The following is a 52027-nucleotide window of genomic DNA, read 5'->3' as shown; positions in this document are numbered from 1 at the left end:
TATATTAATATATATATGAATACCTCTTTTACTTTTTATTTATATTAATATTAAATTTATTATTATTTATTTAAAAATATATTATTTTGGTTATATTTAAATAGCACACTTTTTACTCACTCTATTAGGTAACAATTATATTTATTAATAATAATATTTAGAAATATAGACTCTAAATCTTTTATAGTATAAATATCTTTTTTTAAGCATTTAATATTTATTTTATTTTATTTTTTTTATATTTTATAATTAAATTTATATTATTTTCATTAAAAAGATAAAGAGTTTTCTGTAAATTATTTTTGTTATTGTAAATATACTTTTTTAATATTTTTTGATGCAATTAAATTTGTGTTAATTCAATCAGATAAGTTAACTAATCTTAATCGTTCGGTTAATATATTTTTTATATTTTATTTTATTTTGTTTCATTTATATTATCAGTTTTTTGTTATCATTATTTAAATAAATTTCTCATGCCGTTAAAAAAATCGTTTATTTTAAAAACAAAATGAAGAATCAATATTTTCAATAATCTTTGAATGCAAACAAAGACTTTATAAAAAAAAATTATGAATTTATATTTCTAGAAAAATTTAATTTAAGTTTTGTAATAATCATTATTACGATATTTAACTATTATTATAAAAATTAAAAGCGAAGGTTTTCTTTATTGTTTTTAATTTTATTTTATTTATATTATGATTGTACTAGTAAATAAAGAAAAATAGAAAAAATATAATATTTGTAAATATGTTATAATTTTCTATATATTTTTTTTTAGTTTATAAGAAACTTTCTTTATTAAATAAAACTAAAATTAATATTTACAAAGTATTTGTTATGATATAATCAAATTTAAGTTTATTAAAATATTAAAGGTTTTTATAAAATTTTAATATTTAATTAGTAAATTTATTAATTATTTATTTTAAAAAAAGTATATTAATTATAATAAATTTATTCAAATCTTTAGTATAAATATAATTTTATAAAGGCGAAATAATTAAAAATTTATAAAAAAAAAAAAAAAAATTGATTTGAAAAAAATTAAAAATAATAAATTAATCTTTAAATAATATTTAAATTTATATTGACTGAATATATACTTATTTTTTTTAATAAGCAATAATACAAATATTAATAAAAAATTCTAAATAAAAATGCATATATTAATTTTATTATCATATTAATATTATCTAAAAAATTAAATAAACTCATTATTAAACGAGCATTAAACCATTTTTTTTCAATTCTTCTTAAATATATTTCAAGAATTCTCTTTTACTTTCATAAATTAATATTTTATTTTTAGGTAAAATATTAACATCTCTTTATTCGTTTTAAAAGCTAATCCTTAATTCATAATTTTCTTGTTTCCCAACATATATACTAAACAAATAGCAAAGTTAATTAGTCGAGCAAACCACAAATTTATCTTTATCAACTCTTCTAAGCAAATAGAAATATCCTTTATCTATCAAAACATATCTACAGGCTAACTATTAAAAAAGTTCTATTAAGCCTCTTGTTTTTTTTGGTTCTTTTTTTACTTTGTGCAAAAGTATTTCACTGTAATTTATCTATTGTCCCTTCTAAAAAATTTTCTAAGGTTTATCTGTTTCATTAACATTTATTTTTTTATTTTTTTGTATTTTAAAATGCTCATATGCATCTGCAAATGGATTTTCATTTTTTTATTAAGCAAATTTTGATTTAGGCTTTTATACAATAATTCCACTTTCTGCTATTTATTAAGGATTTAGTTAAGGAGATTAGCCACTTTAAAATCTTAAATCTTCAATATTAGATCCTTTTATATTTTTGTTAGTTTATTCATCTAATTAAGCTTAATATTATTTATCACTCATTTTTGTTTTTATTTTTTTTTAAAATAAAAAAAATAATATTATATATATATTATTTTTTATTAATATAAAAATAAATATTATTTATTATAATACCTTAATAAATATAATAATTATAAATTTATATATATAATTTATTATCCATAATTATTTTAATAAAAAATCAAAGATATCTATATAAAAATTATAGATTCTTATTAATTTCTAATAAATTAAAAAAAAAATTATTATTAAGATAATCTAAAAAAGAATTTTATTTTAAAAAAATATAAACATTTTTTAATTTATTTATTATTATCACTTAACAATATACTCTTATGTTTTGAAATTTTAATTTTTAATTTTTAATTTTTAATTTTTAATTTTTAATTTTTATAACGTTTAATATATATATAAATATATTAATACATATAATATTATATATTTATTATTTATTATTTATTATTTATTATTTTTTATTTTTTATTTATTATTTATTTTTTCAATTTTATTATAATAATTATTTTATATATTTATATATTATATTCTTTTTAATTTTAATGGAACAATATATTTTAGTATCTATTAAAAATTATTTCAAGATAATTAGGATTATTTTTTTAATTAAATTTAAATCATTACTTTTATAGTTTTTTTAAAAAATAAAGTTTTAGCTAAATCAATAGATTTTTAAAAAATATAAAGTATTTTCTTTATTATTTTTAAAAATTAATAATTTATAAAGCTTATTTTTATTATTTTCTAAAGTAAATTTTATTATAAAATTTAAATTATTAATAGTTTGCTATTAATATATTAAGAATAATATAATGAAAACAATTAATTATTAAACACCTATAAAATATAAATGATATGCTTAAGTCTGAAAAAAATTTAAATTATTTTTAAAAATTAAATATATATATTATAATTATATCATATTTTAAAAAAAATCATTTATATTGATTTTATTATATTTTCTACATAGGACCTTATTATCTATTATAAACTCTTTCTGTAACAAATGTTAAATGTAGTGTAAAAATATGTTTATCCCTATTCCATTCTGAATAAAATCTTCCTTCAGCTTAATCAATTTCAATATTGGGAATTTTAAAAGCAATATTTTCATAGGGTTCAGCTGCAAAAACCACATACTAATACTATTTATCTGGAGTTTCTACTTTTTATTCATAAGCACTCATAATCCTATAATGTGGTTTTTGATTTTTTTCAATTTAATCATAATCGATTTCAAAAGTTATTTATTTTTACCCAGATAAAGGATCTATAGACTTCAAAATTTTATACCCAGGCCTTCCAATTTTAATTACTTTTTTTTTTTGAATATTTTTATTCTAACTCATCTAAGACTATATATTCAATTCGACCCTTTCATTCAACTATCTCCTTTATAAATTTGTTTAATGCTTTTTTCCCTATGTATGCGCCAAATAGCTACCCTCATTTGTATGCAAAGTTAAACATAATCTACATTCATATGTACCTAAATGGTTTGTCATAAAATACGGATCTTTCTTTATATCAATTGTTTCTAAAGCTAACTTTCTTAAACGCTCTCTGTGTTCTATATTTGCGTCTTAGCTTGATGCCGGACCTCCTGAACCTGTTTTGGCACCTGGTCTGTGTTATCTGTCGACCATTTTTCTAAATATTTTTTATTTTTAGTTTTATTTTTACTAGACAAATTTTTATTTATTTATTTTATGTTTTTTAAAAATTTTAATATGAGAGATTTTACAAGATAATTTTTTATAGAAATTTTAGGATTTTATTCATATATTGAAAAATTAAAATAAAGTATAATTTTTAATTTGTAATAGTTTTCAAACAAAAATTATATAATTTTTTTTTAAGATTCATGAATTGAATACTAAATATATTTTTTTAAAATACTAATAAACAATCATTTAAAAAATAAATATTAAATTATATATTAGTTATTTTAAATTATAAAATAATTATATACTATATATTTATTAATTTTTTATATTTTCATTTATATTTAATAATAAAAAAATTATTAACGAATCATAAAACTTTTAAACAATACTTAGAAAGAAAAGAAAAAAAATATATATGTCAAAAGACAAAACAAACCCTATTGAATCAACTGACAGATTAAAATTTAAAAAATTAACATAAATTCCATCTATAGTAAAAAAAAAAAATATAACATAAAACTAATAAACTGATCCTTATAAAGAAGAAAGATTTGTCGAAAAAAAATACTACTAATATACAATTAATTACAAGAAACATATTTAATAGTTCAAGTTTTTATATAATCAATCATCTTTTCAATCAACTAAATAAAATAATTTATAGGATAATTAATAATAACTTTTAATTCCAAAAAAATTCGGCCAAAATATGTTTAGATTACCAACTCATTAAGATGAAAAATTTGTATAATAACCTTTTTCACTATTACCTCCTATTATTAATATTACTAAATAATATAATAGTGCACTCCCTAAAAAAAATAAAAATTGGCTGTTTTAATAAAAATTAAAATAAAATAAGTTTAATACGTAAACAGGATGCAAAGATATTATGTTTAATAAAAATAAAGAAAATATTTTAAAATTGTTATAATATAATAATATTACGATTTTTAAAAACTATAGTACTATAAATACGACAAGAATGTATAGAAAAGATAAAGGAAATTAAAATTTATTGTATTTTCATAAAATATAATGATTATTATTTAAAAAATAAAAAATTGTTTAGTAATTTAACATTGTTAAAAAAAAACATAAAAAAAGTTTGAATTATTATTAATTTGTAAGTATTTAATAGAAATAAATATTTAAAAACGAAATAATAAATAATTTTTGTTTAAAAAAAATATTTATTATAACCTAATTTAAAAATATATAAAATAAAATTAAATAAAATCAAATCAAATAAAAACTAAAAATTAATCACAACTTAGATTCGATATATAACTATTCAATAATCCCTTCATATTTCTTAGAAACGACATTTCTCTTAAGTTTTAAAGTAGGAGTCAAATCCCCCGACTAAATAGTAAAATCACCTTCCAAAACGGCAAATTTTTAAATCCTTTAAGCTTTAGAAATCACCTACTAATTAGTTCTATCAATTCCCTATTAAATAGCTTTCATAACTTTTTAACATTTTCTCGCTTCCTCTACATTTTTAGCTTGCGATCCCAAAATTTCGAATTCTCTTAAAGTCTCTGGGGAAAATTTATTGGTTAATATATCTCCTTCGGCAACATATTTAAATGTAAGTAAGACTGACAAATATTTCTTATTATCTCCTATAACAACTGCATTGGAAATAAACTTGAGTTATTCTTTCAAAATATTTTCAATTAAAACAGGAGCCACATTTTCACCTCCGGCAGTAATAATTAATTCTTTAATTCTTCCTGTGATTGACAAATTTCCATTTTTATCTAATTTCCCGACATCTCCACTATGTAAAAATCCGTTTTAATCAATTGTTTATCTAGTAGCTTCTTCATTCTTGAAATAACCCATAAATCTATTTCTTCCTCTATAACAAATTTCACCATTTCCATCTTTATCAGGCTAGGCAATTATTAAATTAGTCCCCTGAATACTTGCACCAGTAGATGCATAAAAATTACTATCAAAAACATCATAATTTTTAATATCAGACAAACATTAAGGACCTGCAGATTCTGACATACCTAAAGTAATAAATTTTAAAATATAAATATATATATATATATTATTTTCTTTTTTTAATAATATTTACCATAAGCAGAAATCAAATACATATTTAAAGATAAGAAATATTATCGAATAGTAGGTGATAAAGGTGCTGCACCATACATCAAATGTGTTGCTTCTTATAATCCTAAAGCTTTTCTGACATTATCAAATACTAAAGATTTAGCAATTCCAAAACCAAAAGGTAAATTCTAATTACGAGACTAAGCACCTAAAATACCTATTCCTTTAGCCCATGTTGCTTATTTTTAAATATATATATAAATATATATATATATATATTTATATAATATTTATACAAATCTATGTTTTTAACCATCCATTAGAAGAAGCTACCTCTTTCATTTTTTCTTCAATTTTTTCCCAAACTCTAGGTACTGAGAAAAAAAAAGTAGGTTTAACTTCCTTTAATGTATCAATTAAAGATCCTTAAAGAGCAGTCGGTTCAGCAAAATATGTATGACATCCGCTCAATATACATCCAACAATATCAATATTTTAAGCTGCAACATGTGAAAGTGGTAAATAAGAGATAATTCTATCATTTCCTTAAGTTTTTATATCATATTATTTAAGTACAGCTTGGGATGTCCAAGTATAATTATCATGAGAGAGCATGACTCCTTTTGGCATTCCTGTAGTTCCCGAAGTATATACAAGAGTACAGCAATTTCCAGGTTTTTAACTCTTCATTCTATTTTCTATATCGTCCTCAGCTTTTTCGCTTTTGAATTTCTTTCCAATTTCCATTATTTCGTTCCAAGACAATACATTTACTTTATCTGATTTAGTAAAATTATCACCTGAATATACTATAATATGCTTCAATTAAGGCAGTCTGTCTATTACTTTAAGATACTTTTACAAATTCTACTCGTTTTCTACAACTGCGACTTCACAATCAGAATTTTCGGCTACATATTGGCATGCTTCGGCTTGATTAGTAGTATATACACCCACAGGTAAATAAAATCCAAATATGGAGCCATAAAAACTAATTACCCATTCCGGAGAATTATAACCTAATATGTTTACACTCTTATATGGGGAAACTTTTAATGAAATTAAGGCTTTTCCGAATGTTTTTGCAGCTTCATAGTATTATTTAAAAGTCAAAGTTTTCCATTTACCATCTTTTTTTACACTTAAAGCAGGTTTTTCTGGTATTTATTTCAAAGTATTTTCGAATATTTCAATTAATGTTTATGGGATTTCACTTCCTTTGTTTTTTTATTTTTATTAGATTATTTTTTGTTTTTTTAATAAATACCTGGACCTTTTTTCTTCATTCTAATAGGCATTTCTAAAGTATAATCAGTTGTCCAATTTATATTTTTTTAAGGATCATTTTTGTCATATACTTAGCCTATACGTTGTAAACCTTCAGGAGAACAATAAAAATATTCATCATCTTATAATGTTAAGTTGGCTTGCATTTTTTTTTTTTATTTAATTGGATATATATTTTTTTATAATAATATAATAATAATTTTATCGAATATATAATTAAATAATACAATTAGTAATTTACATATTAAATCTATAATATTAATTTAACATATTATTTTTAGTATTTTTTTCTTTTAATATTTACTTTTTTGATTATTAAATATATATTAAAGTTAAAAATATTAATACTAAATATATTATAATATCTTATTTTTGCTAATAAATTTTATTAATAATTGATTTGTTTTTAATGAGAAGATTATTATAATGAATTTTAATTTTTATAGTTAAAATTAATAATGCATGCTTCAGATTATTCGAAAAAATTGTGAAATAAAATAGACTAAATATTTATTTTATTTTTTAAAAATAAATTATATATTTTTAATAATATAATATAAATATATAAATAAATATAATATATTTTTTTCTAACTTTTAAAATTTATTTGTTTTTTTTTCTAGGAATATTAATATAAAGCATTTTTATTTAATTATTTACATATGTTTTTTTTTAAATATTTTTATTTTTTATAGTATCAATTAAAAATTAATTTTGTATAAAAATAATAATCTATGTTAAATATAATTTCACAAAAAATTAAAAAATCATAATTCATTATTCATAATTTCTTTGTATTTACTTTTATCTAAAACAAATTAATTTTAAAAAAAATCTTTTTAAATTCCTTTACTAAAAATAAAATTATAATCTAAGCTATATTTCACACATTAGTATATAAATTATTTTCATGAAATATTATATTTAGTGTTAATTTTAAATAAAGGATTTATATAACTCACATAATTGTATTTTCTTTAATATTTTTAGTAAATTCATCAATTGATTATTATTTTAAAAAGCTAAAAAATATCAATTATATATTCCAAAATTAAACTAACAAGTTTATTTACCATTTAAATATATTCTAAAAGCTTTTCTTAATTTTTTTTATTAATAATTTCTTCTAACTAAATTATTCGTCTAAAATTAATCTAAATTATAAAATTTAAGTTTAATTATTTAAAAAAACCTTATATTAGTCCATTTTTACGCCATTTATTTAATTTTTACTAGCTAAAATCCTTCTACAATATTTTTTAAAGATAAATTTAAATTAATTTTCTTTGTATATAATATATATTCAGTATAATTTATTTTTTATTGTACATTTTTATATTAATAAACAATTTTTAAGGTAAAAAAATTAAATCCAAAAAATATTCACTATAAATTTCCTTAAAAAAAGATTTCATTCAAAAAAACTTAAAAATTTTTAGATTAAAGAATTTTTATTATAATAATATTTCAAATAAACAAAGATTTCGATTCTTAATTTATGTAATTTAACTATTAATAAATTAATTAAAAAAAATATATCATTATATTGATTAGAATTATTTTTAATGTTTTAATTGTTTTTCTATTGAATATAAAGGGAGAAACGATATATTCAAAAAAAAAAAAATGTAGAATTTTAAATAAATTTCTATATTAAATTTTATTTGCTTAAATTATAAAATAAAAATATTCATATGTAGCTTGAATCAATTATAAATGAATATGGATGTGCCTTTAATTAAAAAAAGGTAGAGTTTTTATTTTAGATTATATATTTTATTGTATGTTATTTAAATAGCAAAAATTAAATACACTTTGATATTAAGATAATTAAAAATATAAAAAATAATTGAAAAGAATAAAATTATTAATTATTCTTAAGATTTGCAAAATTTTTTTATTAAAATATATTAAAAATTCTTAATTAATAATAAAAATAAATTTAGAAAATCCAGAAAAATAATAAATATTTCTTAATACAAAATATTAAAATTATATAAATAAATATATAAATATATAAATATATAAATATATATATAAAAAATAAAAAAAAAAATTAATATTATTATTTAATAAAAGAAAGAATGAATGAAAGAAAATAATATATTTTTTAATTAATGAAATCATTTATAAATGTATTTTTAATATTATTTTTTATTATTTTAAAAATAACTAAAATTTATTAAAAATAAATGCTGAAAAAATCAAATGTATTAATTTATAAATATTTTACATTAATAAATATATATAAAAATATAAAAATAAAAAAAAATTAAAAAAAAAAATATCAATGAGATGTCAATTTATTTCATTATAATTTCTTTGATTATTAAGAATTCTATTATATGTTTATTTAAAGCTTTTCGCTTAAATAACGGGTCTCACGTCTTCAACATTTTTAACAGTAACAAAAACTTTAAGCCCTCTTAAATATTTTATTAAAGTAGTAATCTCTAAATCATTTCCGAATATGTTTCCAATCTAAATTGGATCATATTTCGATAAAATAATATCATTAGGGGTATAGGAATCAGTTAAATTCGGATAATTACTAATCATAATAATATTATTATTCGTATATTAATCCTAAAATTTTTCCTATAATTATTTAAAATCTCTATGTATTTATAAAGGTTCAACCGAAGTCTAACGTAAAACACCTTCATATGTTTCTCTTTTACATGCAATTACAAATTAAAGATTCCTATAATATCTTCCGAAGTAACTTTTAGCAAAATGACCTGTATAATCTTTGTCTAAAGAACTCCATACTCCTATATCAAAAAGCTATGCATTTTCAACAAATAAAAAATCTAAAAGTTCTGGACGACCATTACGATAATATATGTCGTATCCTTCTATATGTTCGTTTGATTTTACATTTTCTAAATTTTTTTCTAGATTCAAGTTAAGAAGCTTTGTTTTTTTATGCGCGTATAATATTGTTTTATTTATATCAAATGCTATTAAGACCTTTTTTATATTTCTTGTTGCCATTTTTTTTTATTTTTTTTTTGAATTAAATATAAAATATTTTTAAAGTATTAATTATATTTTTTTTTTATTTTTTTAGCTAAAAAATTTTAGAGTTTTCCAAAAAAAAATATTATATACCAAGGTTAAATTTAATTATTTAATTAATTTATTAATAAGCTTATTCATTTTTTATAAAATATTTTTTTTAGTTATAATTTAATCAATAATATTATTTGTAAGATTGTAAATTCTTTCATAACAAAACAGTAAATTTATTAAAACAAACTAATTTAATAAAATTATTATATAAATTTTATAAATAATGTATATTTAATTATTTTATTTATTTTAAATATTTTTATCAAAATAAAAATTATTTATAAAATAAAGATTTTATAAATATTTAAAGATATTTCTTTTTTAATATAATTTAATCAAATATTGAATATATTTTTATATTATACATAATTATAATCTTAATATAAAAATATAGTATATATAAAATTAATAATAATTAAATATTTATTAAATTATATATAAACATTTATTAATTTATTCTTATTAAAAAGATAACTTATAATAAAAATTACTAGTTTATATGAGTAAAACTTAAAAAATATAAATTATTTAATTTATAATTAAATTAATAACAATTTTTATATATATATATATAAAGTAAAATATATATACTGATCTTATTTTTTTATCCTAATTATTTATAATTTATAATAATAAAATAAAAAAAAATTATATAATTTTTATATATTTTTTTATTTTTTTCAAATTTAGTTATAAACGCTAGACAATAACAAATTATTAACTAAACAGTTTTTCTTAATTGATTTTTACAGAAATTTAAAATAAACACAAATTAAAATAAAGAACCCTATATTTCCAGCACAAAGTGCAAACCCATATTTTAAATAAAGAACATTATTGATCTAATCAATAATCTAAATAACGAAAACTATAAAAACCCAATAAAAAAAACCCGTTAAATTTAAAAAAGAGCATATCCTTATAAAAGTTTTAAATTTAAAAATTTTATTAACATTTTCAATTTTTTTATTAAACCAAAAATAAAACTAAAGCTTCTAATATAAAAATAAAGTTTATATAATTAAAGCCAGCACAAATATTCCAAAAGAATATATTCCTCCTATCTATATGTTATTCGAGTCAATTAATTTATTCACTCTTATATTGCTAATATTTATATTATAATTTAACAATAATCCATACTGTATATTATCTTAATTTGAATTATCAAAGTACCATGGAGTGTAAACAATAGTAAATAATTAGGTTAATATTTAGCATATATGGAAAAATATTATCAATATCATATGGTTTCTAAGAATTTTATTTTTCATAGTTTATGTCATTGAAATTACTGCTGACAAATCCATATCACTTGTAAAAGACTCAACATTAAGTTTCATTTTTATATATTTTATCAATATATTTTCTTTCTTTTTTATATTTTTTTAAAAAAAAATTAGTTAATTTATGTTTTAATATATTAATAATAAATATTTTTTATTATTTATTATTAAAAAATAAATAATAATATAAAAATGATATAATAATAAAAATATAAAAATTAACACAATTTTTTAATATTTCATATATTAAATGTAAAGACTGTTATATCATTAAAATTATTTTTTATGCTAGAGTTAATAAGATATATCTAAAAAAATATAACTCAATCAGTTTTCACTTATAAATTTTTATACTAATCTTTTATAATTTCATTTTTCTTTTATGTTAAAATTAATTTTATGTTTTAATTTATTTTTAAGTTTATATTTTTATAGTAATAAGAAAATAAACTATTTGTATCTTTATATTGCTATCTATTAAAATAAATTTATATAATTTTTTTATTTTTTTTAAGAATTAAATTATTATAATTTTTAATTAAATACTGTATTTAATTTATAATTTCAAAGATTAATATTAAAGTGTTATCTTATTAAAATGAAAATAGTTAAAGATTTTAAATTTATTTTTATATTACATATATATATTAATTTTAAATATTTATTTTAATTTTTTTAAAGAACGACTATATACAAATAAGAAGGTAAGAAAATTGATTATAATCTTTATTCTTATATTATTTTTTTAAAAAATTTTAAAATAAAAAAAAAAAACATAATTACTAAAAGTTATATATATTATTTAATTTATATTTTTTATAAATTAATATTAATATTTATTAAATTTATTATTTATTTAGTATTTTATAACCATAATATTTAATTTTTTTTATAAATTTATAAATAGCTAAGAATAAAATTTTATTTTTTTATAATTTTTATTTCTAAAATTTAATAATAAATAAAAAATTATTAAAAACTTTAAAAAATACATAAAAATTTATATTTAGATTTTATTATTTTAAGTATTAATTAATTGATTATAATTAATATTTTAAATAATGATAATACTATAAAATATTCTATGGTTTTTGTTATTTAAAATAAATAACAATTAAAATAAAAATAAAAATAAAAAACTAATTATTTATATTTTTAATAAAATTATATTTTTTATAAAATTAAAGAAAAAAAATCTAAAAAATAATAATTAAATGTATAATTTAGAAATGAATTAAAAGAATGTAATTTTATAGATAATGAATATATATTTAAAATAGATGGACCATTTGGTGAACATATAAAATATCTTGACACACCTAATAAAAATATAAAATAAAAATAGAAAAGCTTAATAAGTATGTTTTAATCTGGATTCTTTACAACAGATATGTTAATAGAATATTTATATACTCAAATAAAAGATTAAGAAATACATCAATATCTAGTAAATAAATTATATACAATTAAACTTTTTGATTTGGAATTTTATATAGCCGAAATAGTGTAAAAAAAATATATATATATAAAAAGAAAATTTAAAGAAATAAAAAAAAGTTATTTAGCAATATGTAAATCATCTGAATTATTAGAAAAGTTTTTAGTTGATTGTTCATAAATGAGTTTATCTTTATACTTAAAAGTATAGATGAATAAATAGAATTTATATTAAAAAATAAAATTATATAAATATATATTTATATATATATTTATGTATTTTATATATATTTATTTAAAGATAACTTGGATTTTATAATCGTATAAATTATGCTGTAAGTTATATATGATAAACTAGCATAGATAAAAAATTGAAAAATTTGAAATTGTAAAATATATTTTTATATGAATATATTAATTTTAAAATTTAGTTAATAGAAACATAAATGGTTAATAATGCTGCAAATTAAATTAAATTAAATATTTGTTAAAATAATTCTGAAGAAGAAACATTTAGTATTATTTTTATATAGTTTTTTTTAAATTCTTTTTATAAAATTAAAAAGGAATTTTGGAAATTTTCTAAGATAAAGAGCATAGATCTTAATATAATACTATATTGAATTTATTTATTAATAATTTAATAAAAATATCACTATATTTAAAAAGATTTCCTGAAACTGAAAGAAAATAAATATTAAAAGAGCATATTGAAAAAATAAATAATTATCTTCACCAAAACAGATGTAAATATAAAGGAATATCATATTTTTAGGGAATAGTTATTCCTTTTTCAAAAAATAAAGACTAATACTATAATTCAAATACCGTTTATATAATACTACTATTTATTTATTCATATTTTTTTAAAAATAATAATAAAGCTTATAAGAGTATTAGATGAGTCGTTTACAGTTTTTAATACAAAAAAAAGAGCTCCATATAAAATAGTAATAGAAACAGTAGAGTAAAAAATAATAAGTATAATACTAAAAGTTTAATCTATTTTTTTAAATAAAATTAAAAAAATAAATAAATAAATAATTAAAGTATGTAAGAAATAAAAGAAAATATTGATTTTTTCATTTAATTGATAAAAAATTAGTAAAAAAACTCCTAAAGTTTATAATTTGAATAGGAATTTCAAAATTTAAATTTAGTAAAGGAAGAAGTTGAAAAAGACTAAGATAAATATAAAGGATTTGCCAAATGGGCCGAAATAATATAAAAAGAAGAAATAAACAAGCAATAAAAATTTGATATTACGAAATTTTTTTAATAAAAAAAAAATAACAATATTGAATAATTCACAATAGATAAATTACATAAAATGGTAAAGTAGCAATAAGAAGGAAAAGATGCAAATTATAATCCAAATAAATTCTAAAAAACATTTAAAAATTAATAGATTAATTAATTTTCTTTATAAGAATATAAAAAGCAGGAAAACATGTAAAAATATTAGAGAAATTTGAGCGTTTTTAATAAATGTTTTAAATAAAAAAATGAAATTATTGAAAAAAGGCATTCTTTCTGTTTTAATTAAACTAAAGAAAAATAATAAAAAAATACAAAAAAATATAGAAAAAATCCAGAAGATTTAAAGATTTATGATGTAATTGAATTTTTCGATTTTCTCAAGTCTAATTATTAAGATAAAATTTTACAAATTACAAATATTTATAATTATTTACATTATGATATTATAGTCTAAAATTTTTATTAATAAAATCCCCAAAAAAATATCCTAGAAATACAGTTCCCTAGAAAGTTCGGACCCTGGGAGGATATATGGGATGATAAATATAAAGAATTAAAATAAAAATCGCCCTTTAAATTCATGAAAAGCTATAAATTGAGACCTTTAATAGTAAAAGGTGGTGATGATTTAAGATAAGAACTAATCGCAATGTAATTAATAAGTAAATTTAAATAAATTTTTGATGAAGCTAGAATTCCTTTATATTTAAGACCTTATGAAATAATTGTTGTTTCTGAAAGTTCAGGATTTATAGGTAATATATATTTTTATATTTTTTGTATTTTTAATAAATTAGAATTTTTACCAAATACTTTAAGCATTGATGCTATAAAAAAAAATGTGCCAAATTTTAAAAATTTATATGAGTTTTTTTTAAAAACTTTTAAAGAAAACTTTGAAGAAGCTTAAAAAAAATTCATCGAAAGTTTAGCTGGATATTCCATTATTTGTTATCTATTATAAATTAAAGATAGACATAATGGAAACATACTAATTGATAATTAAGGCCATATTATTCATATTGATTTTGGTTTTATTTTGTCTACAAGCCCAGGAAATGTCAAATTTGAAACTGCTCATTTTAAATTAATTAATGTATATTTACATATATATATATATTACTTTTAATCAATAATTTTTTATATTTATTGACAACATAATATATATATACATAGGAATATGTATAATTAATGCATGGTAGAGATTCTGAATAATTTGGTTATTATAAAACTTTAATGGTCAGGGGATTTATGGAGTTAAAAAAACATACGAAATCATTTGTTAATATAATATAAATTATGATGGAATAATCTAATTTATAATGTTTTTCTGAATTTGATATAGTTTAATTTAAAGAAAGATTTGGTGAGAAATTTACTGATAAGGAAGTATTTATTTTTTATACCTATAATTTTTATCATATATATTATTTATTTTATTAAGTTTATCGAATATGTAGATAGATTAATTGATTTTAGTTGTAATAGATGGAGCACTAATTAATATGATAAATTTTAATTATTAACTAATGGTATATGTATTTGATATTATTATTTTTATTTTTAAAAAAAATATTATATATTTAATTTTAAAATTAAATTTTTTTTTGAATTTAAAAAATAAAAATAAATATATTTATATATATAAAAATCTTCTTTTGTTTTAAAATCATTTAATTAATTAAGAAGTTATACTTTTTATTTTTAATATAATTTTAAATCAACTTATTTGAAATTATATTATTGTTTAAGTTTTCAAATTGTATTTCTTCTCTTATTAGCTTATTATTGGTTTAATTATCAAATTATATTATTTAGTTTATTTCACTAATTTTTTTGTTAATTAAAGTTTTCTGAATATTAATAAAAATAATATAAAATGATTTATATACTTACTTATTGTGAGTTTTTTTTTTAAGATTTTAATTTAAAGCATTTACAAAATTTTTTAATAATTCTTTGTTCTAATATTTCGTTTATAATTTGTGTTTATTCAAAATAAAAATGTATGTACTTTTTTTTTGTTAATTTATTTACTCGTATTCTAAAGGATATAATTAACATTTTAATTATTTAATTTCTTATAATTAATCTATTAGTCTAAATATATTTATTTTCTTAAGTTTAATTTTATAAAAATAAAATTATTTTTTTCAAAGTGTTCTCATATATTAAATTAGACATATTTTATTTTAATTAAATAATTTAAAAAATGAAAACATTTGATAATTTATGTAAAAATTAATAGGATAATTTTTTTGATGAAAATAAATGAATTTTATATATATAATATATTATAAAAAATAGTTTATAATAAGATTTATTATAATATAATATAATATAAAATATAATAAAAATAATTATAATTCCTAATAATTTATAAAAATCTTTAAATCTTTTATTTTATATATTATATATTTATAAATCTAATAATATTTTATTTATATTTTTTATTTATTTTAAAAATAAATCTATAAAAAAAAAATGTTATACAAAAAAAAGTAATATGTAAAATATAAATAATTTTAAAAGTTAAAAAAATAAGTTTTTAATTAAATTAAAAAAAGTTAAGAAAAAATTATATTTTAATATAATTATATAAAATAAAAAAAATAAAAAATGGGTTGTTGTGAATCAAAAGATAGAAAAAATATAAATGAAAAAGAAACATGTGATTATCAAGACTCAAATAAAGGAAAAAAAGCAAATGAATTAATAAAAAGACCCGAATATTACAAATCCGAAAATCAATCGAGCAAAACAAGTTTTTATACACCTCCTCAAGAGCCAAGCGATTTAATGATACAAGACGATGATTCATTTTTATACGGAAATAAATATAATTCATAATTAAAGGTTTAAAAAAAAGTATTTGAATATGATACATAAAATAGAAAAACTTAAATAAAATAAAACTATGAAGAAATAACTGACTAATTAATAAGAGGGGGATCTATCCCTATATATTTAAAAAGATCATAAGCTTTAATTATTCCGAATTATTAATAAGGTTTTGATATAAAAATGCTATTAGAAGATACAAAATTTGCACTAGAAGATTTTTAAAAAAATTAAGAAAAAAAAACAATGAAGTTTTTACTAAATAATTCCAGTAATAAATAGAATAAAATATTGATGCTTTTTAATATAATTATAAAAATGTCAATGATAATATTAATTCAAAAGGTTTATATAGATGGGATGATATAAATATTTAGTATATAATTATATATATTAATAAAGAAAAATATATATAAATATATATATAATTATTAAAATTTTATTTTATTTTTTTTAACATTTTTTTTGTTTTGTTTAGAAATGAATTAAATTAATAATAATAAAATACATTCTATTAATTTAAATAATAATTTTAATAATAGATAAACGAAAACAAAGATACTTTTAATGACTATTATTTATATAGATTTTTAAAAGCCAAATAATTTAATATTATTGAATCTTCTGCCTTATTTTAAAATCATCTTTAATGGAGAAAATAAAATGATATTTAAAATATTTTTTAGTTTAAATTTGGTGAATTAGAAGAAGTTAAATAAGTTTACCCACATGGTTTTCATTTTACAAATATAGAAGTATATTTATTTATTTTATTTTTTAAAAAAATATATGTATAAAGGGAATGCCTATTTATATAGAAAGATTAGGTTAATTAAAATATGATGAACTTTTCAAAAAAACTAATTAAGAAAGACTTATGAAATATTATACATAACATTATGAAAGAATAATAAAATACATATTTTAGTTATGCTCAGCATAGAAAGGAAAAAGAATAAATAAAGTGATAATAATATTAGATTTGAAAAACTCATCTTTTAAAACTGATTAATTAGTTAATTTTTTAAAGTTAACAACTAATCTTACAAAAGAAAATTATCCAGAAATATTACATAGGTTTATATTGTTTTTTTTTTAAAAAAAATTCAATAATTAATAAATTTAGAATGTATATTATTAATAATGGATTTATGTTTAATTTAGTTTGGGGTATAATTAAAAACTTCTTAAGTTAATCTACTTAATAAAAAATACAAATTTTAGGAAATAAATATATGAATACTTTATTAGAAGAAGTAATTTTTTTATTTTATGATAATTTTTTTTTTCTTTTATTAGATACCTATAGAAAATTTACCTAAATTTATAGGAGGAAAATGTAATTGTAAAGAAGAAAATTGTATAAATTATAATTATGGACCTTAATAAATATGATTATAAATATTGAAATTTTTTATTTATGTATTTTCTAAATTAATTGTTATTCTAATAATTTTATAATGAATATAAAACAAAAAATTAGAATTTAAATATTTAGTAATTATTATTTATATAAATATTTTATTTTTGTAGATATTTTAAAGAATTGTAAAAAATAAAAATAAAAAATTACTTTATTAAAAATGTAATTAAATAAATAAACTTATAATAATATTTTTTTAAAGGTTTTAATGCGAAATAAATATATATATATATTAATTAATATAATTTTAATTTATTTTTAAATATATTATGAATAAATCTTATAATATTAAAAAATAAAATAATATTTATTAAATATATATTTAATTATTTATATGTTATAATATATATTTATAAAAAAAAATTATACATATATTTATATATTATTAGTTTTTATTATTAATTTATTGTATTATTTTTATTTCTATTATTATTTTATTAAAAACTAATTACGTTTTCATTTTAATAGTAGTAAAAAACCTATACAAATTTACGTTTTTGCAATTTAGTATTTTTTTACTTATATAAAAAATCTAAAACGTATTTATATTAAAAAAAAAGAAGAAAAATATTAAAAACAAAAAAATAATCAAATATAACTAAAAAATCAAAAAAAAATATTAAATAAAAGTAATAAAAATATTATAAAATTAAAATAAAAAAAATGAAATCAATATTTTTAATTGCATTATTTGCAACAGTTATCTTTGCAACTCTTTCTAATAAAGAAGTTCATCTCTAACTTTCTGAAGTAATTAATAATTATATATATAAATATATATTTATATACATAGATCTAAAAAGAAACATTCGGATAGACTATGTTAAATGCCATCTAAATGAATATGAACTCAAATAATTCTCCTGAATTAATTAGAGCTTTATTAGAATAAATCATACATTAATTAGCTGGAGATTAAGAATAAGCTGATAATAGAATCGAAGAAGTCAGAAGCAGTTACAGAGAAAATTTAGATTCATTATCCAACAGAATCACATAAACCACAAACACGATAACATCTCTTGAAAATTCCATCAAATTGAATAAAGTAAGCCTCGATGATGCCAAAACTTAATTAATTTAAGCTTAATCTGACTATGATAATACTGTAAACAGTATCGATGTTGGTACAAAAGAAAGAGCTGAAGCCAACTAAAAATGGAAAGAATCCGATGCTGAATTGACAGAAACATTAGCTTCAGTCGACGAAGCCACTAAATTAATTTAACACATGCTCAATGGTGTTTCTTTCGTATAAGTAAAATCTAGATTTGATAAAGTCTTCGATAAACTCAAAAATAACTAATCTAAATAAGCTTCTTTATTCAGACCTTTAGTTATGGCCCTCTCTTAAATCAGCAATAAATTAGATTACAACAATGTATAGAAAATTCTCAACTTATTAAACTCTTTAAGATAATCTTTAGCTGACGTCTAAAATAACAATAAAAATGTAGAAGAAAGATAATCTAAATAATGGGATGAAGACCTTGTACTTTTATTATAACATAAAAAAAGATACTATGAATAAATCTTAGAAAAAAATACCTTAATTGGAAATCTTGAGTCTTCTATTTCTAGAGAAACACTCTCACTTGCAAATAATAGATTGACTTTAGATACTTTAGAAAATGAACTTAAAGCAGTGAAACTTTAATATAATAATGATGAAGAACACTACACTAAATTCTCTACTGAAAGGTTTCTTATTTCTTATTATTTTTTTAATTTATTTTATATATTTTTATTTTTAATAACATAGAGAAAGAGAAACTGATATTCTTGAAAAATTAAATGATTATTTAGCTGTTAAATTTGGTGCTGTTTCAGAATTCCTTTAAATTTAATGAAATAATTGATAATTATGAAATATTGATACAGTGAATATATACTTTTTAGTATAATATATATTATTTAGTATTTTTTTTTTATATTTTTTTATTTTTGTACGAAAAAATATTAAAAAATAAATATTTCAATTATAATTTTAATAATATATATGATATTTCTAAAAAATGTATTATCTTTATTTTAAATGATTTAAACACTTTGTAAAAAAGCAAATAATTAACATTTAAAAAATATATAATATAAAAATAATTTTTTTTTTTAAAAAAAAAAAAAATATTTATATTCATTAAAAAAAAAAAAAAAATTATTATAAATAAAATTTAAATTATAATAAAAATTAAATGTGATTTTTAAAATATAAATATATATTAAATATAAATAATAAAAAAAAATTCGTAAAGTATTAACTGTTAATTTATGAATAAAAAATAAATATATTAAAAATTATTACTATTATATATAAAAATTCAAATAAAGAAATAAAGAAAAAAAAAATATAGTTATTTTAAATTAAATAAAAAAAAATTTGAAAAAAAAATGAATTAAAATAACGAAAAAATAAGGAATTATAAAAATTTAAGTCAAAACAGAAATAAAGAAAAATTAGCCAATAATTAAAATAATAGTATAAAATAATCATAATCATAATAATCATAATCATAATAATAATAATAATAATAATAATAATAATAATAATAATAATAATAAATTTAACAATAATAATAATAATAAATTTTAAAAATTCAATTCCAATTTCAAAAGTACTTAAAAAATAATTTAACTTGCTTAAGTATTTTTACACAAGCAACCATCAATGGTTTTAAAGAATAAAACATCCAATATCTCTAAATAATTACAGTAAAAAGTATAAAAAAATAAAAATTAAAATATATATATATTTAAAGACAAAATTATTTAAACCTAAATTTATAAAAATAAATATTTTAAACCATTTAATTTAAAGATAATAACAAAACAAATTATAAAATTTAAATTCTATATTTTCTATAATTTATATTTATTAAATTTATAAAAGGTAAATATAAATTAAGTATAAACCGCAAATGTTTCAAGAAATTTGTCTTATTAAAGTTTATTACCTTCTCCTAAAAATTATTAAGGCAGTAATTTTTAATATTTTTAAAAGAAGAGTAATAGTAGATGCTCTTAAGGAAATATATTAAATGAAAAGAATATAATAGGATCAGAATAAAATTTAATAATTAAAAAATAAAATAGTATATAATTATTTAATTAAAACTAATTATTAAAAGATAAATAGGAGGTATTTTAAAAAATTAATAATTCAATATAAGAAATGAAAAATTAATTATAAAAAAAATAAATAAATAATAATAATAATAAAAATAATAATAATAATAATAATAATAATAATAATATTAATATTAATAATAATTATATAAATAATAATAATAGTTAACCCATTTACAAAAATAATAATAATAATGCAAATTTTAATACATTAAATTTTTTAAATAATAATTCAAATATGAATTAGAGTTAAGAAAATACAAAAGATACAAACAATTATATAAGTATTAATTAAATTTATTAGTTATATAAATATATAAAAAGATAATATTAATAAAAATATGTTTAATTATTAGTATGTTATTGGTAAAGGAGGATTTGGAAAAGTAATAATAATATAAAATAAATATATGTTTATTTAAAATATTATATTTTTTTTTTATATAAAAAAAATATATATATAATAATTATATATATATATATATATATATATATATATTGATTAAATATATTTAAATTGCTAGTCATTTTATTATTTATATATATTTATATTTAACATACATTTTTTGGTTTACAGTTTTTTATATATTACAATAAACAATAATTACAGGTTTGGAGAGTAGAAAATAAGAAAACTAAATAAATTTATGCCATGAAAGAAATGCTTAAATCAAAGTTTTTTTATTTCTAAATTTAATATATTTTTAATAAAAAATAGAATCATAACAAAAAGAAGTGTTAACTCTGTTATGAATGAAAGAAATTTACTCTGTTACTTAAAACACCCGTAACTATAAATATTTATTTTATTAAAATAAATATATATATTTAATAGATTTTTAGTAAATATGAATTATGCATTTTAAGATAGAGAAAATCTTTATCTATTAATGGATTTAGTAAATGGAGGTGACTTAAGATTTCATTTAGTTAAACATAGGCGATTTAGTGAAAATTAAACAAGTGAATATAATCATTATTAATATTTTTATTAAACAAAAAATTAAAATATTAGAATTTTTTTTATGCTGTATTATATTAGCATTAGAATATTTACACAATAATAATGTTATTCATAGAGATGTAAAACCTGAAAATCTAGTTCTTGATATAGATGGATATATAAAGTTAACAGATTTGGGAGTTGCAAGAGTTTGTTGTGAAGATAATGCATAAAACACGTCTGGAACTCCAGGATATATGGCTCCTGAAGTTATGTGTAGACAAAATCATGGAATCGCAGTTGATTATTTTGCTTTAGGTGTTATTGCTTATGAATTTATGATTGGAAAGGTATTTATATGAATTTTTTTTAATAATAAAAAATATAGAGACCTTATTAAGGTAGAAATAGAAAAGAAATAAAAGATTAAATTTTATCAAAATAAGTATAAATAAAATAACATGAAATTCCTTACGGATATTCTAAAGAGGCTGCTGATTTTATTAATAAAGTATTTTTTTTAAAAATAATATAAAATTATAATAAATTTTTTTGTTTATAAATTGATATATAATTAAAAAGTGTATTTAAAGAAAACCAAACAATAGATTAGGTTTTAATGGACCATAGTAAGTAAAGAATCATCCATGGTTTAAAAACTTTAATTGGGAATAATTAATAAATAAAAAATTATAAGCACCTTTTATTCCAATAGTATTTATATAAATAAATATTAATATATGTTAAATATCTATTTATAATAAAAATTTTAAATTATATAATAATATATAATTTGTAATAAGCCTATAGAAGAAAATTATGAATATATATAGTAAATTTCTGAAGATGGAATTGATTCTAACGAAGAATTAATATAATAAAATTCTATACTTTTAAGAAAAAATAGTGTATAAAGTAAATAAAATAGTTCTTATAAAATCATATATATATAAATATATATATATATATATATATAATTATATATATATATATATAAAAATAATTTAAATATAAAATATAACTACATTTATATGAAAATAAAAATATGTAATCATATATTTATATAATTTTTTATATAATTAATGATAATTAATTTTATTTTTATATGTATTAATTATATTATTTTTTTATTATTAGATTTATTTTCTGGTTATAATTTTAATCTTTAAATTCATTCAAAATAAATTAATAGCAAATATCATTAATCTTTAAATACAAATTAAAATATTGATACATAATAATTATAGATTTAAAATAATAAAAAATTTTAAATAGAATAATCATGAAAAAAAAAATATATTTATACTAATATAAAACTAATACAAATTTTATTTTCCTAAAATTTTTTATGTATATAAATATATGTATTTATAAATATGTATATATATATATATATATAAATATATATAATTTTTTTAGTAATTAATTATTTAAATATTTTAATAAATTATTCAATATTTTTATTATTTTTATATTTAATATCTTAATAATATATATTTTTTTATTTCAATTTTTTTATTGAATTATTCATGAAATATTTTTTATATTTTATCTAGAAAAAATCCTAATCTAATTGGAATATTTGCACTTTTTATATTACTTACTTCCGTTTTAATTATTATTTTTTTCAAATCAAAAGTTTCAAATCCATATTAAATTAAATTTTTTACACATTAAGTCATTATTCCTTTACCATTATATTCCTCGTCAAGCCAATATCCAATTTCTCCTTAAAGTTTTCCTAAATCAATAATTTAATAAGAAACACATCCTATAACAATATTTGAATTTGAATCGAAAATTAAATAAGCTAATTTTGTTTTATCATCATGGCATTATTGTAAGAATTAAATAAATTATTAAGATTCATCTAATGAGTTTATATGGATTATTGAAGGCGTTTTTTTTATAAAAATTCTCTGTTTTTTAATATGGAATTCAGTAATAGTTATTTATGTTCAGTTTTTATTAATTCGATGTGTATTTTTTCGTTTATAATAAACTTTTCTTATAGTTTTATTTACATATAGTCCTTCAATTTTTTTTATAAATTAATATCCATTTATTTTTATATATTTATAACATTAATTTTTATTATGTTTTATATATATTGTCTTGTATTATTTTTAATTTTAATAATATTGATATATACTAATTAATAAATAAAATTTAAATATTTTTTTTATATATAAATTAAAATAAACTCAATAAAATTATTTAAATTTTTATTTAATATGTATATATATTTAAGTTTTATTTACTAAATAACAAATATTTTAATACATAATTTTATATATTTATTAACATTTTTATAATTATGGAAAAATTATTTTATATATAAATTTATATAAGGAAAATAAAATAACTATTCTATCTACAATTTTTATATAATTTCTAATTTCGAATATTTTTTAAATATTCTAATAGTAAAAAAGAATTTTATTATTAACTTATAAATTCAAACTAACTAATTGAAAAGCTCCATATAATCAACTTTATTATTTTTAGTCAATGTTTATTCTATTAATAATTCTTTATTTTTATTATTTTTAAAAATATTAAATCTTTATTTATTCATTTATTTATAATGATTAATATTTTTAATATTTAATCCTTATTTTAATACATTATCTTAATTTAAATTTTACATAAATTAACTTTAAGTATTCTTATAATTATTCATATTTTAATTATTATATTATTATTAATTTTAAGTAGATTAAGATTAATCAGAAAAATTTTGAAAATTATTAATCTATTATTTTTTATTTATTTTTTCTTTTGTTATGTTTTTTTTTATTCTTTATTATTTTTATTTTATTCAACACTTTCTTTATTATTTAATTTTCTTATATGACATAATATATAACTTACTGTTTATTAATCGTTATTTTTATATAGAATAACTGCATGCATTCTATAAACAAAATCATCTTATTATTATTATTTTTTTTAACATTTTTCGGCTGATGCAACAATATAAGTTACTAAAGGATTATTTTTAGGTAAATTAGTTGTAAAGTTCATTTTTTTCCTTTTAAATAATTTAATTAAATATTTTTTTATTTTATTTTTCAAAATTTAAAATATATATTAATTTTTAACATTCATAAATATAATTTTATATATATATTAAATTATTACCATCTATATTTTTTTTAATATTTATACGGGGAAAACCAAATTATGAACCTATACAATTTCCTTCTACATAATATATTTGTCCATCTATTATTTTTTATAAAAATTAATATATTTATGTAAAAAAAAAAAAATATATTTAAAAAATTATTTTTAAAATTAAATTAGAGTGTTTTTTTATTTTTATTTTTATTTTTTTTAAAAAAGCAAATAAAAAAAACATATATATAATTATATATATTAATATATATTTTTCTTTTACTCTAAGGTTCCATATAAATATTTTAAGGATGCGTTTTTTAAGAAAATGTCTCAAAATTATAAAGACTACAATATTTTTCTTTATTTAGGAGCATTTCAGCGTATTCATTACCTATTTTTATTCATATAATTTTATTTTAAAGTAAAATAAATATATATTTCAATTACCTTTTAACCATTTATTTTTAATATCAAATTCACGAAATTATAATTCTTTTATCATAATTATAAGGGTGAATTAGCTGCTTAAATTATTTAGTATAGTTTAAGTAAAAAAGTAAAAATATTAATTATATTCTTTTAGAGATAACTTAAATTTTATTTATTAGTTTTTTTTATTTTTAGTTTTTTATTAAAAAATAATATTAATTATAAATTAATGTTTCTATATTTATTTTGTTTTTATTTTTAATATTTATATATATGTTTTTATTTTTTTAACATATAATTATTAAAATTACCCATTAGTTTTTTTTTATTATACATTTAATGTATTCAAAGTATATATATATTTTTTTTAATTGTAAGTTTTAAAAAAATAAAAAGCTTTAATTTTCTATAACACAACGAAGAATTTTTATTTTAATTTTTTTATTTTAATGTAAAAGAAAATTAATAAAATAAAAAAATAAAACTATTATATAAAATCATATTACTAAAATTAAAATTATTCAATACTTTTTTAGTGTATATATTTTCTTTAAATAAATATTATTAAATATAATTAAAAATAAATATTTAATAATTATATATTTAAATTTTAAAATATTCTTAACTCAATAAATAAATTTTTCCATTTTTTAAATATGTATTTGATAATTTAACTTTTTTTCTATTATTTTTTAAAATAAAATAATTTTTTTTTTTCTCATATAATAATTTAAATTAATACAAAAAATTAAAAATAATAAAAAACAAATATTTTATTATTAACAAAAAAATTTAAAATAAACTTTATAAAATAATTAAAAATAAAATATTAAATTGAATTAATAATAATATTAAAAAAAAAAACGAAATTTGTTTATTAAATTTTTATTTAATTATAATTTCCATAATATTATATGGGAAATTAATGTTGCTCTAATTGCACTTAAACAAAACGAAAAGAAAATAATTAAACCATATTTTTAGAAGATTTCCAATATTAAACATACTTAAAATAAACTTTATAAAATAATTAAAAATAAAATATTAAATTGAATTAATAATAATATTAAAAAAAAAACGAAATTTGTTTATTAAATTTTTATTTAATTATAATTTCCATAATATTATATGGGAAATTAATGTTGCTCTAATTGCACTTAAACAAAACGAAAAGAAAATAATTAAACCATATTTTTAGAAGATTTCCAATTTAAACATACTTAAGATGCTAATATCTAATAAAGTATAGATAGTAGTGATTAATTAAATAAAAAAATAAATAATAATAAAACAGTGAATCTAATTTCCAAAAAGACTAACAAGAAGAAGTAGACGAATTTTCAGATTCAAAAAATAACTCAGAAATAGAAAAAAAATAAAACAATAAATAACTATAAAAACAAAACTAAGAAAATAATAATAGTATTAGTATTACACATTAACAAAACTAAAACCCAATAATTAAAAGCTAGACAATAAAATAAAAACAATAATAAATAAATTAAATAAGCGAACAAATTAAATAACTTTAATCAAATTTTATAAATGAAGAAATTAAAATATAAAATATAGACTATGATTAATACACTAGTTAAAATTTTTAAATTTTAACTACTTTAAATAATGATATTTATATTGGATAAATATAAAATAATTAATTATAAGGATTCGGAACTGTATTTTGTAATGATGGAAGTTTTTACTAAGGATTTTTTAAGGAAGGATAATACGAAGGATAAGGATTATTTATTGATGATAATTTTAATTATATAAAAGGAACATTTATAGATGGAAAACCTAATGGGAAATGTTATTATAAAAATAAAATGGAGATGTTTTTGAAGGAGATATGTAAATTTAAATAAAAATATATATAAAAATAAAATATTTATATATGTAAATATAAATAATTTTATATATATATATAAATATATATATATATATATTTATATATATATATTATTTTTAAAAGGAAATAAGGAGAAAAAAATGGATATGGTTGTTTTACTACTTAAAAAGGATTTTAATATAAAGGAGAATTTATTGACAATTAAATGAATGGACAAGGTATTTATATTGTTAATGATAATTATGTATATGAAGGAAGTTTTAAAAATGGATCTATCAATGGTTAAGGAAAATGTATTTGGTAAAACGGGAAACAATATTAAGGAGAATGGCTTAATAATAAAATGAATGGTTAGGGATAATTACTTTTTTTAAATGGAAAAAAATATATTGGTTTTTTTTTAAAAAAAAACAAAATTTAAATAAATAAAAATTAAAGGAAATTTTTATGAAGACTTATTTGATGGATATGGTGAGTTTTTTTGGGAAAATGAAAATATTTATAAAGGAAATTGGAAAAAAGGGTAAATGAATGGTGAAGGAATCTTAATTTAAAAAAATAATTAAACTATTTAAGGATTATGGATTGATGGATAGTATTAATGGAACGAAAACACAGAATATTCAAAATCGTCTTTAGAAGAATCAAAATAATCATAATAAGCAATATTAAATCATAAAGATAATATTTGAATATATAAAAAACATGAGATTTTATGTATATATTTATATATATATATAAATATGATTTTTTTTAAAAAAAAAAATTAATAATTACTAAAAAATATTATTAATTAAATGTTTATTTTTTATAATGATAATTTATTTAATATGCTTTAATTATTTATTATTTAAAAAAAAAAAATGAAAAAAATAGAGTTTATAATTTTCCTTTTTAATTTTTAAAAAATAAACATATAAAAAAATGTAATATTTAAAAAATGTTAATTCCCTTATTATTTAATATAATATTTTAATTATATAAAATACAAATTTAATATAAAAAAAAAAATTCTATATTATATATTTCATGATTTAATTATAATTAGACTATTAATAGACAATATATATAAAAAGTTCTTATAAAAATAAATATTAAAATATAAAAAATTTAATAAAAATTAAAAAAATATTACCTAATAAAATAAAAATAATAAAAAATACATAAAATAATAATAACAATTAAAAAATAATCAAAAACTCCAAAAAAATAAATTCCCATTAATATCATTTGAACTAACTACAAATCCTTTATCTCCTAAATATTATTTCAAACAAACTACGGCATTAGTATGCCCTAATAAATTACTTTTCAATTTTTTATCACTTTAAACATTTCCCAGTCCAAAATTTTTTTTCTCGAACATATTTGCGACATTCCCTACATTTCCCTTAACCAAATCAAGCCCTTTTTATTCATTTCCAGCTGCCACATTTTTAATATAGGAAAGACTTCCATCTTAATTAACTTAAATAAGTAGTATCTATCCATCAAAAGTACCACATACTATTTCTCTTTCATTTTTAAATACGATTTAGGAAACTGGTAATTCCTTCAATAAAAGTGCTTTTTAATTAATTACACATTCTCCGTTTTTTTCATCAATTTAAATACAATAAATAGCCGAACTATGTGTTGAAAAAACGCATTCAGTCCCTTTTTCCGAAAAGCAAATTGCATCAACCCACCCTTAAGTTTAATTAGCTGAAACAATGCATATTTCCTCTAACCAACTATCAAATTTGGTAAATTTACCGTCGAAATTATTATCCTCATTATTTTATTAATCCTAATATAATTTCTAAAACTACTAAACATCTTATTTTTTCTCCACAGCATTTTACAAAATATGCCTATAATTCTCCTTTAAATTACATGAGTATATATATAATTAATTATCCATACAACCCACCCCAATAGCCTTTCCAGATGGATGAAATTAAATAGCAGAAATCGAACTTTTTTAACCTTTAACAGGAACTGTGGACCACCAATTATTTAAATTATCAAAATAACCTATATATACTTTATGATCACCACTTCCTATTGCGAATTTCTTACCGTTTTTACTCCATGTGCATTTCAAAAAAGCTAAAGAATTCTAACAATCTACGGCTTCTTTTACCCAGTCTTGGTTGTTTTTTTTCCAGACGAAAACTGACTTGTCATGCGATACGCTTAATAGCTTATTTTGAATAGAAAAAGATAAATCGGAAATTGTCTGTTTATGCTCTTTTAGGGTTGTTTCGTATTACCAAGAGTTTATATTCTTGTATGTGGAAGGGGATAGGCGGTATATGTCAATTACATTGGATTTTTTTAAGGATACAGCACAGTATTGACCATCAGGGGAGTAAGCATGACATACTATGCCTTCTTCTTTGAATATTTAATCGGTAGCAGGAGATTATTATTGCATTTTACTATTATTTTTAAAATACTTTAGTTTTTACTTATTTATTTTTATATTTGTTATTTTATTTTTTCTTTACTATATTTTTAATAAAGGAATCTTAATTTTATTTTTATTATATATAAAGATATATATATATATATATATAAAAATTAATGAATTTTTTTTTATTGAATTAATAAAAATAAAAATAATGTAAAATCATTAAAATATAATAAAAAAATATTTATTAAAAATTAAAAGAATAAAATAAATTAAAAATAATATTAAATAATAATTAATATATATATTAACAAAAAACTAAATATAATTAAAAAAAAATAAGTAAATAAAAACATATATATAAATAAATATATTATATATATATATATATATATATATATATATATATATAATACAACAATAAAAATATTTCAAATAAAAAAATAAATAAATACCAAAACACATGAATAAAAATAAATATAACACATACTCTATGACAGAGTAAAAAAAATAAAAAGTCCTATATCCATAACCATAAAATACACCTCAAAAGTGAATAATTATTTTATATATAAAACAAACGTGTTGTCTGTTTGAATACTAATAAAAAAATTAAACATTATTTAATAGCAATATATTGATCCGGTTTAATGAATTTTTGTGACTCGATATCTGAAAAAGTAGTAGATTCAATAAATGCTTTTAAGAACACATAGTTAAAATTTATAAATGTAGAAAAATAATAAATTAAACTAGTATCTATCTCTAAGTAATTTGGATAATAAAATTTTTAGTTTAAAATTAAAAAAAAGATATAAATTAATATTTTTATATATTTTTACGCATTTTAAGAGAGAAAAAAAACGATAGATACTGAAATAAAATAACCTAGATCTTAATTATTAGGACATACTAGGGCTAATTAATCAGTTTAATTATTTTTGGAATAATTAAAAAATTATAACTGGTGTACAACTGATTATATGGTTTCTTTATGGGATTTAAATAATTCTTAAAGAAATTAATCTATGCATTATTGCTCATACAAGTGATTTTTTATTGAATTAGTATACAAACATATTCCTGTCCGGTTTTTTAGATTTAATTCAAGTATAACATAAATTTACAGGACATAAAAGATCGGTTAATAATTTCAAATTCATGCGTTAGAAGAAGCCAACTACTTTTGCGAAATGAAGTGATGATTAATATATAAAAATTTTCGATTTAATAAAGAATGAGGAGGTGGCTGTATTCCAAAATTAGACAAATATGAATGAGGTTTATTCAATTTTTTTATTTAAACAGGAATTTTCATTTAAGCAAGAACAAAGGACTCTCAAATTAATTTTTTTGAAACATTAAAATACAGGAAATTTACTTAATTAGTATTAATTTATACAAGTTAAATGTTTAGAAATTTAAATGGATATATTTTTATTAGCTATTAATATATTAAATATTTTTTTTTAGTAGAATATATTTAATATATATTACTTATAATATTTTATTTTTTTTATTTTATTTTTTATATTTAATATTTTATAATTTTTTTTTTAATTCGTTTTTGTTAGAAAATTAAATAAATTATTTTATTATTATTTTAAAATGTCTTTTTAAACAGAAGATTATAAAAAAATATTATCAATTAAAGAAATTATAGCCGAAAAATAAAGAACAGATAGTTAAAAAAATATAATTTTATTTGTTTAATTTAAAAATATAGAACGAAATCAAACAATTTTAAAAAACAGATAATAAATATTATTTTTAAATAAAAAAGAATAATCAATCTAAAATTAATTTGTTTAAGATGCTAAATCACAAATTGATTAAGAAATTACAATATTTTAAAAATTAACTTTAGATTAATATATAGATGTATTAAAATAAATTGAATAATAATAAAATTTAAATAGCTAAGATATTGATTAAATAATTTGTTTTTTTAATTAAAGTAAATATATATTAAATATAAGATATTTGTATAAAAATTAATATAGATTATTAACAATAAATAATTTAGTATTTCTTAGAAAATAAAGGATTGTAATATTTATGCAACATTATATTGAATAAAAAAATATATTAATAACTTTAAGATAGTTTTAAAGTACTAAATTATATATATATAAAATTATATAGTTGATATATAAATAATAATAATAATTTTATAACGATATTTTATATGTAATGAATTATATTAATAAATATGTATATATATAGAAATATATATATATATATATATATATATATAATATTATATATATATCATTTATATATATATATTTATATTATAATTTATTTTTTATAAAGATTAAAATTTTTGAATTAATTTAATAATTTTAATAACAAGATGAGTTCTAATTTTTAATAATTTAAAATTAATAAAACCTTGAATGTTTTACAAATTTAATTTAAATTGAAAACTCTTTATTAGTATTAGATTAGGTATAAAATTATATTTTTATATTTATATATATACATTAATTCAATAAAAAACTATACACATAGTTTTTCGGAGTATTAGCCTAAATTTGTGATATTTGTACTTTAGAAAAAAAGATTATTTAAGAAATAAAAATTATATCAGTTTTGTTTGCTAAATTATTAAAAATTAAAAATAATCCTATTTAGATCTTAAAAACACTTGCTGTTTATTATTTAATTTATGTTATGATACCCCTGAAAATGGTAAATAAGATTATATAAAAGATGCTTTACCCATTTTTATTGATTTTTTGGCTTCTTAAAATGAATGCATAGTTTAAGAATCCGCTTTGATATTATAATTTTTAATTTGTAATTACTTTAGTAAATAATATAATACTGAATAATAAAATAATATGCTAAACTATTTATTATAATTTAATATTTAAAATAATTTAATTTAAGTATGCAAGTAAAATATATTTATATATAAATTAAAAGGCATATATATAAAATAGAAACATAGCATTTTCAACTCTAACATTAAATTCTTGTTTGAAAATATATTAAACTCTACTTTAAAAATGCTAATATAAAGAACAGATATTAAATATGGGTAATACACTTCTAATAAAAGAACTAATCTAAATATTTATAATATGTAAAAGAAAAGGCGAAAAGGTTACATAGATATCATTTAATTTAATAAATAAATACATGAATTATAATTATATAATAACTAATTTCATTGATTGTTATATTCTAGAAACTGAATTAAATTTATGTATACTTTATGCCTTAAAGAAAATTTGTGAATTAGGAGATCTTTGTTAAATAGATAGGTTATTAGAATAAGGCTTATTATTAAAGATTAAAATGTATATCGATAATAATTTTTAACTAACTGATGAAATTCTTATTTGTTTAGATATTATTTATTTTATTCTAAGTAAATTTGACAATAATGGTATCCTATAGAAATTGTAAATCTGTGGGTTAATTGCGAATATAGAAAATTTGTAATTACACAAATCACATGAAATATATTCAAAAGCAATTTAGATTATTGAAACCTTTGTCATAAAGAATTATTGAAATATATATATATATATATATGTATATATATATAAGCAAATATATATATATAAATAATTAATAAATTTATTTATAAAAGCAAGTAAATAAATTCTTTTTATTTAAATTTTTATTTATTATTTATACATTTAACCTATTTTTAAATATATTATATTTTTAATAATTAATATTATTACCTCAATTTTTTTTACATTTTAAATATAATATTTAATTTCAAACAAAAATTTTATATATAACAATTATTATTTTAATTTTATTTATTTTCTACAAAGCCTTCGTCTTTGTATCCCTCCTCTTCTACAGTATTTATGTGAAATATTAAATCCAAATTATTTTACACAGACAAAATAAGCAATTCTTCTTTTTTTTAAAAAAAATTAAAGATAAGATACTGTATATGGACATGAAATAAAAGCATAAATAATATAGATTATATATAGATAAATTATTTAAAAAAGCACATAAAAAAATTAGAATTAATATAATGTTTACAAATCTAAAACATATAATAATATTGTACTGAAATAAATAATAAACCGATTGAAAATGAATCTATAGAATAGTAAATAATAATTAAAAAATGAATCTATAGAACAAAAAATATTAATTAACAAACTAATCTAATTCTTAACAATAAGATAATTAAAAAGGATAATAATATTATAATTTAAAAAATTAAAAAAATAATAATAAATAAAAACGAGTAAATTAATAAAGTAAAAATAAATTCTTAATATAAACATTTAACTAAAACAAAATATTAGAATTATATATAACCTAATCTAATATATTGAAAATATAGAATTATATAAAAATAAATATAGCAATAATTAATATAATCATATAATTTAATTAATAGATACAAATAAGAGATAATATACAATAATAATTTAATGAATGAAATAGTAGTATTTAACAAATAAACAATAAACTAATATGTGCAAAGCACAAAAAGATTAAACAATAGAATATTAAATTGAATTAATAAGACAAAATAAAATTTTACAAACTTAAAATAAAATAAAAGTTTCTAAACATAATACATGTTTAGTTTAAAAATAAATTAATTTTATTTTAATAAAATTATAAATATAGATTATATTTAGTATCTAATGTTATATATATATATATATATTTTTTTATTAAATATATATATCAGTTAATATAAATTAATACAATTAAAAGTAGAATATATAAAAAAACCTGATTCATATGTAATGTAAAGATTAAATAAAATTTTTTTAAAAAAATATAATTTAAAAATTAATTTAATTGAAAAAATTTAAATTTTAATAATTAAAATCTGTATATAATCAAATATAGTCGACTCTATATTAAGTAAAATTTATAAAAATAATATATAAGTTTAAAAGAATTTGATTATATTAAATATATTTAGATATAATAAAACTAATTTATCTCATATTGCTAATGTTATTAATCTATTAGATGTTTTAATAATTATAGGTATTTATTAATAATCCTTCTGTATTATAAAATAAATAAAATCGTATTAAATTCGTATATAAAATTACTTATTTATCTTAAATATTGGATAGAAAACTTAAATTATAAATAAATTTACTAAAATTTAAGTGATTATAATTATTTAATAGTAAATATAGATAAAATACAAACTCTTAATTATTTTATTGAAATAAATTAATTATTTTAATAGGCTTAATAATATTTATATGCTAAAATTTTGTTTATATTTATAATTATTATAAAGCCTAAAAAAATATATATTACAAAAAGCATATGTTTTAAATGTATTAAAATTCAATATATATAGAAAAATGATAAAAAATAATAATATATTATTAAAAGTATTAAATAAAAAAAATAGTTCATAAAAGCAATTTAAAATAAAATATCAAATTTGAATTTTTTTATAAAAATATATATTTGTTTTATATAACAATAAAAATAAAAATATTAATATATTCTATAAATCTTTATTTATTTTTATAATAGAAATTTAAATTTATTATATATTTTATTTTATACATTTCAATAATAAAAAAGTTATAGTAATATAATCAAATTATTATATTAATTATAAAAAATAGCAATAAATTTCTATATATATTATATATATAAATATATATTTTTAATAAAATTGAAACTATTTAAATGACTAAAATAACAAGAATATAATCATTTTATATTTAAAAATAAAAATAGAAATAGAAAGAAATCATATTAAAAAAAAGCTTTTTATTTAATATATATTATAATATTTTAATATATATTATCACAATAATTTTTTTTTATTTTATATATAAAATAAAAAATACAAATATTTATTTATTTAATTCATATAATTTCTTCTTCTTCTTCAATTTTAATTAACTTATTATCTTAATTTTTGTCAATCAAATTTTCATGATTATTATTTTATTCTTATTCTTATTCTTATTTTTCTTATTCTTATTTTTCTTATTCTTATTTTTCTTATTTTTATTCTTATTCTTATTTTTCTTATTCTTATTTTTATTCTTATTCTTATTCTTATTCTTATTCTTATTCTTATTCTTATTCTTATTCTTATTCTTATTCTTATTCTTATTCTTATTCTTATTCTTATTCTTATTCTTATTCTTATTCTTATTCTTATTCTTATTCTTATTCTTATTCTTATTCTTATTCTTATTCTTATTTTTATTCTTATTCTTATTCTTATTCTTATTCTTATTCTTATTTTTATTCTTATTATTATTCTTATTCTTATTCTTATTCTTATTCTTATTCTTATTCTTATTCTTATTATTCTTATTAATGTTATTCTTATTCTTATTCTTATTCTTATTCTTATTCTTATTCTTATTCTTATTCTTATTATTCTTATTCTTATTATTGTTATTATTATTATTGCTATTCTTATTCTTATTCTTATTCTTATTATTCTTATTAATGTTATTCTTATTATTATTGCTATTCTTATTCTTATTCTTATTTTTATTCTTTATTCTTATTCTTATTCTTATTCTTATTCTTATTCTTATTCTTATTCTTATTCTTATTTTTATTTTTATTCTTATTCTTATTCTTATTCTTATTCTTATTCTTATTCTTGCTTTTCTTCTTGCTTTTCTTCTTGCTTTTCTTCCTGTTTTTCTTCTTCCTTTATTTCTTCTTTTTTTTCTCTGTTTCATTTATTTTTTTCACATTATTATCCTTAACATTATTTTTAGAATCTTTTTTAACATCTTTTTTATCTTTTTAAACTGCATTTTTTTTCTCAACATTATTTTACTTTTCATTATTTTTTTCACTTTATCCTTTTTCAATCATACTTTATGAAATTTTATTGGTAACTTTATTTTTCGATACTGCCGGTAAAACTTCGCCTTATTCCTTTTTAACTCCATTTTCTTATTTTACTTATTAGGTTTTAGGAACTGCAGTCTATGGTCTTTCTTTCTTATCTTATTAAGAAACTTTCGTTTAATTTGTTGATTATTATTTTGCTTCTGCGCTTGTTTTTTTGTTTTACTCTTATCATCTTCTCCCTATTTATCATTTACCGCTTTTACATTTTTTTGATGTTCATCTACGATTTATGGTTTTTTTGTGTGATCTACTAAAAATATATAAAAATAAAAAAAATTAACTTATATAAGACTCTTTTTTATTTTTACTTGATGTTTAAGGACGACCATTAGTATGAAGATTATTATTTTAGTGATTTTTTTTTTCGGTTTATTCAATTTTTAAACTGTTTACTAATTCAGTCATTTTTTCTAATGCTAATTATAATTTTTCTATTTAAGTATCTTTTTATTAATTGTTTTATTCAAGATTTTATATTCTTTCTTAATAAGGAGTTAATTAATTTAATAGATACTAATGACATTCTTCTAATGTTATATTATGATTTTGATCCATTTTGTTATAGATTGTATTAAAAAATTTTTCTGTTTTTTAAAAAAAAATTAATTTTTTTTTTTTTTTTTTAAATATTTTTTGTTTATAAAAATATCTATAATTTTTTTTTTATTTTATAATTTTCTTTATTTTATATTTATTTATTTCATAGTTAAATTGAATTTATAAATAATTAAGCTTAATTTATTTATAAAATACAAATAAAAAAAACTATATTATAAAAATAGATAGATTTTTTATATAAATAAACTGATTATTAAAATATATTGCAATTATTTTATTAATATTATCATTTTTTATTTTAGTAATTTATATTTTTAAAATATAAATAAATTTTCTTATTAAAATAATTTAACTTGATTTTAAGTAAAAAATATAAAAGTAAAATAATTATAAAAAAAATGAAAAGTCTATCTATATAGCTAAAATTAAATTTAGGTATATATAAACAAAACTGGAATTTTATCATTTTTTAAAAAAGCTCTTTTCCATGAAAAATTTTCATTTTCTAATTATATCCATAAGTCAAAAAATATAGAACTCATCATAAATAAATTAATTAATTTTAAATAATCATTTCAATTTATTTTATTAGCCCTATCTTATTCTTCAATAATATTTTCTTTATAATTATTTTTAACTAAAAGTATTTGGATTCTTTTTTTTTTATAAAAAACAATCAAATAAATATTCATATTAATTTTCTGCTCAAAGAACATTTTTTCTTAAAAATATAATAAACTAAAAAAAAAGCAATAAAGATAAGTATTTATAAGACCTGATTTGCAAATAACACATTAACTAATTATTATAGAAACCAAATTTTATAAAGAAAAATTTTATAAATCTAATTACATATATTTATTAATATATATATATACATATAATAAAAAAAAAACAAAAAATTATGTTTTAAATGAATAATATAGTTAGATATTTTAGAATAGTGATATATATGAAGATAGTCTCAAAAAAGGTTAAATTAGTGGAATAGGAATACATTATAATAAATAAAATGAATATGTATATATATTAAATAAAAAAAAAATATAATATTAAGAACTCTCAATAAATAATAAACTTTTATTTTTAAAATTAAATAAATAAAAAAAAAATGAATTAAAAAAAAAAATAAATATAATCTAAATTAATAATTTTAGATAAAAACAATTATTTGATAGTAAAAACTTGATTTATTTTTAAATTAGTTGCTTATAAAGTAATAATACTATTTTAAATTGATTTAATTATATACCAGAAGATAAAAACTTCGAAACAAGTTAGATTTTTAACGTTAATTAATAAAATAACCAAAAAATAATGATAAAAAATCCGTCTAAATATTGAATCCTGTAAAAATTAGTGTTTATAATTAAATTAATAATTGCTTTTTATCGTTTATTCTTAAGTTTTTTTAATAAAGATAATAAAAGTTCTTTTTTTATTTAACCTTTTAGAGATTATTATGTTAAAAATTAAAGTTAATTTTTTAATGAAATAAATATTAAATTGAAACTTTAATATTAAAAAAAAAATTTTGAATGATAATTTAATTTAAACTCAATAATAATTATATAAATGAAAATATTTTTACTAATATAAATTATTTCTTATATTTTTAATAAATTTAAAATAATTTTTATATTAAAATATTTTTTGTATATTTAATTATTATTATTTTTATTTTTATTTAAAAAAACATTAATATATATATATTATTATTTATTTTGAAAAAAAAAAACAAAAATATCATATAATATTAACTTTTATAAATGAAAGTTTACAAAGGTAAACAAAAAAAATTGTTTTTTTATGTTTTCTATAAATATTATTTCTTTAAAAATAATAGTGAATGAGCCAAAAGTAAATAAAACAATCATCCCAAAAATAAATATAAATAAATAAAAGTAATAAAAGCAACAAAAAAACTTAAATATAAACACAAAAATATCAATATAGAATTAAACAAACGAGCCTAACACCCCTTCATTTCTTTCAAGCAATAAAAAAATAATATAAGAATTAAAAGACAAAAATTTATATGATAATAGTCCATAAGAAATGAGTTTTGCATAATAATCTGATAAAAAACGTATAAATATATAGGAGTTTTTATTTAAATTAATAAATACAAAAATAAATAAGGTTAATTATTAATATAAAAATAAATATAAACTCCCTAAAATTTTGTTGGAGTATCCAAAATGTTAGCCTAAGGGTTTGCGAAATATAATTGCTAATCTCCTCTTTTAATCAGCCCTCATAATATAAAAAAAAAGAGTAAAAAAATGTCAATGGATATAAGTAGTAGTATGTTTGCGACAGACGGAAAAGAAAAAATTTAGTATAAACTATAAATAGATTAAATTAGGAAATAAAAGAATTAAAACAAAATCCTGTTTTGAAAAATAAGTCTATTTTATATATATAAGAAGATGAGAAAATTTAAGACTTATAAATAAATTTGGAAGAATATAAAAGAAAATATGTGAGTTTATTTTAAGAATATAATGATGTTTGTGTATAAATTTAAGAAATTAATTAAATACTAGAATAATAGGAAGAAGAGAATTAAGAATTAAAAAATTCAGTTTAAAATTTAGAGTTAAATAACTCTTTATAGAATAAAATTTTGGAATTGTAAAAAAATAAATTTAAGAATTATTATTAGAAAAATAATAATAGTTTAATTTCTAAGTACAAGAAAATAATAAATAAGAATAAATTTTAGAACTTTTAAGAATTATTGAGAAATTAAAAGAGGAAAATTAAGAGCTTAAAAATAATATTTTAAACGAAGAAATTGATAAAACATCTTTTTAGTTTAATTTTTTGACTAATTAATCCATTAATGATAATATTTAGTATGTTTAATAGAGGATTTAAGATTTATAAAAAGACGGTAAATAAGAAGAATTGCTTAATTGTTATTTAACTATTTAAAACTTACTCGGGAGAAATACAATAGAAGAATAAGAAAGCTTTTTGAAAGAAAAAAATAATCTCCATTTATAGATTAATGAAATTAAAATGATTATTGATAAATAAGAATAAGAAATTAAAAACTTATTAAATGAAAATAAAAATCTAAAAGATAAAAGCAGCCTAAAATAAAATAAAGATATTGAAAATATTAAAATTATTAATCATAGTCTTTCTAAATAATTAGAATAATCTTAATAATTTTTAACTGAAAGAAATTCAATAATTGATGTATTGTATGTATTTTATTTATTATTTATATATGTATATATACACTATACAATATATATTAAGAGAAAATGATTTAAAAGATATATAAAAAGAATAAGAATACATGTTAAAAGATGATTAACTTGTAGCTTTTTAATAAAAAAACATGGTACTTTTGTAGTAAAACAGAGAATTGTAAGAGTAAAATATAACACTCAATTTAAATATAGAAAAAGTTTAAAAAGAATATTCAAAAATAAATATAGAAAAAGAAGAATTAAATGATAAAATAAATAAATTAATTGATGAAAAGTAAAATTTTTTTTTTTTCTTAAAAAATAAAAAATAAATGAATTAATAAAATACAAAAAAAAAAGGAAATAATAAATTTAACTTTATTAAGAATAAAATAATTAAAATTAATTAAAAATTGAAAAACTTACAAATTAAAAATATCAATTAGAAAAATAAATAGAAGAATATTAAATCTTTAGTGTAACAAAAAATATAGATGAAGAAGGAAAATCTAAAATTAGCTGCTTAATTTTATTAAGAAAAAATATCTTTGATAAATATATTATTTAAATAGAATGCTCTTAAGAAATTACTATTATATTACCAAATGAAGTTACAGAATTATCACCTTCTAAAACTTAAAATTTTGTATTTTAATTAGTTCATAAAGTAATTAAAAAAATTTATAAATATATATATATATATATATATATATATATATATATATAGTAATAAAATAAATTAAATGTCCTAATTTTTAAGTTTAACCCAAATAAGAGTTAAAAAATATTTGTAAAGCAATTAAAGTTTTTTTTTTTTATTATTATTTTTATATTTAAAAAAATAAAAATTAAAAGAAGTCATTTATTAAAAGCTTAATAAAATTAAATAAAATATTATTCGTAAAAATTTAATAATAATTATTTATTATAAAATTAGACAGAATAAAAAAAATGATAAATTTATTATATAATATATAATTTTTATGTTTTTAATAAAAAATTAATTTATAACTATTAATAATAAAATATATAGTTTTTATAATTATTAATATTAATTTTTTTTTGTTTTAAATAAAAATATATTTTTATAAAATAAAATATAAATAATATAATTATATAGTATATAAAAATATATAAATATATATGATCTATTTATATATTTATTTATTATATTTATTTCACTTTATTTTATCTTTTTTTTTAATATTAAGATATCTATATTTTTAGTTTATAAAATAAGATAAAATTAAGTCAATTTATTAAATTACATAAGGAACATTATAATATTTATTTTAAATCATAAATCATTTATTTATTATTAAATTATTTATGTGAATTTAATATTGGTTTTTTAAATTTAAAAATTATATTATTTTTAATCATTCATTTTATTTCTTTTTGATTTTTTTACTTAATATCATATATATTATTAATATTTATTTCTTGCTTAATATTAATTTAAAAGAAAATAAAAATTATGGATAAAAATTTATTTATTATTTATGATTTTATTAAAATAATTAAATCATATTTTTATATTATATTTGTAAAATAATGTTTAAAAAACATAAAAATAAGACAATACATTTAATATATAATTATAATTATAAATATAAATACAAAAATATATTATTTTCTAATAATTATTATACAAACAAAATAAAAATAAAATAAAAAATCAATAAAAAAACAAAAATATTAATAAATGAATTCTAAAATTATTTTAAAAATAATTATATTTTTAATTTCGTTATTATCAATATCAACCTAATCAATTAAATTCTAATAACCCTCAAAAATATCGTCTCGTCTAACCCAAGAAACTAAAGACCCTTAATCATAATCTAAACCCAATTCAGAATCTCAACCCAATTCTTAATCTCAAAATAATCCATAAGCAAATTCTGAAACCGATGACGATGATTTTGATGATAATAGCAACTAAAAACCCACAGATAACACATAGACAACTTAAAATTCTTAAAAAGATCCTTTTTAACCTGATATAAGTACTGTTTATAAAATTTAATCAACTCGCATATAGATCGGTGAATATAAAAAAATCGAACATTAATTTAAAAAAGAAATTGATGATTATTAACCGGTGGCTTTTAATTATTTTGTAGTTGATAAAAAGCTCTCTTCAGATAAAGAGATTACTATAATGGTAAATGGACGCGCAGACTATTCTCATTCTCCATTACTTATTATAAGTACGTAAAATTAATATCCTGATTTATCCTCTTAAAACGATATTTTCTGTGGCTTTAAAGGAGTAGATTTTTGCTCGATTAATTCTCAGGATATTATTGAAAATCATGCATATTATATCGGCATTTTCTGCTAGAAATCCTGCAGATTTTCCATCTAAGTGATTTATGAGACTACTTCTACACTTAAGCTTGGAGAAGTGTCCCGATATGTATTCCCTGATGACGGAAAAGCACAACATATGGTCGCTTATATTGAAGTCGAAGAATCTTCATCGAATAGTAATGCATATGAGCATGTTTTAATTGAATCTTATTTATTAAATGCTTTAGATGTGAATGGATCTTTCCATATATATGTTAAAAAAGGTGATAGTATTCCAAACCCAAGTGATTATGACTATAATTCTGAGGAATTAATGTTAAATGGACTTGCAGTTTTGATTGAAGATAAAGGCAAAATTTTAAATAAAAGTAAATAAATCTACACTATAGCAATATCAGCGCCTTCTGGTTCTCAAATAATTTTACAAAGTGAAGGTTTTGGAAAAACTAGGCAAATATATTTAAATAAAGAAACATAAGACATGGTATAATAATAATAAATGAGAATTTTCGCCCTTTATTTTAACCTTTTTAGTGTTTTCGAACTCGACAATGACTAATTATCGATTGATTTGACCCCTTTTTTCGGAAACCCAGACTTATATATAGCCGTAAATTAACTACCGGATGATCCCACTAATTTATCTTCATATAAATTTTCTTCAACCTCAAAAGATGGAATAGAATCATTAACTATTTCAAAAGATTCCATTAAAAACTTGAATATGATCGATGATGTAATATATATTGTAGTTTTTGGAGAGACAGCATCTTCTTTTTCCCTAATTGCCTATTCTTCCAATTATTACGACCGAGGATTAGACTTTGATATAGTTGAGTCTGGTTATTTATAAAACTCCGGAATTATTTCTTACCAACTTTTTATCTAAAAATTGAATAATGACACCTAAATTACAGTCCAGGCGACTGCAATAAGCGGAAGCATGAACTTATATATAAGAGAGTGTTTAGTTACCAGTGTTTTTGAAGATTGCTTGATAACAGATAAGGAAATAAATGAAGAAAAATTATTATAAAAATCTATAGAAAACCAAAAGGATCATAAATTAACAATAGACTATAATATTGATAGATGTAGAGACGAAAAAGGCAATATGAGCTGTCTATATACTGTAGCTATCTAAGGTAAAGGTAAAGGAGAATCGCATTATAAATTAATGGCCAAAAGACCTAAGTAATAAATTTAATTAGTCGAAAATTAAAACTATAGAGGAATGATGGACATAAACACATAAGATTATTATAAATTTAATTTAAATAATATTATATAAAATACTGTACATAAGGTAGTTTTCCATTTCGTACCTATTACAGGCTATATTACTGTCTTTTCTTCAAGACAAAAGCCTTTCCCTTAAGATATTGATAATTCAGAAGATCTTTATTCTATATCGGAAGATGCCATAGTATATTAAGCTAAATAAAATTCATAGGAGGGTTTAAAAGGAAGCTTTTATATTAGTGTATTATCTTAGTCAGCTTGTATTTATAATATTTATGTAAAAGTCTATAGAAGAGAGAATGATGGATAAATACAATCAGTTATGAAAGAAATAGACTTCGGAACAGTAGAGAAAGGCTATGTAATGTATAATATACCAGAATCTTTTTACTTTAATATTAATAAAAGAACTGATGTAATTGAAGAAATTACAATTATGGTCTATTTTTCAATTTTTAAAGACAGTGTAATGGCAAATAACATAAAATTAAAACCTAATTTAGACTTAAAATTCTTAGAATCTTCTTAGTAATAAAACGAATAGTAAACTTTAATTGATATTCCCAGTATTAAAAATAATGATTACTTAGCTTCGGACTTCGTATATAAAAAATTCAAGCTTTTAGAAAAAGGCAAAAAGGGTTTATATATGATTTTATTAAATCATACAAATTAAAGCATGAAATAATACTAAATTTAATTCTCAATTAATTTAAATGCAAAAGATATTACATATATAATACCAAGAGGTGGGTATATATCAGATGTATCTTTATAATCAAATGACAAATATGAAATGTATTTAAGTGAGCCAGCTTAAATATACCTAGAAGTCTTCGAATGTCTCGGATAAGTACAAATTAGAGCATCTGATTCATTCTCAAAAGCCGAAAATGATGAATTTAATGTCAAAAGTAAGCCCTCAATGATTATTGGAGATCATACAATTGTTAATTTCGAAAGAAAACAAAAAGGTCCTTTATTTATTACAGTTTAGCCTTTATTAGGAGTTTAATATTTAAACTAAACGAAAGCTTTATATATGATTATTCCACATATTATGCCTTAGAACTAAGTAATTTTATTTATATTTATATATGTTTATTTATAAATTTAGGTTATACCACATTAAGTATATTAAATACCATCCAATGGTTAAATAAATGCTAGTGTAAAGGAAAACTTTAATATTGAGCTTTAATAATATAGCAATACTATAAATATATTTTTCGGTACTATTTAATGTGCAAACTAATGTATTGATTCGCTTTATAATGCTATAGAATATTAGTATACAGTACATTTGACTAATAAGTAATAATATTTGCAATATTTTGCCAAATGTGAGTTAGAATAGGAACTTTTGAATTCTTTAGGTTTAAATACAACTAATTTAGTATATGCATAGAGTTAGAAAATTTTCAATTAAGGTGTTTAGCCATTTAATCATACTTTCTAGTTTATAGATCTACCAAATGGTACTTATTATGTTGAAATTTAAGGTGTTGTTTATCTTTAATAACCTAATAATTTAAAATATATGGAACCTTTTAGCTTTATTTATCCATTCTAATAAATCACAGTAGGAAGTGATTAAATATTTAAAAATGTTACAAAAATAATTGAAACACATACTTTTGAAAAAACTTATATTTTCCCATTATGGATTATGGTAATTATAGGCATTTTGCTATGCTTATTGATTATAATATGCATTTATAAATAAGTAAAAATGTTCATTATTAGAAGAAATTATAGAATAGCTATGGCTAGAATTGATAAAGAAGAAGGATAAATTGAAAATGAGAACAATGGAGATAATATTAATGATGATGATGAAAAATAAAAAAACATTGATAAAAAAAAATTGAATTAATGAAATAAATTTTAAAAATAAGTATATAAATATAGGAAAATGTTATTATTCAAATATTTTATGTTTAAATAAATATTCATATTTTTTTATTAAATTAATATTATTTGAAAATATATATATATAATATATATATATATATATAATTAAATAATTATATATATATATATATATTTATATTCATTTTTTAATTTTTAATTTTTTCTTATTTTTATATTTATATTATTTTATTTTCATAATATATTTGTTTGTTTTTAATTAGAATTAAAATTAAATTTTTTTGTATTTTTATAATTTTTTTATATTTTATTAAAAAATAATATAAATTATTTAAAATAAATGAAAAATAGTTATTTTAATTATTCACCTAATTTTTTAAATAACTCATATATATTATAAAAAAGAACAAATATAAATTTTAGTTAACCTAAAAGAACAAATGCTGTTCTTCATACAACTTTAAATATTTCTCCCAAACGTTTCAATTTCAACGAATTATAATACCGAAGAAGAAGTTTGAATTTAAAAGAAAAGTATACAACAGATAAATTATATTCTTAAAATTAATAATAATTATTTACAAAAATAAATGACATAAATAAAAGAACAAATATCATATTAAGTAAGTCTTAAGATTATGATAGATATGAAAGTTATAAAAATGTAATTTATTTATTTTATATATTTATATATTTTTATATTTATATTTATATTAAAGAATCATTCTATAATTGAATTAAAAAAGAAAATACGAAGCGTAAATAATAGAAATTAGGAATATTTATAAAAAATAAATTAATTTAATAATAATCCAATAACTATATGTAATAATAACATAATTAGATTAGTCGTCCTTTTTAATAGATATAAAGGCCATTAAATATTTCCAATAATAACAATTTTAAATATAATAATAATTTAAATGAATAAAATTAATAATTGAATGGAGAAAATTAAAATTTAATTTATAAAATAAACTAACAATTCTCAAAATTAATTTAAACATAATAAAAATGTTCAAATGCTAAAAATAATTTAAAAGAATATTTTTAAATTATATAAAAAAAGGATGAATTATAAAATTAAAATGAATAATTTTTAGAATAAAAAGTTCGCTTTTAAAATCAAATTTTTTAAATTAAAGAATACTAGGAAAATTAATTTTATTTTTTAGAAAAATTAATTAATTAATAAATACTTGAAATCGAAAATATTAAAAGAACAGTTCATTTTTTATATAATTAAAAAGGATAATAATAAGAAAATAATTAAGAAGATAGTTAGATTTTTTAACAATTTTAAAATTAATTAAACCATTCTTATTAAAAATAAATACAACTATAATAACAAAATTAAAAATATTAATAAAATATAGTCCTTACATAATAGCAAATAGAAAATTTTTTCTATTAAGTTTAGTAGATATTGCCTATTAAAATAGAAAAAAATAACTCAGAGATGTTCTTTTAGATAAACGAGGAGATAAAAAAAGTCATAAATGAAAAAATAACTTTAAAGGAGATATTTAATTCTTAAGAATTACAAATATTATCAATGAAAAATTAAATGAAGGAAATGTAAAAAGAAAGGGAAGATTTATAAAAAATAAATAAAAAGATAAAATTGGAAGAGAAAATGAAAGAATATGAACTATTACATAAAACAAATTAATAATTGAATAATTTAAATAATCAATTACTTTTAAAATTGGAATAATATTTATAAGAAAAGAAAGATTTGTAAAAATAATGTGAAGTTTTATAATAAAATAAAAAATAAGAGAACTAGTATAATAAAGAATAAGAATTTAAAATAGAATATATTGTAGGTTAAAAAAATTTGGAAATTTAAAATCTTTAGATTCAATTAAATGATATTATGTCGATTAATAAAAATCCTTATTATATTTAAAAAGATAATAATTAGTCTCTTTTTTAAAATTAAAAAGATAATAATTCAATTTATTTAAATTAAATATAAAATAATTAATTATTAGAAAATTAAAAAATATAAATAGAAGAAATTAATAATATTAATTAATAAAAAACTTTAGATTTATAAAAAAAATTCGATTAAGAAATAACTTTCTTAAAATAATAAAGTGAATTATAAATAAAGAATTTAGAAAAATAAAATTAGGATGAAACAAAATAATTGGAAAATGAAAAAAAAATAATGGAAAATGAAAATATAAAACTCGAAAATTAAACAAAATAATAGCATTATCAAATTTAATAATTAGAAAATTAAATAAATTAATTATAAAATTAAATTAAATAATAGGAATAAAATAATACCAAATAATTAAAAAAAGAAAATGATTAATTAAATAAAGAAATTTAAAATAATGAAGGAATATAAAAACTATAAGAAATAATAATAAGATATGAAAGTTAAATTAATTAAAATAATTTTAATTTTATTGAAAAAACTAAATAATTATAAAATTAAATATAAAATTAATAAAAAAGTAAATTCTTCTTCTTCCTTTATTTTTTTTTTTATTATAGAATAAAAAATAATATATTTTTTTTATAAAAAAGAAATTTAAGAAAATTCTATTTTAGAAAATTAATTGATTATTTTATAATAAGAAAATAAAGATTTAAAGGAATAAATAAATGATTATTAAGAAAAAAATATAATTATTTAAGATAAAAATAAAGAATTAACATAATAAATAATTTAATTAAATTAAACTAACATTTAAAAATAGAATATCAATTAATAATATAAAGAAAAAGAAATTTAATTACATAATAAAATAAATCAAAATAATCCTCTAGAATAAAATATAGATAATATTAATAATTTTTTATAAGAAAAAAAGAACTAATAATATAAAAAGAACAACTTTTAGAGTATTAATAATAACAATTGGAATATTTTATTAGTTAAAACTCATTTTTGAAAGAAAATATTGATATTTTGAGTAATATATTAGAATAAAACAATGTAGAAAATACAAACAAATATAATTAAGAAAATTAAGTATTTTAAAAAATAATAGATGAGTTTAAAAATAAAGAAAAATTAATTAAAAATTTAAATGAATAAATTTAATAAACTGAAAATAAGTTTAATATCCAAATATAAAATATAAATATAGAAAAAAATAAACCTTTAAATGAAAAAAATGAATATTTATAATTAAATTTTGATAAAATTAAATAAAAATTGGAATAATTAGCTATTATTGTTGTTTTAAAAAAGGAAAAAGACTGTCTATAATAATAATATTCAAATGAATATGAAATTTTAGAAAATTAAAAACAATAAATTCTAAAAGAAAATGAAAAATTAATTAAATAAATAATTTCTTTAGAAAAAAATATTGAAAAATATAATATTGAAAAAGAATAACTTTTAAATGAAAACGAAAAAATTTAAAAGGAAAAAGAAAAAATTTAAAAGGAAAAAGAAGAAATTTTAAATGAAAATGAAAAAAATTTAAAGGATAAAGAAGAAATTTTATAGGAAAAAGAAGAAATTTTAAGGGAAAAAGGAATTTTGGAAATATAAAATTAACATGTAAAAAATTTATAAAATAAATAAGAAATAGATTTGTAATAAATTTTAAATGAAAAATAAAATTTATAAATAAAAAATGAATAATTAATTTAATAAATTATTTCTTTAGAAAATAATATTGAGAAACTTAATAAAGAACAACTTGATAATTTTAATGAACTATAAATATAATAAAAAGAAAAATCATAATTAATTCAATAATTGAACGATTTTTAAAGTAATAAAGACAATGAAATATAATTAATATTAAATAATGAAAAATAAATCTTAGTATAAGAAAAAGAATAATTATAATAATATATATTTTCTTTAGAAAATAGTAAATAAAATAACATTGAATAAGTTTTAACTAATGAAAAATAAACTTTAGAAACCGAAAAAGAATAACTAATTTAGAAAATAAATATATTATAAGTTAATATAGAAAAGAATAAAGAATTATCATTATAGGAAAAATAGATTTTAGAAAAAGGTAATAAAAAATTATAAAAAACTATAAAAATAAAAAAATAAAGAATATTTAGATTAGAAAGTTATTTTAGAAAATTAAATGGAATAATTACTTTTATAAATAAATGAATAAAAAGATATAATAAATTAATTAAAAAATGAAAAAAATAAAGAAAATTTATAAAGTTAATAACTTAAAGTAACCATTAAATAATTATAGGATGAATGTGAAAAATAAATAAATGAAATTCAAGAACTTAGTGATAAAAATAATAATTTAAATTAAAATTTAATATAAATAAATCAATTAAAACACTCTTTTTGTTAGTAAAATTAAGAGTTTATTAAATTAACTTAAAAACTCGAAGAAAGAGATTAAGAAAATACTTAAATAAATATAAATTATGAATAAATAAAAATATAAAATGAACAATTAAATGACTAAATATAATAAATAAAAAGTAAATATTAAGAGCTTTAATAATAAAATGAATAATTAAATACTTAAAATTAATAATATGAGATATAAGATAAAGAACATAATATAAATAATGAATAGTTAATAAAAGTAAACTAAGATTTGGAAATAAAATACGAAAATTTAAATATTATATATGAATAATTATAACTTTAATATAAAGAGTAATTAAAAAACTATGAAAACATATAAAAATAATAAGAAGAATATAAAACGAAATATGAATAATTAAATAAATAAAATGAAGAACAATATAATAAATATTAAGAATAATAAAAAAATCTATCAGAATAATAAAAAAATATAGAAGAACAATAACTAAAATATGAAGATCTGTAATAAAAATATGAAAAATAATATAAATAATATGAATAAAAATAATAAGAATAAAACATATATTAAGAATTATAGAATTAATATGAATAATTGTATATATAATATAATAATATTTAATAAAAATAATAAGATAATATTAAAAATGAAGATCTATTGTAATAATCACTATTATAATAAGAAAAATAATACTAAGAATTATATATTTAATATGAAAATATTTAAAATGAAAATTTATAAATAAAAAATTAATTTGAATAAATGAAAAATGATTTAATTCGAAAAAATTAAGAAATAATATAAGAAAATTAAAATTTAAAAGAAAAAATAGACTTTTTAGATAATTTTAAATAAGAAAATGAACAAAATAAAACAATAAAAGATGAAAAAATAAATAATATAGAATAATAACAAGAAATATAAATTAATTAGTAGGAATAAAATAAGTAAAAAAATAATAAATAAATAAATATATAACAATATAAAAATAAATAAGTTATAATAATCTTAACTAATAATAAAATAATTAGTAAGATCATATTAAAAACGAAAATAATGAATAAGAAATAAATCAATATTAAGAAGAATAAGAATAAAATAAATTAAAAAATTAATATTAAAGTAATAGTTAAGAAAATATAGATATTAATTTAGGTAATTAAGATATGGAAATTATATTTAGTAAAGAATTTAATGAAAAATATTAAAAAAAGATCGAATAAATAGAAGATAGAGAAAAATATTTTGTAGAAATTTACAAATAATTAGAAGTTGAGTAAATATAATATTAAAATGATATAAATAAGTTAAAAGAATATGAAAATTAATTAAATTTAAAAGAAAAAATATATAAATTTAATAAAATAATTTTATATTAATAGAATAAGAATTTATATAAAAACAAAATATTATTTATTAATATGAAATTATCCAAAAAGTATTAGAAAAATAGCTTTTGATATATCTTTTTAGAAAGATTTGTAATAATTAAATAATGAAAATGTTAAAAATATATTCTTATGATAATTAATAAAAATAATAATAATAATAAGTAATATATAAATATTATATATAATTTTTTTTTATAAGTTAAAAGAATAAAATAT

General features: G+C 15.9%; 11 protein-coding genes across 11 annotated transcripts, besides 101 other annotated features; 5 read left to right on the top strand and 6 right to left on the bottom strand. All coding sequences in view use genetic code 6, as the record gives it.

Annotated features, from left to right (window-relative positions):
- Positions 1–2196: 2196 nt before the first annotated feature.
- Positions 2197–2243: a microsatellite.
- Positions 2244–2279: 36 nt separating this feature from the next.
- Positions 2280–2407: a microsatellite.
- Positions 2283–2393: a microsatellite.
- Positions 2285–2346: a microsatellite.
- Positions 2324–2435: a microsatellite.
- Positions 2436–2800: 365 nt separating this feature from the next.
- IMG5_178000 (splicing factor subunit 2, putative) lies at positions 2801–3511 on the bottom strand (the record flags this gene model as incomplete). Its single annotated transcript, XM_004027636.1, has 3 exons — positions 2801–3056; positions 3123–3180; positions 3355–3511. 3 exons carry the CDS (start codon positions 3509–3511, stop codon positions 2801–2803), a joined length of 471 nt encoding a protein of 156 aa, XP_004027685.1.
- A 1239-nt stretch (positions 3512–4750) lies between these two features.
- Positions 4751–4786: a microsatellite.
- A 12-nt stretch (positions 4787–4798) lies between these two features.
- On the bottom strand, positions 4799–7035 carry IMG5_177990 (hypothetical protein; the record flags this gene model as incomplete). Its single annotated transcript, XM_004027635.1, has 4 exons — positions 4799–5556; positions 5625–5840; positions 5899–6819; positions 6870–7035. 4 exons carry the CDS (start codon positions 7033–7035, stop codon positions 4799–4801), a joined length of 2061 nt encoding a protein of 686 aa, XP_004027684.1.
- Positions 5849–5902: a microsatellite.
- Positions 5852–5897: a microsatellite.
- Positions 7036–7408: 373 nt separating the features above from the next.
- Positions 7409–7472: a microsatellite.
- Positions 7438–7472: a microsatellite.
- Positions 7473–8870: 1398 nt separating this feature from the next.
- Positions 8871–8930: a microsatellite.
- Positions 8883–8930: a microsatellite.
- Positions 8890–8924: a microsatellite.
- A 208-nt stretch (positions 8931–9138) lies between the features above and the next one.
- Positions 9139–9174: a microsatellite.
- Positions 9175–9187: 13 nt separating this feature from the next.
- Positions 9188–11307, bottom strand: IMG5_177980 (hypothetical protein; the record flags this gene model as incomplete). The annotated part of the gene is made up of 4 exons (XM_004027634.1): positions 9188–9862; positions 10456–10473; positions 10556–10573; positions 11260–11307. The coding sequence occupies 4 exons, from the start codon at positions 11305–11307 to the stop codon at positions 9188–9190; spliced, it is 759 nt and encodes a 252-aa protein (XP_004027683.1).
- Positions 10215–10265: a microsatellite.
- A 111-nt stretch (positions 11308–11418) lies between the features above and the next one.
- Positions 11419–11466: a microsatellite.
- Positions 11421–11462: a microsatellite.
- Positions 11427–11464: a microsatellite.
- Positions 11467–11871: 405 nt separating the features above from the next.
- Positions 11872–11924: a microsatellite.
- A 115-nt stretch (positions 11925–12039) lies between these two features.
- Positions 12040–12116: a microsatellite.
- A 218-nt stretch (positions 12117–12334) lies between these two features.
- Positions 12335–15493, top strand: IMG5_177970 (phosphatidylinositol 4-kinase, putative; the record flags this gene model as incomplete). The annotated part of the gene is made up of 7 exons (XM_004027633.1): positions 12335–13008; positions 13288–13516; positions 13572–13654; positions 13738–14702; positions 14745–15043; positions 15124–15336; positions 15392–15493. 7 exons carry the CDS (start codon positions 12335–12337, stop codon positions 15491–15493), a joined length of 2565 nt encoding a protein of 854 aa, XP_004027682.1.
- Positions 12398–12434: a microsatellite.
- Positions 12945–12982: a microsatellite.
- A 1726-nt stretch (positions 15494–17219) lies between the features above and the next one.
- Positions 17220–17265: a microsatellite.
- Positions 17266–18509: 1244 nt separating this feature from the next.
- Positions 18510–18565: a microsatellite.
- Positions 18566–18813: 248 nt separating this feature from the next.
- Positions 18814–18872: a microsatellite.
- On the top strand, positions 18837–20191 carry IMG5_177960 (secretory granule protein t4-b, putative). The gene is made up of 3 exons (XM_004027632.1): positions 18837–18961; positions 19005–19912; positions 19974–20191. Exons 1-3 carry the CDS (start codon positions 18875–18877, stop codon positions 20059–20061), a joined length of 1083 nt encoding a protein of 360 aa, XP_004027681.1. The 5' UTR covers positions 18837–18874; the 3' UTR covers positions 20062–20191.
- Positions 20095–20132: a microsatellite.
- A 112-nt stretch (positions 20192–20303) lies between the features above and the next one.
- Positions 20304–20368: a microsatellite.
- Positions 20369–20405: a microsatellite.
- Positions 20406–20671: 266 nt separating this feature from the next.
- Positions 20672–20794: a microsatellite.
- Positions 20795–20876: 82 nt separating this feature from the next.
- Positions 20877–25021, top strand: IMG5_177950 (protein kinase domain protein; the record flags this gene model as incomplete). The annotated part of the gene is made up of 12 exons (XM_004027631.1): positions 20877–20927; positions 21099–21186; positions 21337–21347; positions 21691–21720; positions 21945–22009; positions 22053–22121; positions 22170–22297; positions 22350–22627; positions 22666–22788; positions 22860–22991; positions 23081–23192; positions 24996–25021. 12 exons carry the CDS (start codon positions 20877–20879, stop codon positions 25019–25021), a joined length of 1113 nt encoding a protein of 370 aa, XP_004027680.1.
- Positions 21052–21094: a microsatellite.
- Positions 21386–21498: a microsatellite.
- Positions 21390–21494: a microsatellite.
- Positions 21395–21462: a microsatellite.
- Positions 21411–21498: a microsatellite.
- Positions 21787–21833: a microsatellite.
- Positions 21787–21846: a microsatellite.
- Positions 21788–21830: a microsatellite.
- Positions 23210–23297: a microsatellite.
- Positions 23219–23273: a microsatellite.
- Positions 23219–23297: a microsatellite.
- Positions 23364–23423: a microsatellite.
- Positions 23386–23423: a microsatellite.
- Positions 23625–23683: a microsatellite.
- Positions 23629–23686: a microsatellite.
- Positions 23697–23754: a microsatellite.
- Positions 24315–24372: a microsatellite.
- A 24-nt stretch (positions 25022–25045) lies between the features above and the next one.
- Positions 25046–25100: a microsatellite.
- Positions 25101–25300: 200 nt separating this feature from the next.
- IMG5_177940 (hypothetical protein) lies at positions 25301–26144 on the bottom strand (the record flags this gene model as incomplete). Its single annotated transcript, XM_004027630.1, has 4 exons — positions 25301–25311; positions 25422–25505; positions 25681–25791; positions 26141–26144. The coding sequence occupies 4 exons, from the start codon at positions 26142–26144 to the stop codon at positions 25301–25303; spliced, it is 210 nt and encodes a 69-aa protein (XP_004027679.1).
- Positions 25341–25402: a microsatellite.
- Positions 25996–26030: a microsatellite.
- A 109-nt stretch (positions 26145–26253) lies between the features above and the next one.
- Positions 26254–26280: a microsatellite.
- Positions 26281–26621: 341 nt separating this feature from the next.
- Positions 26622–27053: a microsatellite.
- Positions 27054–27636: 583 nt separating this feature from the next.
- Positions 27637–28370, top strand: IMG5_177930 (hypothetical protein; the record flags this gene model as incomplete). Its single annotated transcript, XM_004027629.1, has 3 exons — positions 27637–27680; positions 27802–28070; positions 28117–28370. The coding sequence occupies 3 exons, from the start codon at positions 27637–27639 to the stop codon at positions 28368–28370; spliced, it is 567 nt and encodes a 188-aa protein (XP_004027678.1).
- Positions 27689–27722: a microsatellite.
- Positions 27730–27794: a microsatellite.
- Positions 27743–27789: a microsatellite.
- A 67-nt stretch (positions 28371–28437) lies between the features above and the next one.
- Positions 28438–28474: a microsatellite.
- Positions 28475–28823: 349 nt separating this feature from the next.
- Positions 28824–28877: a microsatellite.
- Positions 28878–29450: 573 nt separating this feature from the next.
- Positions 29451–30097, bottom strand: IMG5_177920 (hypothetical protein; the record flags this gene model as incomplete). The annotated part of the gene is made up of 2 exons (XM_004027628.1): positions 29451–29467; positions 29695–30097. The coding sequence occupies 2 exons, from the start codon at positions 30095–30097 to the stop codon at positions 29451–29453; spliced, it is 420 nt and encodes a 139-aa protein (XP_004027677.1).
- A 276-nt stretch (positions 30098–30373) lies between these two features.
- Positions 30374–30442: a microsatellite.
- Positions 30428–30485: a microsatellite.
- A 1090-nt stretch (positions 30486–31575) lies between these two features.
- Positions 31576–31625: a microsatellite.
- Positions 31576–31632: a microsatellite.
- Positions 31633–32283: 651 nt separating this feature from the next.
- Positions 32284–32372: a microsatellite.
- A 556-nt stretch (positions 32373–32928) lies between these two features.
- Positions 32929–32963: a microsatellite.
- A 636-nt stretch (positions 32964–33599) lies between these two features.
- Positions 33600–33650: a microsatellite.
- An 82-nt stretch (positions 33651–33732) lies between these two features.
- Positions 33733–33769: a microsatellite.
- A 372-nt stretch (positions 33770–34141) lies between these two features.
- Positions 34142–34209: a microsatellite.
- Positions 34210–34824: 615 nt separating this feature from the next.
- Positions 34825–34884: a microsatellite.
- Positions 34885–35993: 1109 nt separating this feature from the next.
- Positions 35994–36676: a microsatellite.
- Positions 36672–36741: a microsatellite.
- Positions 36705–36739: a microsatellite.
- IMG5_177910 (hypothetical protein) lies at positions 36740–37506 on the bottom strand. Its single transcript, XM_004027627.1, has 2 exons — positions 37243–37506; positions 36740–37184 (listed from the first exon to the last, which is right to left on the bottom strand). The coding sequence occupies exons 1-2, from the start codon at positions 37487–37489 to the stop codon at positions 36892–36894; spliced, it is 540 nt and encodes a 179-aa protein (XP_004027676.1). The 5' UTR covers positions 37490–37506; the 3' UTR covers positions 36740–36891.
- A 73-nt stretch (positions 37507–37579) lies between these two features.
- Positions 37580–37629: a microsatellite.
- Positions 37593–37635: a microsatellite.
- A 126-nt stretch (positions 37636–37761) lies between these two features.
- Positions 37762–37808: a microsatellite.
- Positions 37809–37853: 45 nt separating this feature from the next.
- Positions 37854–37887: a microsatellite.
- A 693-nt stretch (positions 37888–38580) lies between these two features.
- Positions 38581–38621: a microsatellite.
- Positions 38587–38627: a microsatellite.
- A 446-nt stretch (positions 38628–39073) lies between these two features.
- Positions 39074–39135: a microsatellite.
- Positions 39136–40956: 1821 nt separating this feature from the next.
- Positions 40957–40998: a microsatellite.
- A 15-nt stretch (positions 40999–41013) lies between these two features.
- Positions 41014–41069: a microsatellite.
- Positions 41070–41380: 311 nt separating this feature from the next.
- Positions 41381–41424: a microsatellite.
- Positions 41425–41763: 339 nt separating this feature from the next.
- Positions 41764–41800: a microsatellite.
- Positions 41791–41842: a microsatellite.
- Positions 41796–41842: a microsatellite.
- A 5-nt stretch (positions 41843–41847) lies between these two features.
- Positions 41848–41877: a microsatellite.
- Positions 41878–42365: 488 nt separating this feature from the next.
- Positions 42366–42404: a microsatellite.
- On the top strand, positions 42404–46135 carry IMG5_177900 (hypothetical protein; the record flags this gene model as incomplete). Its single annotated transcript, XM_004027626.1, has 2 exons — positions 42404–45331; positions 45374–46135. 2 exons carry the CDS (start codon positions 42404–42406, stop codon positions 46133–46135), a joined length of 3690 nt encoding a protein of 1229 aa, XP_004027675.1.
- Positions 42539–42583: a microsatellite.
- Positions 46136–46242: 107 nt separating the features above from the next.
- Positions 46243–46309: a microsatellite.
- A 486-nt stretch (positions 46310–46795) lies between these two features.
- Positions 46796–46836: a microsatellite.
- A 182-nt stretch (positions 46837–47018) lies between these two features.
- Positions 47019–47053: a microsatellite.
- Positions 47041–47093: a microsatellite.
- Positions 47041–47103: a microsatellite.
- Positions 47104–48269: 1166 nt separating this feature from the next.
- Positions 48270–48347: a microsatellite.
- Positions 48277–48318: a microsatellite.
- A 9-nt stretch (positions 48348–48356) lies between the features above and the next one.
- Positions 48357–48407: a microsatellite.
- A 346-nt stretch (positions 48408–48753) lies between these two features.
- Positions 48754–48792: a microsatellite.
- Positions 48793–49480: 688 nt separating this feature from the next.
- Positions 49481–49625: a microsatellite.
- Positions 49481–49634: a microsatellite.
- Positions 49635–49700: 66 nt separating this feature from the next.
- Positions 49701–49738: a microsatellite.
- Positions 49739–50498: 760 nt separating this feature from the next.
- Positions 50499–50579: a microsatellite.
- A 163-nt stretch (positions 50580–50742) lies between these two features.
- Positions 50743–50960: a microsatellite.
- Positions 50944–50994: a microsatellite.
- A 129-nt stretch (positions 50995–51123) lies between these two features.
- Positions 51124–51155: a microsatellite.
- Positions 51156–52027: the final 872 nt, after the last annotated feature.

Source organism: Ichthyophthirius multifiliis (genome assembly GCF_000220395.1).
Source record: "Ichthyophthirius multifiliis unplaced genomic scaffold scaff_1120509251299, whole genome shotgun sequence".
NCBI lineage: Eukaryota > Ciliophora > Oligohymenophorea > Hymenostomatida > Ichthyophthirius > Ichthyophthirius multifiliis.
The sequence above is the reverse complement of the archived record's forward strand: the minus strand, read 5'-3'. Positions and strand labels throughout refer to the sequence as shown.